This window comes from Apium graveolens, chromosome 7 (genome assembly GCF_009905375.1).
Source record: "Apium graveolens cultivar Ventura chromosome 7, ASM990537v1, whole genome shotgun sequence".
Lineage (NCBI taxonomy): Eukaryota > Viridiplantae > Streptophyta > Magnoliopsida > Apiales > Apiaceae > Apium > Apium graveolens.
Window position 1 is genome coordinate 232,381,334 of NC_133653.1, and position 72,089 is coordinate 232,453,422.

Sequence of the window (72,089 nt, forward strand, 5' to 3'; positions counted from 1 at the left end):
GCCATGGAAAAATCCCCTAATTAATTCTAAAACTTCATACATCCTAAACTATGGTAAGATAAATTATTAAGCTCATTATATCAAGGTTTGATGGGTTAAATAAATTCAAGAAAGATGATAGCGAATAGTGTGAATAGTAACTCTTCTTTGGTTTCTTGATTTTAATGGTTGTTTTTGGTTCCAAAAACCCTACCAAGCACTCCCAAGACTTCACCATCATCAAGAACACATCTCAAGATCTCAAGAAAGGTATAAATATTTGACCCATCCATACTTAAGATTTAAGTTCAAAAATCGTTTAGAACATAGTTGTAAACCTAGTTTTGGTGAATGTATTCTCATAATCTTGATGTTTAGTTAAGTAGATTTAAGGTTGATGGTTGTTGCCTCGAGAACATGATGTTCTTGAGATTAGTTAGTGTGGTGATGATGATATGATGATTGTTGGTGGTAGTATAAAGATTTAAGACATAAACGAAACTCGTTTCATAACCGTAATCTTGTTAAAACAAAAGAAACGTAACATTAAGTTTCTGCAGAAAGTCCCGAAAATATAAACTGTAGTTTATTGAAAATAACACTCGATTATGATAGATAATAATATAAGGATCGTTTAGGCACTTGAATCACTTGATTCCGATTTACGGATCAAAAGTTATGGCCGTTTTACTCAAAGTGATTTACTCAAACTGTAAATTCTGATGGCTTAAATCCTGATCCTGTAAGTTCTGACGGGTTAAGTTCTGATGTCATTGAAACTGTGGTAACTACTCCATGGGAAAATGCACCTGTCCAGGGGGAGCAAGTTGAAGATCCTACCACAACTCAAGACTCTCAAGAAGCATCAGAACCTGTCACTGGCTCTTCAAGTTCTGATTCATCAAGTTCTGATAAGCCAAATTCTGATAATTCTGGAAACTCTGATACTTCAAATCCTGAAGGATCCAACTCAAATTCTGAAGTTTCAGAGAGCATAACTACAGGGGGCGCATCAGAAAATGCTGATGGAGACAACATGGATCATGAGGGAGGATCCAGTTCTAGAGAACAACTTCCATCTGCAAGGAAGTGGACCAAATCACATACACCTGACTTAATAATTGGAGATCCTGAAGCAGGTGTCAGAACTAGAACTGCAACATCAAATAAATGTCTCTATCATTCCTTTCTGTCTCAGACTGAACCAAAGAAAGTGGATGAAGCTCTTCAAGATGCTGATTGGGTGCAAGCAATGCAGGAAGAGTTAAATGAATTTGAAAGAAATAAAGTATGGACCCTAGTGCCAAGACCAAAGAACAGATCAATTGTTGGCACAAAATGGGTGTTTAGAAACAAAACTGACAGTGATGGCATAATTACAAGAAACAAAGCAAGACTGGTTGCTAAAGGCTACTCTCAACATGAGGGTATTGATTATGATGAAACATTTGCACCAGTTGCTAGATTGGAAGCCATAATAATATTTTTGGCTTATGCTGCTCACAAGAAGTTTAAAGTCTTTCAAATGGATGTGAAAAGTGCTTTTCTCAATGGAGAATTGGAAGAAGATGTATATGTTGAACAACCTCCAGGATTTATAGATCCAAAATTTCCAAATTATGTCTACAGACTTGATAAAGCACTTTATGGCCTTAAGCAAGCTCCAAGAGCATGGTATGAGACTTTAACTCAATTCCTTCTGGAAAGTGGATTTTATAGAGGTACAATTGATTAAACACTGTTCTACATCAACCATGGAAAGGACTTACTTTTGGTATAGATATATGTTGATGATATCATATTTGGTTCTATAAATGCCAAACTTTGTGAAAGATTTGTAAAGCTAATGCAATCAAGATATCAAATGAGTATGATGGGAGAACTTAGTTATTTTCTGGGACTTCAAGTAAAGCAAAATGAAGAAGGTACTTTATCTGTCAATCTAAGTACACCAGAAATTTACTCAAGAAATTTGGAATGCAAGATTGTTCAACTACATCCACTCCCATGGCCACTGCAACCAAGTTAGATCAAGATACTGGAGCATCAGTAGATATTACTAACTACAAAGGTATGATTGGCTCATTACTCTATTTAACTGCATGTAGACCTGATATCATGTATGCTACCTGTCTTTGTGCAAGATTTCAGGTTGATCCAAGAGAACCTCATCTAATAGCAGTGAAAAGAATTTTCAAGTACCTCAAGGGTACAGCTGATCTAGGATTATGGTATCCTAGAGAATCATATTTTAAGCTAATAGGTTACTCAGATGCAGATTTTGCAGGATGCAAAATAGACAGGAAAAGCACTAGTGGAAGCTGCTAATTTCTTGGAGGCAGATTGGTTTCTTGGTTTAGCAAGAAACATAAATCAATTTCCACATCAACTGCAGAAGCAGAATATATTGCTGCAGGAAGCTGTTGTGCACAGATTCTTTGGATGAAGAATCAGTTACTAGACTATGGGTTAGAATTTTCTAAAATACCTATTTACAGTGATAATCAAAGTGCAATTGCTATGACTGGTAATCCAGTTCAACACTCAATGACAAAGCACATCAGCATTAGGTACCATTTCATAAGGGAACATGTGATGGAAGGTACAGTGGAATTGCATTTTGTTCCAACAGATCAACAACTAGCAGATATCTTCACAAAACCACTATGTGAAGCTACTTTTACAAGACTGGTAAATGAACTTGGAATGGTTTCAGGTTCTTTCTCAAAATCTGCTTAGTTTTTATTCTCATGCATCAGACTTTATGATCAGTGTTTACAGATTGTCTTATCTACATGTAATCTGTGCTTAAATAGTAATACATTAAATACTGATTGTTATCTGATGTGGATCTATATATTCTGATAGTGTTTTGAATGTTCTGTGACTATTCAATCCAATGAGGATAACTGTGCTAGATGCTGACCTAGAAGTCTTTAACATACTATAAATTCCATGTTTGAATTAGTTGTTTATGTGGAAATTCATTAACACAAGCAAATTCTGATGTTGAGCTTAGTCAAATTTACTTTGTGTATCTTATTACTAAGTCACAAACTAGATTCTTGATTCTTATCTGTCAAATTCTGATGTCAGTAAATCTTAAGGATGAACCACATGCTTGATAAGCCTCACTAATCTAAAGAAAAGAAAATTAAAGTCAGGTACTCCTTTGAGATCTAGAGTAAATATGTGGAAGGAAAGACCCAAGTGCATTGCTGGTATTAAGTAATATGCATTAGAAAAGCAAATAAATTTTTCTTGGTGACTTTTCACATTCTCTGATTACTGGAGAAATATTCTGATAATAGCATAAATTCTGATAGCAGTTGTGACTCACTTACACTGAGAAGCCACTGTAAAAAGGAATTTCAAAAGATGCATAAAATGAGCACAAACAGTTGAGGTGGATTCTTGCATAAATTTATTCTATAGTAGACTTCATTATTAAAGACAGATCTTAAGCACTTTTCTTAGTTATGCCTTATTTCTAAGATGTACTGAAGTTTATCAGACTTTAATCTTTATCTGATATTTTGCTAATGCACACACTATCACTCCATATGAATGATGAAAATTATTGTGGGGATTAAGTTGTTTTAGACAAACAGTTAAGTGTCATATGCATAAATTCTGAGGACAAGTTCTGATGGAAGTTCTGATGCTTAAACTCTGAAGAAACAAGTCAGTATTTGTATGAAGAATCAAAGATACAAATATTCCCTTTTTAAGTACAGAAGCCATGTTCTGATGACCGTTAAAATCTGATAATAGTCAAGTTCTGATATTAAATCCTGATGCAAACTCTGATGCTTACGTATTTACTTGACTTATTTGTGGTAAATACTGTAACGATCATATTTTATCAGAATATAATTAGGTGAAATAAAAATAGTCTTAATCATTTAGTAAGTGGGAAGCGTGTTTTCCTTGAAACACTGCATGTGCACATTTATTACTGCTTATTACCCGTGCCCACTAATAATGTTTTGACTAATGATATGCTGCCAAGTGTCTAAAGTCTGTTCTGCTTCAATCATAACAGTTGTCAAAAAGAGAGTATATATTTGGGAGTTAAAAGATTTTATAATCTTTTACCTACTTTTCTTTCTCTAATCTTTCTTATTCTCTCTCTCACTAGTATTATCTGAAGCTATTTTCTTACAGGCCTTTTATCAAACACCTTGTGTACACTCTATTTTCTCACTTATTTTTCATAGAAATGGCACCAAAAGACATCGTTTTCAATGGAGCTAAGTTTGTTCCTAACAATTACTCAGCTATTCTTAGCAAGGATGAAGCTCCATCAGATCTTCACTTCATCCAAGACTTTTTGTCTCGAAGTGAAATAAGCTATGTTTTGACCCAACCAGACACACTCTCAGGAACTCAAGTGCTGGAGTTTTGGAGGAGTGGTGTGTATGATGATGGTGGAGCAAATGAGTCCCCTGGTATTATCTTCACAACAGGGGATGATGAACATGTGGTGACTGTGTCTACAGTTCGCCAAGCTCTACATCTACCAGAAAACTACACTTTTTCAACAGTTGAGGAGCCAGCTCTTCAACAGCTAATGGCCAATCTGGGCTATGAAAAGACTTTGGCAAAGCTTGGACAACTAAAGAGACCCCACATCAGGAGGGAGTGGAGTTTCTTCTTTGACTGCATCACAAGAACCTTTGCAAACAAGTGTTCAAACTTTGATGCAATTCCTATTCTCAGTCAGCAAATTGGGTATGCTCTGATTACTCAATCTCATTTTGATTATGCTACTGTTGTACTAGGATTCATATGGAATAGGATGACAGAAGATAGAAATACTATATATTTTGCTAGATTCTGTCAACTCATTTACAGCTTTTATAACTCTGATGCACCCCAACTAGCAAGTGAGTTAATTTCACCATTTAAACTAGCTAAGAGAGCATTCACTGACTTATTATCTACTGATAATAAGAAAACTGTTCAAAGACCCCTCTAAATTCCACAATCAGTCAAACAGTTTTTAGTAAACTCTGACCTAGCCATATACACTTCTTAATATCCTGATATCCAACCATCCCAACCTCCATCAGCACCTACACAACCAACCACCTCTCAACCTCAACAAACTCAACCTACCATAAGAACATACTTCCAACCAGCTCAATCCCAACAACAACAACCATCAGCACCTACCATCAGACCTTCTTCCTCCAGGCCAAAGAGAGCTAAATCTATTTCTAAATTTCCATCAAGGAGAAGAAGGATGATTCTAAGGGATGAATTAGATGATGAAGAAGCACAGGTTCATGCATCAGAACCTGTGACTGTTGAAGCTGAAAATGTCAATTTTCAGAAAGAAATAGCAGCTGAAAAGGAAACTTCTCAGATAAATACTGAAGCTGAAGGTTCTGATACTTTGAAGAGAAAGAGAACTGTAAGTTATGATGCTGCTAAGACAACTCCTACACCATCTAGGAGATCTAAGAAACAGAGAGCAGGAAGGCACATGGCTCAACCTCAATCTGAGGATACTACTGAAGCTGGGGAAGGGGATCAAGAATCTCTGATCTCAAAGCCAATTGTGATTGAATCTTTGCCACCTCCTACTCAGGCTGAAGACAGTGTTCAGGATACAGGGATCACACCTCTTGTCTCTCCAATTTATGAAAATGTGATAGTTGAAGATTTAGGATTAAGTCCTGAAATTGACATCCACAAGCTGATCATTCCAACTGTGCTCTATCTTGAAGCTCCTACAACAGCTCAGCCATCTACAGTCAATTCTCATATTCTACAGGTTGAGATACCAACAACTCCTATTATAGAGATAAATTCTGATGATCAGAATTTAGATGAAGTTGTTCCAGAATCTCCAGTTGCCTCACATACTCTTGTACTGTCAGAGGATAATGAGTCTTCTTCAAGTTCTAAAGACAGTATTTCTGTTGATACTCCAGCTCCCATTCTAGGAAAGGAGGCACTTATTGAGAAGTTTGTTGAACAAGCTGCTCCTATTCCTTGGGAAGATACTCACAGAGGTGTGGAGTGGACCAAGAAGTGGAATGAAACTGATTTCATTCCAAGCTCTAAAGTTTTGACAGAGCACATTGCTAAGGCTGATGAGCTCAGACACTTGATGAAGAGATTGCTAGAAGATTATTTCTGAAGCATAATCCTGGAATGGATTTAGAAAATCTCAAGGAGGAAGAAGCTAGATTTAAATCTGAAAAGACAAATCTAAAGCCAAAAGCTTCTGTTGCAAAGAAACCTCCAAGGCCTAAGGAAAAAGGCATTGGGATGAAGGAGAAATCAAATACTGAGACATCAAATCCCAAAACAAGATCACAAATTGAGATTGATCCCAAAGATAAAGGAAAGGGAAAAGTTGATGAAATAATAAAGCCACAGGAGATGAAAATTCCTCGAATCCTGATAAAACCTGTGTGCAAACTGGTTCAAGTTACTGATGATACTCTTGTTGAAGATGAAACTGTCCAAACTCTGAAAAGAAGGAAGATTTCTGAAGAATCAAAGACAACCTCTGACAGTGCTCAAGTTGTTCAGAGTGAAGAACTGCAAGCTACAACAGAAACAGCAAGTTCTGATAAAGTCATCAAGACATCAACCTCTGAAAGTGCTCAAGTTGATTTAGACAATATGAAAGTAGCTAACAAAAAGAAACTTTTATGGAAAAATGTCAAACCATCAGATCCAAAGAAAAGCCAATTGCTGTCTGATTTCATGACTATTGGGTTAAATGCTAGAGAACCAAGAGACAGAGCAGGGCTAGGTTCTGATGAAGCTAAGATCAAGATACGAGTTGAAGTTGCTACTAGAGATCCATTTATATTGACTGACAGACCTCTTGAAGATGTTACACAGAAACACCTTGATAAGGTTATCTCTGTTCAAGTGGTACTGGATGCTCATGACAAGCATAATGTCAAAGAAAATCTGATTCTATTTCTTGAAGATGGGAGGACATATCAAATGTCAGAATCAGATGTGCTAAACAAATCACTGAAAGAACTTCAATTCTTTGATTACCTTTTAGAGGTAAAGTCTGATATTACCAAGAGATGGTCAAATTTCATATTGAAGACCATAAGAGATAAAGCAAGAATTTCTGGTTCAAGGGTTACAGAATTCATTCCAAATATAGTTAAAGATGATGGAAGTGAAATTCCAATGAAGAAGGACTCTGCTAAACTTGAAGTGATTTTGAAAGAGAAATGTCTGTGCTACAATGAAGATTCTTCTCATCCAAGGGTAATAAGACTGGGTTATGGTTTAGAAAGAAACCATATCTCTGCTCTAAGGACTACAATCTACCAGATTGGAAGTCAAGATGAAGAGATGAAGCAAGTCAAGACTACATTAGCTCAAGTCCTGAGGAATAAAGAAGAAAAGCTGATATCAAAATTTGTCAAGAATCACTTTGGATTCAGATTGACTCAGTGAGATTGGTAAAAGCTACAAGGACTATAAGTCGTAGTTAATTGTCTATTTAAACTCTTATTACATTTGTACTTAAAATGTTTTTGACATCATCAAATCTATTAACTTGTATATTTCGCATAATTTACAAGTTCGGGGAGATTGTTAGATATATTTGAGATGTCATGTCTAATATGATTTGTGTTTAGTTTTCAGAACTTAATAACAGGACATATCAGGACTGACTGAAATCAGGACTTACTGAAATCAGGACTTACTGAAGTCAGAGCTTAATATCAGAACTTAAGATACATATCAGTACTTAAGTGTGGGAAGACTTTCAGTTAAGGAATGAAGCTGATTTACAGGAGAAGATCGAGACTAAAACAATAGAAGATATGCATGGAAAGAGTTAGAAGACTAGAAGACTTGTAGAAGATATCTGATTGATATATTTTAGGAGAGAGAATTATATTCCATATCAATTAGAATATATCTTGTAACTGTGTACTATATAAACACAGACTTAGGGTTTACACTATATGTGTTATCATTATCGAGAAGATTATACATTGTAACCTAGCAGCTCTTAGTGATATTTGTTCATCACTGAGAGAGAACAACAGTTCATATTGTAACAGAGTTTATTTGAATATACTTGATCTTTGTTACATACTTGTGTTGAAATCGATATGATTGTATAACACTGTATTCAACCCCCTTCTACAGTGTTGTGTGACCTATCACGAGAGTCGGTCAATTTTGTTTTTATAAAATATAAACCCGGGAATCATCCCGGAGATGTTTTGGACGATTAAAAGTCTGTAATTATTTTATTCCAAGGGACTCGACATCCACTTGCAAAACATTAAATACCTCGAACTTTCATTAAAACGATTTCCAAAAATCGTATTCCCTCAACTATATTTAATTACTCGAATAATGAATATTATTTCATTTATTCATTTAATATAGGAGAATTATTCTCCAATGATTAATTATTTCAAACTCGATTAATTAATAAAGATTACTTTAATTATCTAAACATAAATTAGTTGAGGAATACTACTTCAAATATATTCTTTTAAGATATAATTATTCGAGGTTTAGCTATTTAATAATAATTATTATTAATTATTTATTAAATGATTTATATGACTTAAAAATCATAAAACATGATTTAAAATACTTTCTATATTTCAGAAAATTATTCGAATAATTTCAGATCGTCAAAGAATATTCTCTCGACTTATTTTAAATATTTTGGATATAGTTTCAAAAGAAACTCCCCCTTATTTACTTATCTGTTGACAACGGTCAACTCACATCCTTAGTACTTCCTCCGAAAACTTTCGGAAGTACTTATATATATATATGAGGTAAAGCTGTGCCTATCAACAAGCAAAACGCTTGGGGAACTTCGATATAGTTCGATGATTCCATGTATATGATAACATTCTTAAAAGGATAAGGAGGGGTAGAGATCCAGTACTTTGTGGACTGGGAAGACTGCCATATTTATTTTCCGTATGAAAAGGTACCATGTGTACTGAAGGACATACGAAGTATGCAAAATATATCCGAGTGGAATGAGGAAGCATATAAAGCCCGGATGCGGCTTGGGTGACAACCGGGATGTTAGAAATTCATCCCTCTACATGTAGAAAAGGTTACTGTTACCGTTATATGACTGATCATCGTATCTCGAGGGCTCCAGTGAATGTCCTAAATTCTTCCAATTTGAATTATGATTCAATACCGTAACCCAAGCCTAGGTGTTGGGTTTACCATTAAGGTATTCGTAGGATAATAAATCCATTAAAGAATTGTTTCAAAAGAAGGTGTGTATCACCCAGGAAAACTATTTTTGAATAAAACGTAATTATCATATATGACATTTTTACTTGAGTTTATCATACAGTCATTTCATACTGTACATTATTATGCTGGGCATTATAGCTCACACTTATTTTCATAAATTGACACAACACAACAGTGAACCAAGATGCCTATCATAAAACTCACAGCCAGGAAACGAGTAGGAAATGGCTAGCTGTTCTGTAGGATGTTTGGTGTTATACCACAGGTAGACCGAATAAGCTGGATTGGTTTTCAGTTGTTTTTAGTCCGACTTATTTACAAGTATGACTTATATAAGATAATGAATAAGAAACAAATATTTGGCCGACGGACTAGCCTTACTTAGAGGTTATTTTCCCGTTAAGACTTAATTACATTTGGGTTGTAATAATTATCACTTTGTGAATTGATTTACTCTAGTAATGAATGGTTTGTTTCCAAGACAATAACCTATAAGTGTGTGTGTGTGTATGATAAGTGTGGAGTTGTAAAAGTGTGAGTATTTATATATTGTGATATGAGATAAGTGTTATATAGTATTCAAGATGGTGTGGCCTCCCAGATCCTTGACCCCGGATTTTGGGGCACCACACGAGAAGAGGCGAATGCATAATTTCCAGTCAACTATGTTAGTAGGAGCCTACTTGATGCAGAAACAAGGTATTCCTCCCTCGAGAAACTCGTCCTAGCACTAGCCATGACATCAATAAAACTACACCATTACTTTGAATCTCACAGGATCTGTGTTAAGACAAATTATCCCATGAAGACCGTATTAAGCAAACCAGAGTTGACAGGACGACTTGCAAAATGGTCCATTCGTTTGAGCATGTATGACATTACATATGAGCCGAGAACAGCCATAAAGTCGCAATCCCTAGCCGATTTTGTGGCAGATTTCAGTCCAAATCTATTGAGCAAGGCGGATGAAGAACTCCGACATTTGATATCGAAGACAGGTATAAAACCGTGGTTATTATACACTGGTAAGGCCTTAAACCAGAATGGGACAGGGCTAGGACTTGTCCTGAAGTCGTCACAGGGAGACATCATGGTGTACTCAATATGTTGTGAGTTTAAGGCCACAAATAATGAATCCGAATACGAGGCGCTAATAATAGGCTTGACTACTGCAATTGATCTTAAAATCACCAACATTAGTGTCAACTATGATTCACTCCTGATCGTTAATCATGTCAAAGGATCTTACGAGGCAAAAGACGAGAAAATGGCCTCATACTTGGATATTGTTAAAGAATTACAAGGAAAATTTAACGTATTCACTATCCAATAAATCCCAAGTGTCACACCCCCAACTTACCAAATAAAATAAATATAACTATTACAATATTTAGAAGAAAGTAAACATAACTGAATCCAAGATCTTACAGTTTAGGGTTTGGAACAGCCCAACACTACCATCTATTATAACTGATATTAATATCGAGTCCGCACACAAAACTATCTCTTATTCTACCTGAGCTTGAACATACGCATCAGCGTCACAGGTCTTACGTGTTGTCTGCTTGAATCTAACCATAGCTGCTAGCTGTAATATCAGGGTAAAGCAAGGAGTGAGCCAAATGCTCAACAAGTGCTAAATAATACGATACAAAACATAAATCGAGATAATATTAAAGAATGACAATGTGAAGATATAATTGATAATAATCAGAGATGAAATTTTTGGGTGATGGCATCATTTGCATGTATCAAAACATTTTATAAATCATATCTTAATCAAAATCAATTTATTACGCTACAGATTACAGCCGGTGATCAGCCGCGAAGTAATCTCGAACCTCGCTGGGTTCTAAAACATTAATGGGATCCCTAGGCAACTTTTAAGCCTACAATATAAGTGTGAAAAGGACTCGCATCTCAGTCCAGATCCACTATTCAAAGAAAACATTTATCCCCCTTTGGGACTGAAAATCCACATTTTAATCATTTCAAAATTGATGCCGATTTATAATAAAATCTCTTAAGTAGTAAACATTTTTTATCAAGGGATTATAGATCAACTTGAAGCACTGAAAATATGTCACAAAATCTCAAGGCCATGATCCACTAGACTTTACTCTATTAGGGTAACTGAAAGGTTTCCATATATAAGAACTTGGACAAGGAAATTTAGCAAGGCTATTGGGTATTATGAAAGAGTAATGCCAAACTAAGCTTAAAACAATGGTTTTTCGATAAGGTACAAGTGTTAGAACATCAAGAAGATAAGCTTCATGAATACTAAGGGTGTTAAGGTATGAAGAAATGATCTTTAGCTCAAGGTATATCAGGATTATTAAACTTTAGGGTAAGAAAGAGGGGTATCAATCAATTATGGACAACTTTGATGAATATCTGGCTTTTAGGTATCAAGGTAAAGTTTCTATAGGGGTTCAAGCATCAGGGTGAGATATCAATACTTTAGGAATCATTAGCATGTTAATCAAGAGGATCAATCAAGTATTATAACAACTCTTTATTTTATCATGACATTCCAATTACTTTAATACGTACTTGAGGGTTCATGGCATTTCTATATAATTCAAAGATAGACGTAAGAATCGCTTGTTTCAAGTATATCAAAATGACTCAGGATAATCGCATCAATATATATATAAACTAATTGTTACACATTTGCAGTGAATACGATGACAGGTTGAATCACTTGCCTTGAGAAAGGATGATCTGGTCTGGCTGGTAGGAGCAACTGGAAGCTTCACTCGACCTTTATGGCAAGTTTACCCTCGTCTCGAGATCCTACCCAATTAATAATAACCTCATTATATTATACTCTCACCAACTCAACCTATTTACAACACAAATGGCACTTAGGCCTATATGCACACAATTTATATTCACCTTATAAATATAATTGTACGCATAGCCACATATACTCACATATCATATTTTAATACCAAATAATATCACATACACCATAATGCAACACTAGGCTAGGATGATCTTGATCCCCAACTTAAGTCACTTGGTCCCTAAACTAGACAAAGTTCCCAAATTTTGGCTTTCTTACTAAAAGTGCCTTTACTTAACTATCCAAAACCTATTGACCCTCACTTGGGCCTTTTACTCTACTGGCTTTATACTATCTTGCAACCATAGTGGTCAACCTAGGTCTCACTCCTAAGTGTTCTAAAACTATGTGATAAGTGAAAGTGCTCACTGGAGTAAATTTCAGAATGACATCTATGGTTTCTTGAGTACATTAGACACTCTTAAACTACAAGTTTACCTTCAAAAATTTTACACTAGACTCTTCTAACCATAAGGCATCTCCCAAACTTGATGTGGCTCAAGGGTCTAGCTTGGGCCTCCTTGGGCCTAAGCTCAAAGTCCATGGTTCTAACTCAAATTCTATGAACTATGGTTGTAAAAACTCCTCTGACACTCCCTCTAACTAAGGCCCAACAGGGCCTAATGATGGCCTACCCATGACATGGTCAAAAATTCTTATTTCTAAGTTGCAACAAAACTGTCCCCAGCTGGACAGATTTTGTGATTTCATTGGTGCACCTAACAAAACGACTTATAAACCTTCAAAAACACCTAAAACCTTTTATATACTCCTAATGCTAGCTTCTGGTGGTTTGGGCCTCAAAGTGCACAACAAATGCTCATTCAAAACTTCCCCATAAACTAGTGCATCAAATCTGGAAAAAATGCAAACACTAACTAATCCCTTTCCACCTTAACTCCCACTTAATAACCAAGCATCCAACTCTTTCCAAAGCAAACCTAGTGTCTTAATGTCCTAAAATAGTGGCTCAACAGAAGGGGAGATCATCCATGCCCAAAAATTAACAACATGCAACTAAAAAATATGACAGGCAACTCATGGAAAACACATAACAAGATTTCGGCTAGGCATAAAGTTTTAAATGCTTGCAAAATTGACTTGTACCTATTACTCATCCTTAATAATCATGAAATATAACTTCTTTTAACTATTAATAAGAAATTTATCATGGAAACAATCTATTTTAAGCACACATATTTTGAATTTATAGATTTTTAGACATAACAACATGATTTCAAAAAGAGTAGCATGAAAAGCATGGTTGATCATCATTTTAATGTCTTAAAACTAGCATGCATGGCTAAACATAAATATATAATGAAATTTCAGTAGCATGCAAAGGATTTTAAAGCATGATATCTCCATAAAACACTTAGTTAGCACATATATACAATATATCTCATTGAGAGCTCTTGAATTCACAAGAATCAAGAGTTTCTCTTTGGAGATCACATAAGAACTACACATGCATCCATGGAACTTCAACTTCCAAGTCACAAAACTCTTGTAAAGTATATAAGATGAATGTAGGTAGAAGATTTACACTTGGGAAGATGAAGAATGAATTGAAAAATGGAAGGGGGTGGGGAAATAGGCCTTCGGCCGAGAGCAATGGTGGGAGGGGGAGGAGAGAAAATTTGTGGTGTGTTGGAGTGTGGAATGACTTCTCCCACTTTGATTTTTGTTTTATGCTTTTTGGTTGACAAATAATGAGTGAAAGTGAGAACTTACAAAAATGTCCTTTAGCTAAAGTTAGGCCATTTTGCATGCAAGGCTAATGTAGTAATTTGGTAATTAACAAAGGAGTTAGTGGGGTTGGAAAAGTCTTATTTGCCCTTTGAGAGAATAGAAGGGTGATTTGCATGCAAGGTCTCTTATGTAATTTGATAATTATAATAAATAAAATTTGTAAAGATTCATTTTTATAAAATAAAATACACGTTCAAAAATTATAAAATTTATACCATAAAATAACTTGGATTTTTAGAAATTTTATAAAATCACTTTTGAAATTTGTGAACAAAATAACTTTTAAAAGAAAATTTCTCCAAGGTTTAGAATATTCCTTATAAATCAAAAATAAGGGAAATAAATAAACTCTTGTTTTGAAAAATCATATACTACATAAAGCAAATTTAAAATGCAGAAATTTTTCATTTACACAAGGTACAACCATTAAATATATTCACTTACGGCTTTAATATCACACAAAATCCACAGATAATATTACATAAAATGCCGGTCGTAACATCATCTCCCCCTTAAGGGATTCTGTCCCCAGAATCTAAGAGAACAGATGAGGATACCGGGAACGCATATCAGACTCTAACTCCCAAGTTGATTCTTCGACCTTGGGGTTCCTCCAAAGTACTTTCACTAACTTTACCGACTTATTCCTAAGACTCTTTACTTGTCAGTCGAGTAATTTGACAGGTTGCTCCACAAATGACAGGTCTGCCTGAATTTCTACAGGTTCATATTCTATCACATGGTTGGCGTCAGGATTGTACTTCTTAAGCAACGCCACATGGAACACATTATATACATGCTGATATTGAGGTGGTAAGGCTAACTCGTAGGCCACCTTCCCCACTTGACTCAAAATTTCAAAAGGACCTATATATCTAGGTGCTAACTTCCCTTTCTTGCCAAATCTAGACAACCCTTTTCTTGGTGACACCTTCAACAAAACGGCTTCGCCAACTTGGAATCGAACATCCTTACACGCTGGATCCGCATACTTCCTCAGTCTATCTTGAGCAGCAAGCAACCTTTTCTGAATTAACTTGACTGTTTCATGCAACTGTTGTACCAATTCCGAGCCTAGAATCCTTCCTTCTCCTACTTCATCCCAACTTGTCGGTGATCTACATTTTCGTCCGTACAAAGCTTCTTATGGTGGCATGCCAATACTGGAGTGATAGCTATTATTGTAAGAGAATTCAATCAATGGCAAGTGGTCATCCCAACTTCCTGCAAAATCGATTGCACAACTGCGTAACATGTCTTCGATTATTTGAATTATCCTTTCGCTCTGACCATCGGTTTGCGGGTGGTACGCCGTACTCATGTTCAACTTCATGCCAAGGCTTTCTTGAAATTGCTTCCAGAATCTCGAGTTAAATCGGGGATCTCTGTCTGAAACTATCGATACGGGTACTCCATGCCTTAGTACGATTTCACGCACGTACAGATGAACCAATTTATCCAATGACGACTTCTCATTAATTGGAAGGAAATGCGCCGACTTCGTAAGGCGATCAACTACAACCCATATAGCATCATGTCCGGATTTCATTTGCGGTAGTCCCACTATAAAGTCCATAGCAATATTTTCCCATTTCCATTCTGGAATCTTTAGAGGCTGAATTAATCCGCTTGGTCTTTGATGTTCTGCCTTCACTTTCTGACAAGTATAACACTTTGCAACCCATTCCGCCACGTCTCGCTTCATATTTGGCCACCAAAATTTTTGCTTTAAGTCCCGATACATCTTGGTACTCCCCGGGTGGATTGAAAATCTTGAATTGTGGGCTTCTTGTAGGATCTCATTCTTCAATTCAGGTACATGAGGAATCCAAATTCTTGAGCAAAACCTTAGTATACCTTGCTCATCCCTTTGAGTGCCAATCTCTTCTCCAGTTAGCTGACTCTTTTCTTTCTCCATTACTTCTTCCTGACATTTCTTTATCTTTTCCACTAGTGTTGGCTGAAAAGTCATTGCACGACAGACTTCGTCAACTTTTCCACAATCACAAAGTTCTAATCCAAATTTATTAATCTCTTCAGACAATTCTTTTGGTGTTGCCATCACATTCAGTCTCTCCTTCCTACTTAAAGCATCGGCTACAACATTCGCCTTTCCAGGATGGTAATTTATCGAGCAATCGTAGTCCTTGATCAATTCCAACCATCTCCTTTGCATCATATTAAGCTCCTTCTGAGTGAAAATGTACTTTAAACTCTTGTGATCTGTGTAGATTTTACACTTCTCTCCGTAGAGGTAATATCTCCAAATCTTAAGTGCCGGTTTCAACTGTCTTGATGCATACGTGATCACCTTACTGTGTTGCATTAACACACAGCCCAATCCTTTATGTGAAGCGTCGCTGAATATCACAAAGTTTCCTTGGTCATCTGGTAGTACTAACACCGGAGCTGTTACCAATCTCTTTCAACTCTTGAAAGCTATCCTCACATTCTGCACTCCATTCGAACTTCTGATTCTTCCTGGTTAACTTGGTCAATGGTGTGGCGATTTTCGAAAAATCCTTGACAAACCTTCTATAGTACCCTGCCAATCCTAGAAAACTTCGCACTTCCGTAGGTGTCTTTGGCCTCTCCCAACTCATAATCGCCTCAATCTTTGTCGGATCTACTTTAACTCCTTCATCTCCAATGACGTGTCCCAAGAATTGAACTTCCTTTAACCAAAACTCACATTTGGAAAACTTGGCATACAACTTCTCTTGCCGAAGTATCTCCAATGCTATCCAGAGGGGCTGCTTATGTTCTTCTTCCGTCTTAGAATAAATAAGGATGTCATCAATGAATACTACTATGAACTTGTCCAAATACTTTTTAAATACCCGATTAATCAGATCCATAAATGCGGCCGGGGCATTAGTCAATCCAAACGGCATTACTAAGAATTCATAATGTCCGTATCTGGTCCTGAATGCTGTCTTGGGAATATCTTCTTCCTTGATCTTTAATTGATGGTATCCTGATCTCAAGTCAATCTTTGAAAAGCATTTTTCTCCCTTCAGCTGATCAAATAGGTCATCTATTCTTGGTAGCGGGTAGCGGTTCTTGATCGTTACCTTATTCAACTCCCGATAATCTATACATAACAGCATACTTCCATCTTTCTTCTTTACAAACAGAACAGGTGCTCCCCATGGCGACGTACTTGGCCGTATCACTCCCTTATCCAACAATTCTTGTAGCTGGCTCGCCAACTCTTTCATTTCTGCTGGTGCCATCCTATATGGGGCCTTTGAAACCGGTTCTGTGCCCGGAGCAAGGTTGATCTCGAACTCGATTTGTCGATCTGGTGGTAATCCTGGTAGTTCGTCTGGAAACATATCTGGGAACTCGTTAACTACGGGGATATCTTCTATGTTGGGGTTGCCCTTTTCTGAAACCACTACATAAGCTAGGAACGACTCACAACCTTTTCTAAGTAGCTTCTTAGCCTGAACGATTGTAAGAAATAGTTGTTCTTGCCTCTGTCCCTTAAATACTACCTTCTCTCCACTCTTCGTCTTTAAATACACTTTATTGGTCTTACAATTAATCTGGGCGTTATTCTTCCCTAACCAATCCATACCTAAAATTATATCAAACTCTTCCAACTTGAAGAGTATCAAGTCGGCTGAAAACTTATACCCCGAAATATCAATGTCACACTTCGGACATAATTGATTCATAGGAATCTTCTATTGGTTCGCAATTACCACATTTACTACCTCGCTCATAATCATTTTATCAAATTGAAGTTTATCAACAAAAGTTTCTGATATGAAAGATCTTGTCGCTCCCGAATCAATCAATACTTTAGCTTTGACATTATTGAGTAAAAGTGTACATGTTATCACATCAGAGTTCTGAACAGCGTCCTTCATTTTCAGATCGAATGTCCTTGCTGTTGCTTGCGGGGTTGTTGTAGGTGGTGGAGGTAATGCCAATACCTCGGCTAGCACGCTTGCTGTAATAACCCCAATTTTTGGGAATTTTTGAAACCCTTATGAATAGTGTTTTTGCTGAACGAGAAAACTTTTCATGCCACGCTATGTAGGGGTTCTGTTATTGATCTTATGGGATATTATTAGTACTCTATGTGGTATATAAGTGTATGTAAAGATCGTCAGAATCCAATTCCGAACACTTTGGTTTTTCCCGGAAATCCATAAGATACGGAGAGAATTGAGTATAAGGTAACAGAATAAAAAGGATTTAAATTAAAGGATTATAATAGAGGATCATAAAAAGGAATATAATGTATTGAGAAAGGTTAAGGGAACCTAAGTAATAAGATCCCGGGTATGATCCTTCAAACGATAAACGAGAACGAAAGTTAAGCGAACCGTACAACAGATCAGCGGTCATTAGGCAAACGATTAGGAAGTTAATCAAAGGGTTTAATGGGAGTGATGTCATCCAACCAATAGAAAGGAGACAAGGAAGGGAGGATGACATCATAAGGGTGACATAAGCATGACATGGAAGAAGGGAGGTGTGGTTGATTAAGGACCACACAAATTCAAGGGCAAGGTGGTAATTTGCTAAATCAAAAGCAAAACCAAGTCAACCAACTAGCAAATCATTTCATCAAAGATCAAAAAAAAAATCAGCCAAGGCATTGTTCTTCACATTAGCTCTCGGCTTTTTGCCTTTTTCAAAGAAAAAAATTTCCAAAATCAAGATCCAAGCATCCTTAATTGGTAAGAAAATTCCCTAACCATCTTTATGCTTAGTTATGGCTATATCATGAGTTTAAGCCATTAATTCTTTCTCTAGCTTCTCCATTTAATCAATGAAGAAGACAATGAATAGTGTTTTCAAGTTTTTAACTTGAACTTTTTCTTGTTTTTCTTGAAGATCCAAGCTTTCCTAAGGCTTCTCCAAGCTTCTTAAGGCTTCCTAGCTCAACCCACCACTTCAAGGAAGGTATACCATTTTCAAACCCTAGGTTCATATATATTATAAGGTGATTTTGATGAGTAGGATGTTATTGTAGTTGTTGTTATGATTAGAGTTTGAGATTTGGAATGGTAGTGAAATGAAATGGTAATCTTGTGGTTTTGATTTAAAGAAACTTAAGAATGATTAAAGTAAAGTTTAAGCATAAGTATGAATGGCTAAATTGAATTGGTTGAGGTTGTTATGATGTGATAAGGATGGGTGTTTGTTGTGTGTTGGATTTGAGGATGGTTTGTGTTGATTGTGGGTAGTTTAAAAAAATGGGAAAACACGTAAACATAGCCGTCGTAACGTCCGATTTTCTTTGGACTATTTTTGTGCATAGCATTAGGACCCGAGAACCCCCTGCTAAATTGTGACCACTGCCATGTTTAGATAGCTCATGTTACGAGCTTCGTTTTGATATGTAGTTCGTTCGGTTCCGATTTACGGTTTAGGAGAAACGACCGTTTCAAGTAACGGCGTTTCGCGAACGAAACTTTTTCCCTCGCCTTACTTTGAAACATAGGTTAAAGACCAAAAAGGGTTAATTAATGTGTGAAACATTTATGGTAAGTGCGTTAGGCAGTTGGTAAGTCATTCGCGAAGGAATCGCTTTAAAACTCGTAAAGGTTAAGTTATTAAAAATGGTGGAGCCGAGGGTACCCGAGTGACTTAAGCGAATCGGTGAGCGCAAAACAAGCGTTAGAGTCTAAGTTAGTTAAAGCATAGATTTACAAGTGATTTTGGTTTAATTCCAACTTACTTGTTGTTTATAGGTTATCAGACTCGTCCCGAGCCTTTCTCACCCCCAAGTCGCTCAGGCAAGTATTCTATCCGTTATACTGTTGTTGTGATGAATACACGTGTATATGCATTATCTTGCGATAGATGCATGATTGTTATTAGCAAATTCTTGCGATATATTGTAGCATGTGATATGGTATATATGCATGCCTGTTTCGTATTCTTGCTATATATATCTGTTGGTTCAAGTTGATAATACCTATGCTAGAGGATAGCGGTATCTTGCATATACCCTTAGTATAGGGACCCAAAGGTGAAAATATTTTCTAAAACCGGGAGTCGAGGATCCCGAGTAGATTTTGTATATATGGATATGGATATATATATATATTTTTATATATATATGGTTAAAGTTTTCCAAACTATTAATCGAATAAGGTTTATTCGATAACTTTAAACTTCATTTTATTATTGAACATTATTTCGAATATTATTCGAGGGCTTATGACTCTTTTATATATTATTATTGAATATTATTTGAATATTCATTCGAAGGCTTATGACTCTTTTATATTATTTATGAATATTATTGGAATATTCATTTGAGGATCTATGACTCCGATTATGTGCTGTAATATATTCTTTATTTTATTAAAGAATAAGGTGTTAATAATCAAACTTATTTTCGATTATTCAAATAAAGATAATACTTTCATATAAGTATATCTTTGGTTATTTAATACTCGTTTCAAGTATAAATTTTAATACTTCTACTTCAATTATTTTTATAAAGATTATTCTTTATGGGAATATTATTTAATTAATAATATTCAGATATTTCCTAATATTCTGGGGACTGATTTACTTCATTAAATCAGCCTTACTCCAAACACTCTTTAAAGTGTTTTCGAGTCTTCAAAATGATTTTTAAAAGTCAGAGCGGATCCCAAAACTCATTTTTATATTTAAGATCTTCCTTTTTAAAGGGGATTTAAATACTCGCTCAAAAACCTGGGGAATCCGGCTCTGTGGTGTATTTTATATTCGCAACAAGGTTGCAGATTTGGTAAATGAATTGATTACTTGCCCAACGTTCGGGAAGTAAGCCCCTCTCATTGAGTCGGCATAAGCGACAGGCCGAGGTACGGTCTATTATTGTGTAAGTGGCTCAGTGGGAGTCCATCAAATGCATAGGTGGCTGAGTGGCAGTCCAGCATAGGTCTTAATTATGACCAGGGTGATGACCAGTGGGGAATTCGTCCATCTACTAGTAGAAAAGGTTACTTATTGGTATCTGTGCCTGATCAGCAAGATATCGGGTTTATGCCAAAACTCTTTTCCTTTCCAAAATTCATTGGATGTTTCGAACTCTGTTCATACTTCACATAACAGAAGTTCCAGGAAATGTTTTCGGGATATATATATATGTGGATATATATATATATATCAGGACTAAATAAAGTATCTCATAACTTTTTCATTCAATAATATTTCAAAGTTTGAATCTATTCAAGTCTTATCTTGTGGTCTCATCAGTGGGATGAACTTTTGAAACTGATTATAACTTGAATGGTGGTAGTTCAAGTAGTATTGGGAAAGATATAAGTATATTGGGGTATTTGGTAACCTCATCTTTTAAACTTATATCTAATTAATAATTGTCTTATGAATGACAAAGATTTTCAGAAAAACGTTGAGACAAGGTTAGATATATGAGATCACCTTGCAACGATATTTTTATACAGTTATACACTGGGATTTTGTGTATATTATGCATGGAAGAGGACTTCCAATATTTTGAAAAGTATATATGTATATATACTGAATATTTTGCGACTTCATCGCATTAAGATATCAAACTTGGTTCATTTCTTTTGACCAAGACTTTCATGAGTACTATGAGAAGGCTCATATACTAGTAAGTATATACTAGTAATTATCTTACACACGATAAAAGATTCTAGTAAGTATCCATTAGATACTTATATTATTGTTATCACTATATATTATCTTGCGAGCTGTAAGGCTCACTCTTGCTTTATTTCTTCATCACACAACAACAGTTAGGAAAGATGGCCAGACTCCAGCAGACCCAGCGCAAGCGCGTGGGAAGCGTCCCGCGTCTTCCCGTTGATGTCGTAGCTGCTATAGCTGCAGAGGTAGATCTATTGTAGATTAGACCATCTGCTTTTGAGAATCAATTATGTATAATTATAACTTGTGGCAGATAATGGCAATTAACTGTAAATTTATCAAGTAATCGTTTTGGGTTGTAATAACTTTTAAATTGTGGATTCAAAGACTTGTACTTATTTGAATTTCATCTCTGAGACTATAACGGGTTGTGGTGTATGTTAGTGTGGGGTCACAGGATAAGGTTGGTTATTATTAATTAAGTGAAGTGATATTGTGGAAAGAAAGACCGTGACGACCCGGATCCCCGACCCCGGATCCGGGGGTGTTACAGAAATGGTATCAGAGCTAAGCGTTATAAACCTCAGAGATGATGGGGCGTTAAGATAATAAGTTCACTAAGATAATAAGAACTCTTGCCAAGTTCATAGTCGGGCTACCTAACGTAGCACTGACAGATAAAACCCTTACGGGAACCCTTATAAGTATCGTGATAGTAACATAGTTCGTTCTCGTATAGGGCAGCGGGGCACCGAACCTTGAGGTTCAGGAGCATCAGCATGAGGATGTTTTATTACAAGTTGGAGATCAAATTGTGAATCCGATGGAGTACCCTAATGAGGGACCGGATGAGGTTCAGATAGAGAATATTGCGGTTGAGGATGTTATTCCGGAAAGGATTGTGGCTGAAGAGGATCTTATGGAGGATCCTGATGAGAATGAAGGGAGGACCGCTGAGGAACAGTTGACAGTAGTCAGGGCGACTACCAGAGCAAGAATGGCCGCGAGGGTGGCACTAGAGGATGAAGAGTTACCAAGGGCACAAAGGTTAATGAGGGCAGAAGGAGTGGGGCCTTCCACGACCCCAATTATACCAGTATCAGACCCTCTTCCAGAGGCTCCTGTAGACATCCATGAGGTTCCACCAATTCCTGTTTCCTCCCCTGTACAGAGTCCAGTACATACTGAGGAAATGCCACCTTTATCCCCTGCACCATTGTCACCTGATACCGTGCTTGGTTATCCATTTGGATCTCCTGGGTCTGCACCACCTGCACCCCATGGACTGCTAGATGCTACCACTCAGGCTTCTCTTATCGCTGATTATCATATGACTTTGGGTGGCCTGTCAGAGGCCCGGAATGTTAGGAGTGATCTGTTGGATCGACTTACTGCACCAAGGATTGAGGGTGGGATACTTCCGGCAGGATTAGCGTATAGCATGGAAAGGATTGAGGCTACCACCCGTGTTACAGCTAGAGGCCATCTTGAGGGTCAGGTTGATCCAGCTCTACTTGCGACTATCTTAGACCTCATCACCTCTGTGATGGAGCAGGTTAGGGATGTCGTGCGTGCTCGCATCTCTTAATCCATGGTAGTGTGCAGAGCCAGAGCAATCAAACAAGGGTTTCATGTAGCACCGCTTTCGGAGGATTAGCCTAAGTAATGAATGATTAGTTTTAATGACGAGATGACTATCTATGGTAGTACTTTTGGGATAGGAGCGATAAGTTCATATGATGTAATCCTCTTTAATATGTTCAGTTGTTGTACCCTCGAACAAATGGTTATGTATATATTCGTTAATTTCAGTTCTGATCAGTTTGTTTGTGATAAATCACATTGTTAATTGCTCTATTAACACTTAAGAGAGTGTCATGAAGTTTATCGAACTTAAGAATTCATAATTTGCAATCGTGCAAGGACTAAACGAGGGGAAGACTTAAGCAAAGTAAGTAAGACAAATATCCGGAGATTCTCAAAATTTTCCAAGTAATATGCCCCCACAAGGAATAAGATGAAGGGCAAACCTTGAACGTGATAATCAGGGAGGTCGCAATTAAGATATAAAGAACCCGGAATATAATAAAGTGGAAAATGAAGATTTTAAATTATAAGATGACTCCAATTATGGGGAGTAGGAGGAAATATTTAGACTGAGGAAACAAAAGTCGAGTAAGGAAAGGAGACCCGAGATGGTACCCCTATACGGCAATTCATGGACCTGTCTAAAGAGAACTTAGACTATTATCCCCAACCACCACCCTGAGGGGACAATGCGGCAGGAAATTCTTTCATGACCTTTAAATCGTTAAGCTCTCAGAGTTCCAAGGAACAGGCTGACCCAGCCGAGGCAAGAGCCTGGCTAAAGGAAATATAGGAATCATTTAAGATTCAAAATGATTGATGAACCACAAAAGACTATTTTTGTCACTTACCCTCCCAAGAGAGAGACCACCCGCTGGTGAAAGGCCAAGAAAGGCACGGAGCAAGAGATTATAATAAACTGATTAAAGTTCAGCCAATTATTTTCGGGAAAGTAATTCCCAAGGTTATGGAATAGTGTAAAAGCTTTAGAGCCAGAACAAAGGCAGACGAGTATGATGAATTATGAATCTAAGTTGTAAAAGTTATCAAGATTCGTTCTGAAGACACGAATCCAGAATGACGGGATGTTTGAAATCAATGCTTATGTTGTGTTGGTTCATGAAATAACGATAAGAGAAAGGAATATAAAGGCAAGAGAGTTTGAGGTATGATAAGGGAGTTGGGTATGAGGAAACCCTAAAGACTCGTAGCAATAGAAATAGAAAAGTATGTAATCGTCAGGATGAGGGTGATTCACCATGAGTTAAAATAGATGGTTGAAGGTGTAAGAGATACATATATTTTATCCCCTGTAAGTTGGGAGGATTCGAGGAAACCTTGAGATAATTCGAAGGATAAATAATGAAACGCGGATAGACTGAGGAGAGAAGGAAGTAAGAAATTAAGAAAATTGGATGAAGGAAGTGACCTTCAAGAATGTGAAGTGTAAGACCGGTGGCATGATACCCAGAAAGGGAGACGCCAGATATGAAAGATATCCCAACATTGAGGTGACTGTTGAGATAAACAACAAAAGTAAATAAGGAATTATTAAGAAGAAGTTCACGTTGAACACGACCAATATCTTCCAGAACATCCTTGTTATCGTTACCAAATTAGGCAAGACAAGCGAATAACCGTTGTTATCTTTTGGAGGCCAGATTGATTAACCCCATTTTGAAAACAGATGTTATTGTGAAATTAGGCATACACTATCAAGGTGGAAATGATTGAATAAGACACCCTTATCGGGGATATATGACTTGATTTATCCAAGGAAGGATGCAGGTACCTTTTAAAGGTGGAATTAAGGATAGAACATCGGTAACTTAAAATGAATCCTAGGGGAATGCATAAAGGTTGGCATTTCACCCTTAATAGGGACAGTATGAGTTTTGACAGTATGATTGGGAAAGGGTTAAGGTAACAACAACCTTTAAGAATCAATGGAGAAATTTTTCAGAAGTATATAGACAATGGTTCTAGCATTAGTAAATGGTATTTTGATATGCCCTGTATCTAGGGAATACAGGAGGAACGATTGAAGGATAACCTTAGAGGTTTTATAAGGAAAAAGGTAATATTCAAAATTCTCAAGAATAGAAATGTTGATAAAGGAAATATGACATAATTATAATGATGCCAAGTGGGGCACGTGTTAAACCACGAGAAAGTATGGATCGAACCAGTAAAGGTCGAAATTGTTCCAGGCAATTAAGACTTAAGATAAAAGATGTTCTAAGTATAATTGAGAGTCAGTCGTGACAGTGATTAACCTCTAAAGACTGAGGCAATAACTTATGGAAAAATGGTGATTTTTTTTACTCAGCAGATTTTAAGGAAAGCAATTTCACATAAGTTGTGATTGAAATAAGGTAGAAATTTATTTGGAGGTGGTTAATGTGACATTGACTGTAAGGAAATTTTACTATCAGGAAAGGCCAAAGAGGTGGCCGACACTTTAAAGGTAAGAGGATAATTATAGGCGCTCATGCGAGAGGAATACAGTGATGATGGTTAAAGCTGTGAAGGTTGTATTATGGTTTGGAAGATTGACATTCCTTCTGATGACTGTGCGATACCCAACCGTAATAGTAGTTGGTAAAGGTTTAATTCATGTAATCGCCATGAACGGGCTATCTATCTTAGAAGGTCCTATCTTGGGATAAGCCAGGACCATGTTTCCAAAAGGACTAGACGAACCTTTGAGTTAAGTCTCCTATTAAAGGCATATGATTAAGAATGGTATTAACCTGCTATCGTTGCTTTGAGCGAAACTCTTCCGCAATTTTATCTGCTTCATGTCATGTATGTATGTTAGGATCAGGAGTGTTCTTCATGAATCAGGAATGGTGATTATGTTACCTCCTTAGAATGATTTGATACGACATGTATGGACTCCGTATGGTTAGATATTAAGACTTCATGGAAAATGAATGACTACAGTAGGTCAGTGGTGGACCATAGTAAGGCAGCAATGATTCTGCGAGTGGTGAGCTGATTACAACCGTGAGAGTTGTATTTGAATGGTGGTTGAGACTGAGTACCACTAATCGGGTCGTGGTAATGTATAAGTTATCATTGATAGACTAATTAAGTAGAGTGTCTACCTAGTGAATTATTATTCTTTCTTATCAATAGGGAGTCGTATTATTATACGAGGAAGGTTGCGGTGCAAGCATAGAATTCTAGTAACGATGATGTCTAGAATGAGATCCCAGATTCGATTTTCGATGTCGAGGGAGTTTCAAAGGTAATTGTGTATGAGCTCGAGGAAGAGTATGGGTCCATAGAATGATGGACGGGATAGCGAAAATATTTAGGCACGTGAAATGCGATGCTATAATACTTGATGTTGATATAAATACGTATATGTTTTGTTCTTCTATGACAAACCTCTATAGTTCAGAGGTAGATTCCAAGCCAGATATTTTATGGCAATAAAATTTTTATGAATATATAATTCTCTTCAGTTCGTTCTTTTCTCTTCTTTTCATTTCATGTAATCTGAGAAGAACAACCCTTCCAGAAAGGGGAGGTATTGCCGAATGACTATCTATCTGTGTGATAGAAGCCTAGTAGGATACCATCTATTGTTTAATTGCTTGTCAAGTACTAAAGGCTGGCCACCTTCTGTACTAACTATGCGATATAACAAGTGTTCATGATCATAGTGATCTCTCAACAAATTCCTTTACTTCTATTTGATTGATCAAATTTTGGAAAATAGAAACAACTGAAAAAGGAGTAATAAAGTGGTGGTAGTATGCGGAATGGGAACACATTCGTAATACTAAGGTTGACGTGGTTATTAAAAGGTTATAGAACGCTAACGAGCAAAAGTATAACCAGTATAATATTAGGAACGGAAGATAGTAGCGACTACGAACTGGGAAAAAGGATGGGTAGTGAGAAGCAAAAGCTTTAATGTTAAAAGCTATGATGAGAGTCTGTGCAATAGACTTGAAAGAATTTGGAATGATCACTTAATTCGGATTGAGTTATCTTACGACAATAGATCATATGTCATTATCGAGATGTCGCCTTATGAGATCCTTGAGGGAAGACAATGTCGATCTCCCTTATGTTAGGATGAAGTTGTAGAGCGCAAGATGCTCGGACCCGCAGTAGTCCAAAAGACCAAGGATATGATAGATCTAATCAGAGGACGGCTGGTAGTAGCCCAAGATGGACATGATAAGTATGTTGATTTGACACGGAAGGATAAAGAGTATGAAATAGGGGACCTAGTAATGTTATAGGTATCCCTTGGAAAGGATTGATGAGGTTCGGAAAGAAAGGAAAGCTAAGTCTACAATTTGTTGGACCCTAGGATATATTAAGACGTTTGGGGAAGTTAGCATATGAGCTAGCCTTAACCCAGAACCTGTAGCAAGTTCGTAACGTGTTTCACGTATCAATGTTAAGGAAGTGTAATTTAGATGCCAGATGAATAGAGGCATATGAGCGCATAGATATGCAACCCGACGTAACCTATATGGAGCAACCAGGAAGGGTTATAGAGTGAAGAGGGACAAGTGCTTAGGAGAAGGATTATCAAACTAGGCAGAGTTTGGTGGTAGAACCACAATGTGGGAAAATTGACTCGAGAGTTAGAAAGTGTGATGCTAAGAGAGTGTCCCCATTTGTTTTCTATCTGATTCCGGGACGGAATCCTTTTAAGGAGGGGAGACTGTAATAACCCCAATTTTTGGGAATTTTTGAAACCCTTATGAATAGTGTTTTTGCTGAACGAGAAAACTTTTCATGCCACGCTATGTAGGGGTTCTGTTATTGATCTTATGGGATATTATTAGTACTCTATGTGGTATATAAGTGTATGTAAAGATCGTCAGAATCCAATTCCGAACACTTTGGTTTTTCCCGGAAATCCATAAGATACGGAGAGAATTGAGTATAAGGTAACAGAATAAAAAGGATTTAAATTAAAGGATTATAATAGAGGATCATAAAAAGGAATATAATGTATTGAGAAAGGTTAAGGGAACCTAAGTAATAAGATCCCGGGTATGATCCTTCAAACGATAAACGAGAACGAAAGTTAAGCGAACCGTACAACAGATCAGCGGTCATTAGGCAAACGATTAGGAAGTTAATCAAAGGGTTTAATGGGAGTGATGTCATCCAACCAATAGAAAGGAGACAAGGAAGGGAGGATGACATCATAAGGGTGATATAAGCATGACATGGAAGAAGGGAGGTGTGGTTGATTAAGGACCACACAAATTCAAGGGCAAGGTGGTAATTTGCTAAATCAAAAGCAAAACCAAGTCAACCAACTAGCAAATCATTTCATCAAAGATCAAAAAAAAATCAGCCAAGGCATTGTTCTTCACATTAGCTCTCGGCTTTTTGCCTTTTTCAAAGAAAAAAATTTCCAAAATCAAGATCCAAGCATCCTTAATTGGTAAGAAAATTCCCTAACCATCTTTATGCTTAGTTATGGCTATATCATGAGTTTAAGCCATTAATTCTTTCTCTAGCTTCTCCATTTAATCAATGAAGAAGACAATGAATAGTGTTTTCAAGTTTTTAACTTGAACTTTTTCTTGTTTTTCTTGAAGATCCAAGCTTTCCTAAGGCTTCTCCAAGCTTCTTAAGGCTTCCTAGCTCAACCCACCACTTCAAGGAAGGTATACCATTTTCAAACCCTAGGTTCATATATATTATAAGGTGATTTTGATGAGTAGGATGTTATTGTAGTTGTTGTTATGATTAGAGTTTGAGATTTGGAATGGTAGTGAAATGAAATGGTAATCTTGTGGTTTTGATTTAAAGAAACTTAAGAATGATTAAAGTAAAGTTTAAGCATAAGTATGAATGGCTAAATTGAATTGGTTGAGGTTGTTATGATGTGATAAGGATGGGTGTTTGTTGTGTGTTGGATTTGAGGATGGTTTGTGTTGATTGTGGGTAGTTTAAAAAAATGGGAAAACACGTAAACATAGCCGTCGTAACGTCCGATTTTCTTTGGACTATTTTTGTGCATAGCATTAGGACCCGAGAACCCCCTGCTAAATTGTGACCACTGCCATGTTTAGATAGCTCATGTTACGAGCTTCGTTTTGATATGTAGTTCGTTCGGTTCCGATTTACGGTTTAGGAGAAACGACCGTTTCAAGTAACGGCGTTTCGCGAACGAAACTTTTTCCCTCGCCTTACTTTGAAACATAGGTTAAAGACCAAAAAGGGTTAATTAATGTGTGAAACATTTATGGTAAGTGCGTTAGGCAGTTGGTAAGTCATTCGCGAAGGAATCGCTTTAAAACTCGTAAAGGTTAAGTTATTAAAAATGGTGGAGCCGAGGGTACCCGAGTGACTTAAGCGAATCGGTGAGCGCAAAACAAGCGTTAGAGTCTAAGTTAGTTAAAGCATAGATTTACAAGTGATTTTGGTTTAATTCCAACTTACTTGTTGTTTATAGGTTATCAGACTCGTCCCGAGCCTTTCTCACCCCCAAGTCGCTCAGGCAAGTATTCTATCCGTTATACTGTTGTTGTGATGAATACACGTGTATATGCATTATCTTGCGATAGATGCATGATTGTTATTAGCAAATTCTTGCGATATATTGTAGCATGTGATATGGTATATATGCATGCCTGTTTCGTATTCTTGCTATATATATCTGTTGGTTCAAGTTGATAATACCTATGCTAGAGGATAGCGGTATCTTGCATATACCCTTAGTATAGGGACCCAAAGGTGAAAATATTTTCTAAAACCGGGAGTCGAGGATCCCGAGTAGATTTTGTATATTTGGATATGGATATATATATATATATATATATTTTTATATATATATGGTTAAAGTTTTCCAAACTATTAATCGAATAAGGTTTATTCGATAACTTTAAACTTCATTTTATTATTGAACATTATTTCGAATATTATTCGAGGGCTTATGACTCTTTTATATATTATTATTGAATATTATTTGAATATTCATTCGAAGGCTTATGACTCTTTTATATTATTTATGAATATTATTGGAATATTCATTTGAGGATCTATGACTCCGATTATGTGCTGTAATATATTCTTTATTTTATTAAAGAATAAGGTGTTAATAATCAAACTTATTTTCGATTATTCAAATAAAGATAATACTTTCATATAAGTATATCTTTGGTTATTTAATACTCGTTTCAAGTATAAATTTTAATACTTCTACTTCAATTATTTTTATAAAGATTATTCTTTATGGGAATATTATTTAATTAATAATATTCAGATATTTCCTAATATTCTGGGGACTGATTTACTTCATTAAATCAGCCTTACTCCAAACACTCTTTAAAGTGTTTTCGAGTCTTCAAAATGATTTTTAAAAGTCAGAGCGGATCCCAAAACTCATTTTTATATTTAAGATCTTCCTTTTTAAAGGGGATTTAAATACTCGCTCAAAAACCTGGGGAATCCGGCTCTGTGGTGTATTTTATATTCGCAACAAGGTTGCAGATTTGGTAAATGAATTGATTACTTGCCCAACGTTCGGGAAGTAAGCCCCTCTCATTGAGTCGGCATAAGCGACAGGCCGAGGTACGGTCTATTATTGTGTAAGTGGCTCAGTGGGAGTCCATCAAATGCATAGGTGGCTGAGTGGCAGTCCAGCATAGGTCTTAATTATGACCAGGGTGATGACCAGTGGGGAATTCGTCCATCTACTAGTAGAAAAGGTTACTTATTGGTATCTGTGCCTGATCAGCAAGATATCGGGTTTATGCCAAAACTCTTTTCCTTTCCAAAATTCATTGGATGTTTCGAACTCTGTTCATACTTCACATAACAGAAGTTCCAGGAAATGTTTTCGGGATATATATATGTGGATATATATATATATATCAGGACTAAATAAAGTATCTCATAACTTTTTCATTCAATAATATTTCAAAGTTTGAATCTATTCAAGTCTTATCTTGTGGTCTCATCAGTGGGATGAACTTTTGAAACTGATTATAACTTGAATGGTGGTAGTTCAAGTAGTATTGGGAAAGATATAAGTATATTGGGGTATTTGGTAACCTCATCTTTTAAACTTATATCTAATTAATAATTGTCTTATGAATGACAAAGATTTTCAGAAAAACGTTGAGACAAGGTTAGATATATGAGATCACCTTGCAACGATATTTTTATACAGTTATACACTGGGATTTTGTGTATATTATGCATGGAAGAGGACTTCCAATATTTTGAAAAGTATATATGTATATATACTGAATATTTTGCGACTTCATCGCATTAAGATATCAAACTTGGTTCATTTCTTTTGACCAAGACTTTCATGAGTACTATGAGAAGGCTCATATACTAGTAAGTATATACTAGTAATTATCTTACACACGATAAAAGATTCTAGTAAGTATCCATTAGATACTTATATTATTGTTATCATTATATATTATCTTGCGAGCTGTAAGGCTCACTCTTGCTTTATTTCTTCATCACACAACAACAGTTAGGAAAGATGGCCAGACTCCAGCAGACCCAGCGCAAGCGCGTGGGAAGCGTCCCGCGTCTTCCCGTTGATGTCGTAGCTGCTATAGCTGCAGAGGTAGATCTATTGTAGATTAGACCATCTGCTTTTGAGAATCAATTATGTATAATTATAACTTGTGGCAGATAATGGCAATTAACTGTAAATTTATCAAGTAATCGTTTTGGGTTGTAATAACTTTTAAATTGTGGATTCAAAGACTTGTACTTATTTGAATTTCATCTCTGAGACTATAACGGGTTGTGGTGTATGTTAGTGTGGGGTCACAGGATAAGGTTGGTTATTATTAATTAAGTGAAGTGATATTGTGGAAAGAAAGACCGTGACGACCCGGATCCCCGACCCCGGATCCGGGGGTGTTACACTTGCACTGGTACTTGCCACATTCATTAGAGCTTTGACTGGTCCAGTTACCTTGCACTCCCTAGCTATGTGTCCAGTCTTTCCACACTTGTAACATGTAACTCCGGGCTTCGGCATCTTGCACTCATTTGCCAAATGTCCCTTCTGGTTGCACCTATAACATGTCATGCTCAGCTTATTACATACTCCGGAGTGCCTTCTTCCACAGTGCTTGCATTCCGGTCTCTGGAACCTGTTTTCTCCAACTTGCCCTTGGCTTGTCTGGTCGTTCCCCTTCGATTCTTGTCTCCTGCCCAAATTCCCTTTCTTTTGAAAATTTCCACCCTTATAAAATCCAATCCTCTTAACATTCCGATCTTGTGAATTTCCTGCTTCAGACTTTTCTCCATAAAATGGAACCTTTCTCTTCTTGTTATCCCTTTCCTTCCTTGACTGCATCCCATTATTCTCAATCAGAGCAGCTTTCTGTACTACTCCCGCATAGGTTTTAAGCTCAAACATAGCCACTCTATCTCTGATCCAAGGCTTCAATCCTTGCTGAAATTTCTTCGCTTTTTCCTCCTCAGTGCTGGTATACTTTGTCACAAACCTTGACAACTCAGTGAACTTCTTCTCATACTCCAGTACAGTCATGTTCCCTTGCTTCAACTCAAGAAATTTAAGCTTCATCTGATTCTGCATGTACTTAGGGTAATACTTTTCCAGAAATAACTTTTTAAATCTCTCCCAAGAAACTTGCTGAGTTGCTTCCATAGCTTTTACTGATTCCCACCAATAGATGACTTCGCCCTTCAAGAAGTAAGTAGCATATGGCGTCTTCTGATCATCTTCTAATTGTACCAACTCAAAGGCTCTTTCCATTTCCTTAATCCATGTGTTAGCTATTATTGGATCAGTGGTATCATGAAATGCAGGTGGATTCACATTCTGAAAAGCCTTGAAAGTGACAACTTGTTGAGGTAGTACTGGTGGTTCGGGTGGTTGGTGTGGTTCACGGTTATCTTGGTTTTCAATTCATTTCTGAAGAGTTAGTTGTTGTTGAGCTATAGCATCGGTTTGTTGTTGCAAAGTTTCCAGTAATCGAAGAATATTTGGGTCTGTGGTAGATGTGGTTGTTGGGTTCTTCTTTTTGGGAGGCATGATCCTGAAATAAGAGTTATATCAAAACAGGTACGAATGATGAAATAATTTGAGGGTATTGCATGGCATTCTTATTTATATATGAGGTCAAGTTTCAAATTAATCAGATATGGTAATGCATACAAAAGCGTAAAATAACAGTTGAGAGCAATTGGAACGATAATGCATAATATTTGAAATTTAAAGGTCACAATACATAGGATTAGAACAAAGTCTGATTCTAGGAATAACATGCTTATTTAAAGGAAACAACTGGGAATTTCTATGAAGTCTAATAATACAACAACATGGAAGGTAGATAATGGAAAGAACTAAGGCTCCACTCCATCAGAACGGAGCTTGGTAGTCTTCTTCTCTCGAAGCGTCTTCACAATGCTCTGGAGCTCATCTGCCACCATCTGGATGATATACTGGCTAGTGCGGTCTCGGTGTGATGGCATCTCCTCAAGCTTAGTGTTGACGTACTGAACCAAGGTCTCAAGTCTCGCAGTCATCTGCTCCTTAGGCTTCCCTTCATAGTTTCGGCTTTCCGGGTACATGTTCTTCAGTCGGTCTATCAGTCGGTCGTACTTGCCCTGAAGCATGTCAAACTCGCGCCTCAACTCAGCATACACGGAGAAAGCAATAGTGTCGTCCGACCCAGAGGGTGCCGAGGAATGCGCCCTTTGCTGACAAACCAATAAGAGAAGTATTAATAATAAATTTACTTAACCTACTCTCTCGCATATTATCTATAACCTATACATATATCCTATAACCTATTTGGGCTGTCCAGGGACTCTAAACCGTAGCTCTGATACCAAAACCTGTCACACCCCCAACTTAACAAACAAAATAAATAAAACTATTACAATATTTAGAAGAAAGTAAATATAACCGAATCCAAGATCTTACAGTTTAGGGTTTGGAACAGCCCAACACTACCATCTATTACAACTGATATTAATATCGAGTCCTCACACAAAACTATCTCTTATTCTACCTGAGCTCGGACATACGCATCAGCGTCACAGGTCTTACGTGCTGTCTGCTTGAATCTAACCATAGCTGCTAGTTGTAATATTAGGGTAAAGCAAGGAGTGAGCCAAATGCTCAATAAGTGCTAAACAATACGATACAAAACATAAATCGAGATATATATTAAAGAATGACAATGTGAAGATATAATTGATAATAATCAGAGATGAAATTTTTGGGTGATGGCATCATTTGCATGTATCAAAACATTTTCAAAATCATATCTTAATCAAAATCAATTTATGATGCTACGGATTACAGCCGGTGATCAGCCGCGAAGTAATCCCGAACCTCGCTGGGTTCAAAAACATTAATGGGATCCCTAGGCAACTTTTAAGCCTATAATATAAGTGTGGAAAAGACTCGCGTCTCAGTCCAGATCCACTATTCAAATAAAACATTTATCCCCCTTTGGGACTGAAAATCCATATTTTAATCATTTCAAAACTGATGCCGATTTATAACAAAATCTCTTAAGTAGTAAATATTTTTATCAAGGGATTATAGATCAACTTGAAACACTGGAAATATGTCACAAAATCTCAAGGCCATGATCCACTAGACTTTACTCTATTAGGGTAACTGAAAGGTTTCCATATACAAGAACTTGGACAAGGAAATTTAGCAAGGCTATTGAGTATTATGAAAGAGTAATGCCAAACTAGGCTTAAAACAATGGTTTTTCGACAAGGTACAAGTGCTAGAACATCAAGAAGATAAGCTTCATGAATACTAAGGGTGTTAAGGTATGAAGAAATGATCTGTAGCTCAAGGTATATCAGGATTGTCAAACTTTAGGATAAGAAAGAGGGGTATCAATCAATTATGGACAACTTTGATGAATATCTGGCTTTTAGGTATCAAGGTAAAGTTTCTATAGGGGTTCAAGCATCAGGGTGAGATATCAATACTTTAGGAATCATTAGCATGTTAATCAAGAGGATCAATCAAGTATTATAACAACTCTTTATTTTATCATGACATTCCAATTACTTTAATATACTAACATGATAAGACCTTTGATCTACTTGCAATACGTACTTGAGGGTTCATGGCATTTGTATATAATTCAAAGATAGACTTAAGAATCGCTTGTTTCAAGTATATCAAAATGACTCAGGATAATCGCATCAATATATATGAACTAATTGTTACACATTTGCAGTGAATATGAAGACAGGTTGAATCACTTGCCTTGAGAAAGGATGGTCTGGTCTGGCTGGTAGGAGCAACTGGAAGCTTAACTCAACCTTTATGGCAAGTTTACCCTCGTCTCGAGAACCTACACAATTAATAATAACCTCATTATATTATACTCTCACCAACTCAACCTATTTACAACACAAATGGCACTTAGGCCTATATGCACGCAATTTATATTCACCTTACAAATATATTTGTACACATAGCCACATATACTCACATATCATATTTTAATACCAAATAATATCACATACACCATAATGCAACACTAGGCTTGGATGATCTCGATCCCTAACTTAAGTCACTTGGTCGCTAAACTAGACAAAGTTCCCAAATTTTGGCTTTCTTACTCAAAGTGCCTTTAATTAACTATCCAAAAACTATTGACCCTCACTTGGGTCTTTTACTATACTGGCTTTATACTATCTTGCAACCATAGTGGTCAACCTAGGTCTCACTCCTAAGTGTTCTAAAACTATGTGATAAGTGAAAGTGCTCACTGGAATAAATTTCAGAATGACATATATGGTTTCTTGAGTGCATTAGACACTCTTAAACTACAAGTTTACCTCCAAAACTTTTACACTAGACTCTTCTGACCATAAGGCATCTCCCAAGAGCTCAAGGGTCTAGCTTGGGCCTCCTTGGGCCTAAGCTCAAAGTCAATGGTTTCCCTATTTTTCTGGGCAGAAAATGCCCTGACTTGAATTAACTTGTGACACATGGTTCTAACTCAAATTCTATGAACTATGGTTGTAAAAACTCCTCTGACACTCCCTCTAACTAAGGCCCAACAGGGCCTAATGAGGGCCTACCCATGACATGATCAAAAATTCCTATTTCTAAGTTGCAACAAAACTGTCCCCTGCTGGACAGATTTTGTGATTTCACTTGTGCACCTAATTAAATGACTTATAAACCTTCAACAAACACCTAAAACCTTTTATATACTCCTAATGCTAGCTTCTGGTGGTTTGGGCCTCAAAGTGCACAACAAATGCTCATTCAAAACTTCCCCATAAACTAGTGCATCAAATCTGGAAAAAATACAAACACTAACTAATCCCTTTCCACCTTAACTCCCACTTAATAACCAAGCATCCAACTCTTTCCAAAGCAAACCTAGTGTCTTAATGTCCTAAAATAGTGCCTCAACAGAAGGGGAGATCATCCATGCCCAAAAATTAACAACATGCAACTAAAAAATATGACATGCAACTCATGGAAAACACATAACAAGATTTCGGCTAGGCATAAAGTTTTAAATGCTTGCAAAATCGACTTGTACCTATTACTCATCCTTAATAATCATGAAATATAACTTCTTTTAACTATTAATAAGAAATTTATCATGGAAACAATCTATTTTAAGCACACATATTTCGAATTTATAGATTTTTAGACATAACAACATGATTTCAAAAAGAGTAGCATGAAAAGCATGGTTGATCATCATTTTAATGTCTTAAAACTAGCATGCATGGCTAAACATAAATATATGATGAAATTTCAGTAGCATGCAAAGGATTTTAAAGCATGATATCTCCATAAAACACTTAGTTAGCACATATATAAAATATATCTCATTGAGAGCTCTTGAATTCACAAGAATCAAGAGTTTCTATTTGGAGATCACATAAGAACTACACATGCATCCATGGAACTTCAACTTCCAAGTCACAAAACTCTTGGAAAGTATATAAGATGAATGTAGGTAGAAGATTTACACTTGGGAAGATGAAGAATGAATTGAAAAATGGAAGGGGGGTGGGGAAATAGGCCTTCGGCCGAGAGCAATGGTGGGAGGGGGATGAGAGAAAATTTGTGGTGTGTTGGAGTGTGGAATGAGTGGAATGACTTCTCCCACTTTAATTTTTGTTTTATGCTTTTTGGTTGACAAATAATGAGTGAAAGTGAGAACTTACAAAAATGTCCTTTAGCTAAAGTTAGGCCATTTTGCATGCAAGGCTAATGTAGTAATTTGGTAATTAACAAAGGAGTTAGTGGGGTTAGAAAAGTCTTATTTGCCCTTTGAGAGAATAGAAGGGTGATTTGCATGCAAGGTCTCTTATGTAATTTGATAATTATAACAAATAAAATTTGTAAAGATTCATTTTTATAAAATAAAATACACGTTCAAAAATTATAAAATTTATACCATAAAATATCTTGGATTTTTAGAAATTTTATAAAATCACTTTTGAAATTTGTGAACAAAATAACTTTTAAAAGAAAATTTCTCCAAGGTTTAGAATATTCCTTATAAATCAAAAATAAGGGAAATAAATAAACTCTTGCTTTAAAAAATTATATATTACATAAAGCAAATTTAAAATGTAGAAATTTTTCATTCACACAAGGTATAACCATTAAGTATATTCACTTACGGCTTTAATATCACACAAAATCCACATATAATATTACATAAAATGCCGGTCGTAACACTAAGGGAATTGAATACACAGGTTGATGCTTTGGCTGGTTTAAGAGCAGTCTCTCGCCATGAAAGTCTATCCAAAATACCAATCGTTCATATATTGAACTCGGCCAGAGAAAGGTGGAAGTCGGGACAAGAAGTCAATGAACTAAGGGACGATGAGACAAATAGAGATTGGATAAAAGCATATATGGACTATTTAACATTGGAATTCAACCAACCAACAACAATGAAGCACGCTCATTCAGGATGAAGGCGTCCAAATTTGTTATCATTGATCAAGTGTTGTTCAAAAAATCTGTTACAGGCCTATTGCAAAGATGTTTGAACAAGGGAGAAGCTGAGCATGTCCTCCGTGATGTGCATGAAGGAGATTGTGGAAACCATACTGGAGGAAGAAACCTATCTTGCAAAATTTTATGAATGGGATATTATTGGCCAACACTAAAACTAGATGCAGTAGATCATGTCAAGAGATGCGACGCATGCCAACGACACGCTACACTTATACATGTACCTTCAGAGAAATTGCATCCAACACTCCCATCTTGGCCATTCATGAGATGGGGTATGGACATAGTGGGTAAAATACCCCCAGCTCCTGGACAAAAGGTCTACATGTTAGCTGTTACGGACTACTTCTCCAAATGGATAGAAACAGAAGCCTTTCGACATGTCAAGTCAAAAGAGGTTATCTCTTTTATCAAAAGGAACATAATCTGCAAGTTTGGTGTCCCTGCAGAAATAGTTTGTGACAATGGATCACAATTCATAACTGACGAAACAGAAGCCTTTTGTCGACAGTGGAACATTAACCCGATTAAGTCAACACCTCGTTATCCCTTTCGAAAGAAACAGGTGATTGAGTCGAGCAACAAAATAATCATTAACAATTTGAAGAAAATATTATCATCACGTAAAGGAAAATGGGTTGAACAACTTCATGGGTTTTATGGTCAGATAGAACCACCCCCAAGACATCCACAGGACATACACCTTTCAGTTTGGTTTACGGGACAGAAGCCGTCTTGCCCACAGAAGTCATAACTCCAACGGCAAGATATGGATTGCTAACAAAAGAGCTAAATTACAACAAATTAACACACGACTTGGATACAATAGATGAATTGTGTGACATGGAAAAGTTACGACTTGCATCGTATCAACAAAAGGTGGCAAACAACTACAACAAGAATGTGCGCATTAGGACATTCACGGTGGGAGACATGGTGTTGAGGAAGGTTTATCAGAATACAATGGACAGAAGTGCAGGAAAATTTGTTGATTCCTGGGAAGGACCGTACTTAGTAGATGATGTTGTGGGACGAGGAGCTTATCGATTGTCTACATTGGATGGGATCCAAGTTCCAAGGAGCTGGAACGCATATCATCTCAAGAAATATCACATGTAACTTTCTCCAAAAAAACTTCCATTATTTCAATTCTAATAAGTTAGAATAATTTAATTAGGTCACTAGGACGCATGGTAGTCTATTTGTCTTTTGAAGTTCCTGAATGTTCTGCTTAGTTTCACATCTCCATTTTTATCTGAATAAATACATACGATATTGTTTCCATATGACTCATGCTTTGACTAACAACATATTTTGCTGAGAAGTCTATTATGTACTCACAACACAACAAAACATGACATAAATTACTACAAACCAAAAACTATACAACTCTAAGGTCTGATCACCTTATCATACGATAAAAACATGACTTTTTATTATTAACAGACATGATAAGCAGGGGAAAATAACCCTAAGTCTTGTCAATATTACAATAGTATAACACAAGAATGTTTCAAGAAGAATAATTCTTCTTAACAACTTGTCACAATGCATGCATCGACGGAATAAACACATGATTGACCTACGAATTCCATTTCATTTGGAATTTCAATGACGACAATCACATAATTAGTCATTTAAATGTAAACACACAAGACATGAAAGAAATACGAGTTGTGCAAATTAACTTAAATAAAAAAGATCCATACTATGAAATGAAGTGCGAAACAGAAACCCAACATAATCAAAAGTCATCAAATGGGAGTTCAAAACAAACATCAAAAGTACTTCAATGTCCGAAATTTAAACGAAAATGACAAATTTAAATGTCTTCTGGGATAGCTTTATCTAAAGATTTAAGCATGCCTTCTGAAGGTACTAGATCCTTTGGAGACTTGGGACCACCTTCTTCTGGGGCTTCTATCTGAAAAGCATCATCAGGGTAAGAGTCGTTGTAGATCTTCAAAATGTCAGCTACGTCCCAAGACTTCCACTCCCCGTGACTATATTCCAACATCATTTCAACGCGTGTACGCATGCTCTGTTGAGTACTTCGTCACGCATTTCAGATTCCAAAAATTGCACCTTAGTAGCAAAATCATCGAATTCTTTCTGAATTTCCTTAGCCATTTTGAGATTCTCAGCGGCTCTCTCAAGTGCAGTAAGAAGTTTCTCAGAGCAGTCCTTGTGTTCCATCTCTATCTGATTAAATTTCTTTAATTCATTTTCATAATTCTCCCGAACAGCCATAGTAGTTTGAAGAACCTACAAGGCAACAAAAGTAGTTAAGTATAAGACGTATTTCACAGAAGTAAATCATGAGTTAAAGACAGATTCTTACATGGAAAGCATGATTAGATGCCTCATCTAGAACATGACTAACACTTTTGATGGACTGGACCTCCAAGGTCTGAGGAAGTAGCATGTCGCCAATGAGATGACCAAAGAATGAAGGCTTGGTATCAACATCATATTTGTAGAAAATAAGAGGCATGAAAGAGTCAGTCATGCTAAGAGTAGCAGAACTAGAAGGATCAGTCTTGACTTTCTTAGAGAAGGGGCTAAAGTTTGGGCTTAGGGGCTTTGGATGACTCAGTCTCAGAAGGCTTATCTTCACGAGCTCTTTTGAATAATTCTCTACTAGTAATCAGCGGTGGTTTAATCACAGGAGGTTTAAACTCTACGACAAAAAGAAAGGCTCATTATATGATAAGAGAATTGCAGAAAAGCATATGGAGAGAAACAAAAGTGTCAACAAACGAAGAAATGAACGAATACCTTCGGCGTAGATACGCCCAGAACTCATCTCAATATTCTTTTCCTTGTCTTTGGGACTTTCACGGGATTCAGAAGACAAACTCAGACTGTGTTTTGCTTCCATGGCCTCCAAGCAAGCAAGAGTCCTCCATGCATATGGCATTAGTTGACCTGGAGAGACCTCAAGAGCGACAAGAGGACCAGGCAATCTGCGAGTTCATTAGGACCAGGCAAAATAACAACAACATCATGATGAAAGAGGAGTTTAGCGGCGTTTCGAGAAGAAGAGATTTTAACATTCTTTTTGGCCATGGTTAGGAATTGAGGAACTGAGGAGAAAGGAATTTGAGAAGAAGAATGGAGAACAAAGAGTCACAAGAGTAGAAGTATATAGAGAACAACGTGGAAAGAAGATTGGGATGAGAGAAATATTGATAAAGGAAAAGATTTATTGGATGCACATGAAAAAAGAGGACAGTGCGGAGATCGAGGGGACTATACGTCTACCTTTACATATGTTCAAATAAATGAATAAAGTGTGAAGTGATTTTATAAATTGATTTAAATATATAAAATCAGGGGCTATTGTTGTGATTTAAAATAGACGGATCCAGCTCAAATGGGCTTCATGGATTGGGGAAGCAAAAGCCCAAAGGAGCTAAGTCAAGGGAATGGTTGTAACAAATATTCAAAAAAGATGATAAACAGGAAAGAGAGGATAAGGGAGAAAAAGGTGGAGATGGGAGATGGGACAGTGGATAGCTATTTCAAATGGCAGCATTTAATTATAAAAAGGAGGGGAAGTAGAAGAACAGAGGGGGACAATTTTTTTATATGCATCTTACTCAAACTCTGTAACAACATTTTTATTAGTGAAAAGCTTGATCGAGAGCTTGATATCATACCGCGGTTTTTATCCTATAACGGGATTTTCCGCGTCAACAAATTCTCTTTTCTCGCGATTTATTTTACTTTTAGTATTACTTAGTTAAACTTTCAATTATAGAGATTAGATCAAATTTAGCATTTAACCCCACAAAAAACACAAAAACACTTTAACTTTTGGGTCTTTTCCGGAAGTTAATGATTATGTGGTGGTGCATGTTGTCATACCTAGTGTGACCTGTGCACCTGATCCGTATGATAAAGACTATGAACAATACATGCACACAGTAGTGATTGTTAGAAAATAGAACCAACTTGAGTTATAGCAGAGATTCATGGGCATGGATATAAATTCATGGCCATGAATTTTTTTCTGGGATACAGTAGAGATTCATGGGCATGAATATAAATTCATGGCCATGAATTCTTGCTGGTTTTTTTAACAATGACTTATAGTTGGAAGTTTGTTCCTTTCTAAGAGGACTCAAACTTTCATGTTTGGATCTAAGATATTTTCTTAGTGGAATCCATAATTAAATGGAGTTGTAATGGCTAACTTGAAATGGGTTTGTGATTGATTAAGTTGTAAAAACTTAAGTGCCACATTGATATGGTAAAAGAGAGTTGGTGGCTTTAAATTGTATAACATGCAAGTGTAGTGCACAACTACTAAGGCATGTGGGTATGCATGGGTGTTGTGTGGGCCTCGCGCACACACACGCGCCGCTGCCGCCTCGCCTCGCCTCGCCATGACATGACTCGTGTGGAGTCGGGTCGAAGAGCGATTTGGGCGAATGTCTCGGTGTCTCACATACGCGAGGCGACCTGGGCGAGGGATTTTACTATTGTTTTAATTAAATAAATAGTGACTTAATATAATATTTTAATATGAATATTATGTGTTTCCAATTGAGTGACTGGATATCTGTTTACCCTTGCGGGTGGAGCAGTGTCTTGGAAGTCTTCTAGACAGACTTTGATTACTCAGTCTACTTTTGAGGCTGAGTTGTGTGCTGTAACGTCTGGAATACTATATCATATTTATAATAAATTATGTGTGTTAATGTGTCATTTATGTGGAATTATCTGTCAAACCCTAATTGTTATGTGTTATGTGCATTCTGTGTCGTCCTGGTATTTTTAAGATATTTTTCAGGCATTTTATTTTTCATTTATAGCTTTCATTTCAAACGTTTTACGATCCGAATCGTGATTTTAAAGCAGGTATTTCAAATAAAATAATGGGCCTTATTTTTCATCAAAAGGCTTTTACCATCGCATTATTCTGAACATCTAGGTATTTTATAAATTTTCTCGTTTTGCGAAAAATGACTTTTCCGGGCCCCATTGGGTGTTAAAAACCCCACAAAAATCATATTTTTATTTTTATAAAATTATAGGACTTTTATTTATACCATTTCATTGTATTTTTACATTATTCACAATTTTTTGGAAATTTTGGCATATATATTGTATATATAAAATATTTATAAACTAAATTTTAATACTCAAAACTTATAAAATTAGGGGCCTATTAATTTTAAAAGATGTAGAATTAGGGCCTTAATTTTATTTAGGAGTATTAATTTTACTACTATAAATAGCCTAATTTTTATTTAATTAATTATAATTAATCATTAAAAATCAGAAATTAATTAAAATGCTCTGCAAACCGGGTCGAGAATTCAAGCCATCATTTTGAGCAGATTACAACACCAAAACAAGTGATTCAAGTACCCAAATCGAAGGTTTCGATCTGTTCTTTCTATTTCCAGCATCAATTTTATGTTTTGATTCGTAGTTTTTGATTTTCGATTTCTAGGGTTTATACTCGAATTATGACTTTTTGATTCTAGGGTTATTATGATGTTTTGATGATTGATATAGCTTCCTGATGTTATTTGCAATCGATTCATGGTGTTTAATTGAACAAACGATTCCTGGATAGTGATTCACGATTATTAGGGTTTATGCTTAATTTTCAAAACATAGCTTCGTGATTTTGGTGAATATTTGGTTCCTGATATGTTAGGGCTTTGATTATACGTGTTCTTAGCTTCGATTTGCACTATAAATCATCGAGTTTCATATAAAAATGAATGATTTCGTATTCATGGTCGGAGTTGATGTCGGTTTGATCGGAATTGGAGATTACGGGATGTTTTTGGTATGTTTTTGTCGGAGATGAGTTGCTGCAGTAATGTGGAATTGAAACCCAATAAAAACCACATCAAACGGTGTTGTTTTTGGCCTGAAATTGGCTCGCCGGAATCTGCTCCGGTGGCCGGTTTTTGGAAAAATCCGGTCATGTTCTTCATGACCCGGATTGTAACCCGGTTGACCCATTTGGTTAACCCGGTTTTGATTTGAAATTGTCAGGGATTGGTTTTTGACAATTGTTTCTGGAAATTAATTATTTTTTTTATTAATTTTAAAAAACAGTTTTATTTATTTTATAAATTGATTAATTAATTAATTAATTAATTTATATTATAAATAATTCTGAAATATTTTCTAAAAATCAGATTTAATTATATTATTAATTATCTATTATTTATTAATTATTTAAAAATGATTAATTATTTTGATAATTAATCAAATAATTTTTAATAAATCATAATAAATTCATTTTAATTCCAAAAATTATAGAAAAATCATTTTTAATTCTGATTTTTTCTTAAAAAATTATTTAAAAATTCTTTTAGAGTTTAAAAATAAGTAATAATTATTTATATTGAATATTAAATTGAATTATCCATGTTTAATTGATATTAAATAAACCGTTAGTCCGATTCGAGCGAAACGAAAGCCCTTTGACTCAGAAAAATGAATTCTTTTTATTAAAAATAATGTTAAGGCCTAATTTCTTCTAAAACTTAGTTGACTTTGTTATACCTTTGATTATCAGTCGAGTTAAGTGCCGAGACGAGTCTGAAAAATTCCGAAAAATAGGAAACGAGTCAGATAATGATCAGTTGAGCAATCAACGAGTCAATTTAGATTCTAAAAATTATTTTAACTATAAAAATGATTATGTGCTTATGTGCTTATGTGTATTATGTGTTTAATCGAGTATTACTTGTTAATATATAATATACGAGTCAGTTATAAGTGCATGGGTAGACAATAGGAACGATGTGAATTCCGTTTAAGATGCAATTGAAGTACGAAATGACTAAACCGGTCTGTTTCTCTAACAGAAGCTAAGCTAACAAGGCAGGTTGAGTCGGTGATAGACAAAGGTGATATATTTGCAGTGAGTCACGCAAAAGGCAAGTTTTTCCCCTATTCTAATTTCAGAATAGTGATATTTCTTCAGATTCTTATCACGCTTGCACTCTTTTGATTCTTGTTCATATTTCATTTCGATTCTTGATTTCTCCTTTTCATTTGGAATTTATTATTCATATCCCAATTGTTATTAACAAATATTCATATATTCTGGTGATTAGAATATATCAAAGCATACCGATTATTTCGGTTGCTACTCTATGGACTGGATTGTGATACTTTTGGGGATTAAGTTTACTTAATCCTAAGGACCGGGACATAACCGGATCCTTGAGATGGGCAGTAGTGTTGGGGTGCCCGACGGGATCTATATAGTGGGATATAGATCTGCACTGTATCATGGATGATCAGCAGGGTATAGATGCGAACTTATGTCCAGTTTTGTTCGTTTGTACTCTCCAGTAATGGCCTTCTTTCTACTCTCGCGGGGTGATATCCGATTCACTTAAACTACTTAAACACTATTTATATTTTGCAGACTTATTGAGCAATTTTGGCTCACCCTTTTTGTTGTTATTCACCTTATTGTTTTCAGTTAAGAAGGAATATGAAACCCACCAGGACTCGAGTGGTAAAAAAGCGGGTCAAGCCTCGGGATCCTCTCATACCCAAGGTGTTGATCCCAATCCAGGAAGAAAGCTTTGAGGTGCCCGAACAGGTGGAGTGTAGATAGTTAGTGTGTGTGTTTGAATAAAATATGAACTTATTTTAAAAGTGGTTAGACAATGGTTTGTAATAAAGATAGTTTGTAAAATTTTGAATTTGGTTTGTAATAAAGTAGTTAGTGGTTCTTGTTTTTATACTTCAACCTAAAAAGATTCTGGTTAGTGTTAAAAGGGTTTAGATTTATTTCTTTATTATTTGTTAATCAGATTGTACAGGTTAGGTGATTAGCTAGTAACCCCCAGACTTATACCCCGGGTCTGGAGGGCATTACAGGTTTGGCATCAGAGCTGTAGGTTTGGTCCCTGAAAATAAGAACATTAGGGTTAAGATAAGATAGGGAGATCACATCGGATAAGAGTAGTCAAATAGGAAGAGTAGTGTTAGGATTTAGATAATATTAGGATAGGAAGGTATTAGTTATAGGAATGATTTAGTGACCTTTCTTCTTTCTTTGATATATTATCAGATGGCGTTATCAGGTTATTCGGCTTCTTCTGAGAGGAGTCACCGGGCCAGTCGCACCAGTTGTGCCACCAGTATCTGAGTTCATGTTTCCTCCTCTTCCACCTCCACCACCATTGCCACAGGAGCCAGTACCTCCAGTACAGGGGATAGTCCATGACCCTATAGAGATGTTTGATCCATTGGATTTTTTTGAGCCGATGATCCCACTACCGGTAGAGCATCAGTTTATACCAGGGATTGAGCCGGAGCTTCCACCACCACCAGTGTTACCTCCTATACCAGTACATGCCCTAGAGCCAGACATATTCCAGATGATCCCAGTTGAGGGGATGGGTGAGCATGATGTGGATTTACAGTTGGGGTTACCACAGCAGGGTGCAGGGATACCGAGGGTTCCGTCACAGGAGTCAGTGGCACAGGTTGCACAGCCACATATGGTACAATACCATGAGTACAGGGTTATGAGAGATTATGTGGAGTATTGGAGAGCTCAGTGCAGGGAGATTATGCATTTATTTGATCAGAGAGACCGAGGACCATTAGCCGCCTTACAGCCAGATTACATGATGAGGCAGAGGTTACAGTCTGCTTTGATGAGTGCTACATAGGAGCTGGATGATTTGACCCATGAGGGACCGCCTTCTTTTACGGAGTTTTACAGGATATTCCGTTTGGCGCAGACTTTCGGTCAGATACTTAGGGATGAGCTGAGGCGTATGCCGCCGAGGTTCTGAGATATTGACTTCAGAGGACAGATGTATATAGATGCAGCCTAGTATGACATAGTGAGTAGTGTGTATGTGTGTAGTAGTAGTTTGACTTGTAGTAGTAGTTTGACCGGTAGTAGTTAGTTTGACTTGTAGCAACAGTTATGACCAGCTGAGCGAGACTTTTTGTACCAAGCACTTACACCTGAGATTGGTGTCATATATATAAAATGAACTTTTTCAAATTTCTTTTATTTAAAATTTCAGTCTTTATAGTTTTACAGCATTTACCTTTACTTTATTATTTTACAGCTTTCCGTACTTTAATTTCTGTCAAGAGAGAGAGAGAGAGAGAGAGAGAGAGAGAGAGAGAGAGAGAGAGAGAGAGAGAGAGAGAGAGAGAGAGAGAGAGAGAGAGAGAGAGAGAGAGAGAGAGAAGAACAAACATTTCATTAACTGTTTACATTTCCTGTTTTTATATTAAGCAGACTGCTTTCTTTCTTCGAACCATTATCTAAATTTTGTTAATACAGGATAAATTGTTTTCTTATCTACTGTCAATTATTTATTAAACTATTAAAGAGACATCACTTGTTTTATTATCATAAAATGGCACCAAAGAGAAAGACTAGGACTGAGACTTCTAACAGCAATTTTGAAGAACAAACCAATGATACCATGAACCAAATGTTACATCTGATACAACAACAAATGGTAATGATGCAACAACAGATGCAGCAACAGCAGCAGCAGATTCAACAGCAAATGTTACAACAGCCACCTCGTTCTAAGCCTCAGATACCACCAGCTATACCTATTGTTACTTTCAAACAGTTTCAGTCGGTTAAACCTTCAGAATATGATGGGTCAGCCGATCCTATTAAGGCTACCACTTGGTTGAAAGAAATAGAGAAAGCATTTGCGTTAGTGAAGGTAGGCGAAGACCAGTAAACTAGCTTTGCTAGTTATTTGTTGAAAGGAGAAGCGAATTATTGGTGGAAATCTAAAAAGGCTTTAGAAGGTGAAGATGTTTGTTAGATATATTTGATAATGTCATGTGTAATATGATTTGTGTTTAGTTTTCAGATCTTACAGAATAGGACAAATCAGTACTTAACTGGAAATCAGCACTTATACTGAAGACATAACTTAAGATATCAGAACTTAAGTTAAGGCTGGAGGCTAATTGAAAGGAAAGAAGATCGAGACTAAGACAGAAAGAATTGTGCATGAAGAAGGAATTCAATGAAGAATAGAATACTTGGAAGAAAAGATAACTAGTTGATATACTTTAGGAAGCAGAATTATATTTCATATCAATTAGAAGATTATCTTGTAAATGTGTAGTATATAAACACAGGCATAGAGTTTACACTATAAGTGTTACGATTATAGAAGTTATTATTCTTTGTAACTCTAGCAGCTCTCGTGATAATTTGTTCATCACTGAGAGAGGACAGTTCCATATTGTAACAGAGTTTATTGTGTTGAATAAAATCTGTTTTCTGTTACTTAAGTTCTTATATTCGATTTGATTGTGCTAAACACTGTATTCAACCCCCTTCTACAGTGTGTGTGACCTAAAAAGTGGTATCAGAGCCTTCTATTAACACACAAACAGTTTAAGATCCAAAATTAATCATGTCTGAAGAAGAAACTCCAACTAAGCCCACCAAAACTGAAAAACCTCCAAAAACTGTAACTCATAGTCAATATGAGACTATAAGAGTTCCCATGTTGAAACCTTCTGAGTATTCCATATGGAAAGTGAAGATGGCTATGTTTCCGGAAGCTACAGATCCAGAATATCTCGACAGGATTTATGAAGGACCACATATGCCAACCAAACTCTCTGTGGAAGTTGCAGGACAGCCAACAAAGTCTGTACCAAAGGAGAAAAGTGATTACACTGCTGAAGATATCTCATCGATTGCAAAGGATGCAAAGGTAAGACACTTGTTGCATAGTGCCATTGATAATGTCATGTCAAACAGGGTAATTAACTGCAAAACTGCAAAAGAGATATGGGATGCTTTGGAAATAAGGTGTCGGGGAACTGATTCAATCAAGAAGAACAGGAAGACAATACTCACTCAAGAGTATGAGCACTTTGATTCAAAGCCTGATGAGTCATTAACTGATTTATATGACATATTTGTCAAACTCTTGAATGATTTGTCACTAGTTGACAAAGAGTATGATATTGAAGATTCAAATCTTAAGTTCCTGTTAGCTCTTCCTGAAAGATGGGATTTGAAGGCCACAATAATAAGAGACAAGTATAATCTTGATGAAACAACTCTTGATGAAATTTATGGGATGCTCAAGACTCATGAACTTGAGATGGAACAAAGAAGCAAGAGGGATGGAAGAAAGTCAAGAACAGTTGCCTTTGTGGCTGAGGAGGAAAGTCCCAAAGTAGCTGCCTCAAGAAAAGGCAAGGAAAAAGCTCTCATCATAAAGTCTGATACTGAGTCATCAAGTTCTGATAGTGATGATGACTCAGAAACTGAAAGTATACCTGAGATGGACCATGGTGAGGAGATGATGAAGCTATGTGCTCTTATGGTGAAAGGAATCACAAAGATTGCATACAGGAAATTCAGAAGAGGAAAGAAGTTTTCCAAGAAAGGAGCAAGTTCTGAAAAGAAAGGTTTCAGAAAATCTGAAGGCAAAGGAGGAAAGTCTGACAGAGGAGATTACTCAAATGTTAAATGCTACAACTGTGGTGAGAAAGGCCATATATCTCCAGATTACAAAAAAGGGAAAAGTGACAAAGGCAAGGCTCTTGTCACAAAGAAGAAAAGCTAGTCAGATACTTCAGATTCTGAGAATGAGGAAAACTATGCCTTGATGGCAAATGCTTATAGCAGTTCTGATACTGCTGACTTAAAGGTACCTCAAACTACTTATGCCTTTCATACTGATGATATTACTAGTTAAGAAGATATCTTAAAACCATGTTCATTAGTTATAAAGATCAAACTTTAACATGTGAAAGATTAACTTCTGAAAATCTTGCTTATAAAAAAAAGAATGATTATTTAGAAAAAGAGTTAGTCATGTTCCATCAAACTCAGAAAGATAGAGATGATGCCTTTTATGTTAGGGATGAAGTGTTAAAAATGAATGAATCTCTAAAAACTGAGTTAGAAAAGGAAAGAGAGATTATCAGGACTTGGACTAACTCTGGTAAAGCAACTCAGAATATTCTTAGTAGTGGAAACTGGAAAGAGGGCTTAGGTTATGGAGATGATAAGAACAATAAGGGAACGGTAGAAACTGAGCATATAGTTGTCAAACAAAAACCAAAGATAAATCATGTTAAGTTTGTAACTGCAAAGTCTGATATTGAGAAATCAGAAGTTAAGGAGAAAGTAACTTCTGACAAACCTAAACAGGATAAGCCAACTGAAGTTAACATAGGCTTTGTTAGGTCACACACACACTGTAGAGGGGGTGAATACAGTGTATAATACAATCAAATCGAACTTTAATATATTAAGTAACAGAAAACAAACTTTATTGAAACAATAAACTCTGTTACAGTATGGAACTGTTACCTCTCAGTGATGAACAATTATCACGAGAGCTGCTAGGGTTATTATGAATAATCTTCTCGAATATGATAACACTTATAGTGTAAACCCTATGTCTGTGTTTATATACTACATAGTTACAAGATAATCGCTAATTGATATGGAATATCAATCAGATATCTTTTCTTCCAAGTATTCCATTCTTCACGGAATTCCTTTTTCATGCATATCTCTTCTTATGTTTATCTCGATCTTCTTTCCTTTAATCAGCTACTGTCCTTCTCTAATCATCCTTCAGCACTTAAGTTCTGATATCTAACTTCTGATGATTATCTCCTGATAATATAAGTACTGATATCCTTAAGTCCTGACTTTCAGTATAAGTACTGATCAACAGTTAAGTACTGATTTGTCCTGTTAAGTAAAATCTGAAATCTAAACATAAATTACATTAGCCATGACATTATCAAATATATCTAACAATCTCCCCCAACTTGTAAATTAGCATAATATACAAGTTTAACAGATATTTGATGATGTCAAAAACATTAAGTACAAATGCATGAGAATTATACTAGATAACTACAACTTACAGTCCTCAAAGCTTTACCAATATTCAACTTCTGATAACAACTTCAGTCTGTACAAATATCAGAATTTAAGCAGTTGTAGATCTTTGACTTGGCTTCATCTTCTGATCTCTCTGATGTCAGGAGTTGTTCTGAGATAGTTCTTCAACAAACATCTCTCAGCATATCTAGGTTCATCAATCATTCTCCTTTTGGCATCTTTAAGCTCTGCAGTATCTTCACCAGTTTGAAAAATTGCAGCTCTGAGATCATTGATCTTTGCTTTTCTCAACTCCTGATCTAGTCTTATGACATAAGCTTTGTCAGACTCCAGATTGAATTCAAGTCCCTTAATACCAAGATATGTTCTGATCTGTGCAGTATTGTAAGTCATATGTCAGAGACCTATTTGTACATTCGAGGATTCAACTCAACTCAAATAAGAATGTAATAAGTAAATAGTGGATCGACCGTCAGAGAGATCTCGCAAAGTAATATCTGTCAAAGGATTCAGAAACAAGGTTCATCTACAGACTTGAGGAGTTAATTCACTGGAAGAAGTTCAAGAAGTTGATCATGCCTCAGTGATATAAATCAAGATCGTGGATTTAATCAAGTGACAGAGATCTCGTCAGAGTATCATTAATTACAAGGATTTAATCTGGAGAAAATCAAAGTGTCAAAGTCAAGACATGAAGAAACGTCACGGAAGTTAGTCACTCATGAACCAGACAGTACATCGAGTGTCAACATTGAAGTGGTGGAATTGATTCATAATTCTCAGTGATTTTCAGAAGATATTCAGAAGAATGGATGCTGCTCAGGGTTAGTATTAATTCTCTATTAATTAATTAAATCATATAATTTAATTAAGAAAATAAATTATATCTGCAAAGATTAATTTATTGATTAATTAAATTAATTGATTAATTAATTCAGAATTAATTTTAGGAATTTTCAGAATTTAAATTGGATTAAAATCTGCATTAAATCATCAAGACAATTGAAAATGAACTAGCATGACAATCAGGATTGTCATACCGATTGTCATGCTAGGCCATTTTCAATAGTCTCACCGAAAGTTACACTAGGAGAAGGATTGTCTTGCTAGTTCATTCTGATTGTCATGCTAGTTCATTCAGATTGTCTTGCTAGTTCAATCCATTGTCCTACCGAAAGTCTTGCCAGCTATAGGATTGTCATGCCAATTCAATTCTATTCGGTTGTTGATTAAAAAGAAGCAGAGAGTCATTCAACTCAATTATCCATCCAGAGAAAAGAAGTCAAGAACATACAGAGAGAAAAAGCAGCCAAATATTTCATCTTATATGCTAATTCAAAGATCAAATTTCTAGCTTGTAAAGTTAAATCCAATCAACTAGAAATCATTCTCTTGTTCTTGTTTAACAATCTAGCGGATCAAAATCCCTAGAACTTAATCTCAAATCACGTTTAGCATTTGATTCTAATTATTGCAAAAATAGAAAAAGTTCATGTCAAATTTATTCTAGATTTGTGATAATTGATTTGAGATTAATTCCTTGTAATCGATACAGTTGTTGTAACACCTTTCAAGTTTAATAATATTCTTATTTAACTTGAATTTTGTTTCACATTTTTTATTCCGCATTTAATTCGATTATTCGGTACTGTTTGTATTCAACCCCCCTTCTACAAACAAATTGGGACCTAACAATTGGTATCAGAGCCTTCTGATTAACGAACAAATCAAGATCCTAGACTTTTGTGATTTTTCAACTCCTTGAATTTTTATTTATTCAAAAATTCATAATGACTTCACATAAAGTTGGAACCGTTAAAATTCCACAATTTGATAAAGAGAATTATATCATGTGGAAGAAGAAGATGCTATTATTCTTACAAGTTGCAAATCCCAAATATTCAAACTTGTTAAAGAAGGGTATAAAAACTCCGATGGTTATTGAACCGGAGGTAATAATAGATGGTGTGGTGACTACTGAAGCTAGAACCTATCCAAAAGAGCCTGAAGATTTTACTCCTGCTGAGAAGGAAGAAGCCTCCTTGGATGCCAGCCTTCAATTAATATTAATTGATTCCCTTGATCCCTTGATGAACAGACATGTGATGAACTGTAAAAATTCCAAACACATGTGGGAAACTATTGAGGTGATTAATGAAGGCACAGAGGAAGTTAGGGAGAACAAGTTGGAAATCCTAACCTCTGAATATGAACATTTCAAATCAAATCCAGGAGAAGGAATTACTGAAGTGTTTGAGAGGTACAATGCGTTGATCAACAACCTGAACATCAATGGAAAGTATTATTCAATCAGGGAGGTCAACAAAAAGTTCCTTTTAACACTGCCAGCTCATCTTGAACATAGAATCACTGCCATTAGAGAAGCTAGAGATCTGAGTGAGATTTCTTTGGACAGGCTCTATGGAGTGTTAAAAACCTATGAGTTGGAGCAGATTCAACAGAAGGAAGTCTACGGGAAGGATAGAATGGTCAGCACATCTACTGCACTTGTAGCTGAAGGTCAACAACAACAACAATCTCAACAGTTAGAAAGAATGGTACAGTTTTCCAAGGGTGAGGAAAATGAGTTAGTAGCAGAATATGATCCTCCTACTACAAATCAATCAAGTGATGATTTTTATTCCTTGGAAGAGCTGGAGCAATTGGAAGATGAATCAATGGCCCAAATTGTCAAGAGATTCTCCCATGTCAGATTCAGGAGGAATCCCAAGCTTAAGTACAAGTCCAACTACAACAAATTCCAGAAAGGTGGATCTTCATCCTCTAACACCAGCAGTGGTGGGTACAAAACAGGGATGGTTGATCGAAGCACCATTAGATGCTATAACTGCAATGAGTTGGGACACTTTGCCACAGAATGTAGGAAGCCAAAGCAAGTAATAAAGAACTCTGAAAGGGCTTATCTGGCAAAGGGAAGAAGCTGGGATGATACTGACAGTGAAGATGAAGATGAAGGAAATCTTGCTCTTATGGCTGTTGATGGAAAAGCTTCATCGTCAAGAATAGAGGTAAAACTTTCTGATGCTGAAATGGTTTATCATCTAAGAGGTAACTTAGATTGTGCACGTCATGATAATGAACTGTTAAGTTTACAGATCACAGACCTTGAGAAAGAGGTCAATGAATTAAGACTTGTGCACATTAATCAAGACAAATTAAAAGAACAGGTATCTTTTCTAGAGAATAGAGTTGACTGTTATAGAAAACTCGAAACTATTCTCAAAGACAAGATCACCGGTCTTGAGACTAAGGTTAGAGCCTACTTCAATTCTTGTTCGAAGGCTAAAGAGTTCTACAGTAAGCAAGCTGTTAATCAAACATCTGGAATAGGTTATGATTACAATGCTGCTATTGGAGAATTAGGCATAAACTCCCCTCCTCATGTCTGTGCTAAAGGGAGGGAAGTACCACATGTGCTTAAGGGTGTTGATGAACCCCTCTATAAAGCATCAATTGCTGAACCATTTGATGCGACCTCTTCTGTTATTCAAGAAGAAATACGTGCTGAGGATCATGCTAATGAGAAGATTGTTTCCAAGTCAAGTGAGTCGAAAGTTCCAGTCAAAGTTGTGAAAGCAACTGAGACTAACTCAGACACACATGAGTTGGATAACAATAATGCCATGTCTACCATGCATAAATTGCCTGCTGTTAATCACTCTCATAAAGCATGTGGTGTTGCTAATTGTATGTCTTGTGCTTTTATTATGATGTATGCTTATTTTAATGGTAAGCATGTGTCTAATGATAAGACTACTCCTCGTCAGCATGTGAATAACAAGAAGCATGATAGGTCTAAGACTGCTAGTCCTTCTAAGGCTAGAAAGGAGACATTTGTGCCTAAGCTTAAAAAGAAATTTGTTAACGTTGTTTACAAGGTCAAATGTTCAGTCATTGAGAAAGTTGAGACCATTAAAATTAAAAATGTTGTTTTGCCTGATAAAGGACAGTTCTACAAGTATGCCAGGCCCAACCAAGTTTGGGTTCCGAAGAAGGTCTAATCCATTTGAAGTGCAGGGCAGTATACAGGTGTAACCGGTAGTGTGGATTCTTGACAGTGGATCATCAAGACATATGACCGGAGATAGAGCCCTGCTATCAAATGAGGATTGAGAAAGCTGGCCCCCTGATTACCTTTGGAGATAACAGCAAAGGTTTATCTGAGGGATATGGCTGTTTGCAAGCTGGGAATGTTATCATTGTAATTTTGTATATTGTGCTAGGTTATTATCAGGATGCAGTATCTAACATATAGCACCAGTGACGAGACTTGAGAATATTACGACATATCAGACACCTATTGCACATTACACTTGGAATTGTACTCTAGTAAGATGTGTACAAGTGTACTCCTGGTTGGTAAGTCAAAAGAGGAAGTCAATGCACCACAGTTCATGGACTTTGCAGCTGCAGATCTATTGGACTATGCAATTTCTTCTTTACAATCTCACTTCAGGTTGGTATGAACTAGTATACTGCTCAAGCAATCGTCAAGGACATGGTATGGCACTCTAACAGAAGTTATAATTTTATATGAATAAGTAGAGTCGTCATATTAATAACTATCTTATCACTAAGCACAATCATATTGTTTTATATGTACAGTGGTATATTGATTATGCAACATAACAATTAGTATCTAAAGTACTTGACAAGTATCGGTCAATGATATCTTGTTAACATTATGTTGCAGATATTTGTAAGTTTTTGACATGAATGAGAATTACTTAGACTTTACCCTAAGTGATCAATGTTTTATCAAAAACTCATTCATATTGAAAAACAAAATCAAACTTCTTTCTACATTAGTGATTTCTTATTTCATGTAAAATCTTTTGAAATCACTATTGTAAATCATTTTCTCTCTATTACCATATGTTCTGTGTTACAGGTTCAGTCTCCAATGACTTTCTTTCATTGACAGTCATGAGGTTGAAAACCCACAACGTCTATCCCAGACTGTAAAGACAAACACAAAAACAGAACCAACCAACACTCTTTTATCACTAAAAGTAGTATGAATGAGCGTGAGGGAGATAGTGCATTAGTGCACCACATAAGGAAGGTTCTGTAGTCAACCCAGTAGCTCTGTCTCCTACATAGATGAGTAGTATTTAAACCGAGACAACTGCTAGCCCCCATACATCTTCTCAAAAAGATGTAATGGCTGAAAAGGCACAAAAACAGTTACTAGATTCATTCTCTCAACAGGGTGCGTCTATTGAATTTTGCCTGTCGGCCAAGGTATCCGATGTAGTGTCACCACCTCAAATATAAACAATTCTTAATGCACAAGGAAAGGTTACACACACAAAGGATGAGTTGACGGAAACAAGAGTTTCGACCATTTTAAGGTCAGATTCGATTGTTCAAGGTTCGTTAATGGACCAATTGCCTTTACAGGTGTTAGGAGAGGATACTGATCCAAAAGCCATATGTCAGTGGTCAGTGTCTACCTCCCCAGGCTTAAATCCCCTGGATGCATCTGCGGATAGTGGATCTGACATAGGTGCAGATCGGCAACTTGTTGACAATGATTCAGATATTACCTGATGAGTCACAAGGAAATGTCTTCACAGGCATTAGAAGGGAACTGTGATCTTTATGCTAAATTCTTTGGATCATTGTTTACCTTCCCAGAATTCAAATCTGGAACCCTAAAAAGGAAACTAGCAACTTGTAAATTATGACTCAGATTCATCTGACGAGTTTAACAAGGATGGGGATTTGTGAACTCCCATTGCACCACCTGTGACCTCCTTAAGGATGGCTAAGGTGATTTTCCTTGCAGGTACAGCTGGATTATGGAGCTATGAGAGAAGAGTGATACACTTGTGAGAATGAGTGTAAACACGAGTGGAGAGAAGAGTGAAACACATGCGAGGTACACTAAACAGGATCACACACTCACAGTGAGGAAGAAAGTGAAACTACTTGTTATTTCTTTTCCAACCAAGTGAAATATGAGAACTCCTTCTGACGACGGCATACATTCCTTCTTTAAGGGGGAGATAAAAGCTTAAGTAATAGTTTGGAGGAAAGGGGGAGAAATAGCAGGGAGTAAGAAAAAGATCCTACATGTACACTACACCACACCATTGTTGTTTCTAACTACGGATCCTATTGTACGGGAGAGGTGGTAAACACAAGGTGATTTCCTAGTAAGGGAAGAAGCAGTTAGGGGAGTACCATTGGTTTTTATCTGCGGATCCTATTGTACGGGAGAGGTGGTAAAACGAAGGTGATCTTCTTTAATCAGTTGATTCTCATAGGGGGAGAAGCAAGAGATATGGGCTTCTCAACAGGAAATGTGGTTGTACAAATGAAGATGGAACTACTTGAAGATATGTTCAGTCTAGAGGAACATCTACTTGGAATCTGGAAAATGTTAAATCTCATCCAGAACTTTTCTGCTATTTACTTTGCATGTATGTTTATATATTTTTCTTATTTGTTAGTTGAGTTATCCTCTAGGTATTTGTGTGTTATTGTCTAACAAACAAATAGGGGAAGATTGTAAGTCATATGTCAGAGACCTATTTGTACATTCGAGGATTCAACTCAACTCAAATAAGAATGTAATAAGTAAATAGTGGATCGACCGTCAGAGAGATCTCGCAAAGTAATATCTGTCAAAGGATTCAAAAACAAGGTTCATCTACAGACTTGAGGAGTTAATTCACTGGAAGAAGTTCAAGAAGTTGATCATGCCTCAGTGATATAAATCAAGATCGTGGATTTAATCAAGTGACAGAGATCTCGTCAGAGTATCATTAATTACAAGGATTTAATCTGGAGAAAATCAAAGTCAAGACATGAAGAAACGTCACGGAAGTTAGTCACTCATGAACCAGACAGTACATCGAGTGTCAACATTGAAGTGGTGGAATTGATTCATAATTCTCAGTGATTTTCAGAAGATATTCAGAAGAATGGATGCTGCTCAGGGTTAGTATTAATTCTCTATTAATTAATTAAATCATATAATTTAATTAAGAAAATAAATTATATCTGCAAAGATTAATTTATTGATTAATTAAATTAATTGATTAATTAATTCAGAATTAATTTTAGGAATTTTCAGAATTTAAATTGGATTAAAATCTGCATTAAATCATCAAGACAATTGAAAATGAACTAGCATGACAATCAGGATTGTCATACCGATTGTCATGCTAGGCCATTTTCAATAGTCTCACCGAAAGTTACACTAGGAGAAGGATTGTCTTGCTAGTTCATTCTGATTGTCATGCTAGTTCATTCAGATTGTCTTGCTAGTTCAATCCATTGTCCTACCGAAAGTCTTGCCAGCTATAGGATTGTCATGCCAATTCAATTCTATTCGGTTGTTGATTAAAAAGAAGCAGAGAGTCATTCAACTCAATTATCCATCCAGAGAAAAGAAGTCAAGAACATACAGAGAGAAAAAGCAGCCAAATATTTCATCTTATATGCTAATTCAAAGATCAAATTTCTAGCTTGTAAAGTTAAATCCAATCAACTAGAAATCATTCTCTTGTTCTTGTTTAACAATCTAGCGGATCAAAATCCCTAGAACTTAATCTCAAATCGCGTTTAGCATTTGATTCTAATTATTGCAAAAATAGAAAAAGTTCATGTCGAATTTATTCTAGATTTGTGATAATTGATTTGAGATTAATTCCTTATAATCGATACAGTTGTTGTAACACCTTTCAAGTTTAATAATATTCTTATTTAACTTGAATTTTGTTTCACATTTTTTATTCCGCATTTAATTCGATTATTCGGTACTGTTTGTATTCAACCCCCTTTCTACAAACAAATTGGGACCTAACAATTGGTATCAGAGCCTTCTGATTAACGAACAAATCAAGATCCTAGACATGCAATCATATTGAGAGAAACACATGCACGTGAGATGAGTGAACCAAACACGAGTGAACTTCAGGTGAGAGCACACACAAACACTGATACTGTTAACCTGTTAGCTCAGATTGCTGCCCTGAAAGAAGAACTTGCTAAAAGTCAAGCTGAAGCTCAAGCATTCAAAGCACAAGTGGTTGAACGGTCTTCTTCTTCCACCTCTGTCGACAATCAGCTTGCAATCATAAGGAATGACATCTCAGATTTAAAGACTACTGTAATACCAAAGCTCAATTCTATTCAGAACACTCCAAATTTATCAGCTGATGACATATCCAACTTCTGCTCCCTACATACAAGAATGACTTCTCTTGAAGACCTCGTTGAGATGAATCATTCACTGGACAACTCAAGATTTCTAAAGATAGAGACGGGCATGGAACATCTAAATGAAGGCATGAAGCACTTATATTACATGATCAAGAATTCTCATTGCCCTAATGAAGAACAAAGAGCTTATTTTGAAGGACCGTCTGGTGGAGGATCAGGCTCTGGAAGTGGTGGAGGTTTCAAAGGAAAGTCAGTAGAGGATCCCTCAACTAAGGGGGAGAAGAAAGGGAGTAGTTCCAAAGGGAAAGAAAAAGATACTTCTGCTGGAGATAAAGGAAAGGCTGATGATGCCTACTACAGTGGAGAACAGGATGACTTCGATATTTTTGACATTCCCACTGAACCAGTTCAGGAAGATAAAGATGGGTTATTTGAAGCTGAAGAAGAAAGTGATTTTGAAGATTGGGAAGAAGAAGATACAGTGGATCCTAGGTTTGAGAAAGAATTTCAGAAAGAACAGTCAGAGATGCAAAGAAAAGAAGCTGAACTCAAGAAGGTCTCACAGATCATTGATAGGAGAAAAGACATACAAAGAACAGAAACTCTTCAAAAGCAACGTCTTCATGACATTAAAGCTCAAGAAAGGAGAAGAGATGTCAGACTAAAGATTGGTGGAAAGTGGGATGAAGCTAGGAGAGTACTCGATATGCCTCAGCTATGCACTAACAATGATAGGCAGTTCTTATATCTTCTTGACAAGCTGGAAATCTCAAATCCTAACAATGACATGTACATGAATGCTATCAAGACTGAAGTCTCAAGGATCACAGCTGCTTTTGATAGATCCCTAAATGAGATGAGCATTTTTGTATATTGTCAGAGTGAAGGATCATTCAAGGTGTCACTTCATCTATTTGAGAATCGTTCGTTGTCAGAGATTTGGGTTCTTTTAAACAAAGTGAAAAGAAGCTCAGAGTTGAATGAAGTTCTTCGGGAAAGGCTTAAAGAGTTTGCCAGCAGGGCTAGTCCTCAAGTGGTCAACAATCCTCATCAAGTGAGATTCTTTAAGTCTGATTGTCTTCAAATCTGTCAGCTGGATGTACAATCTCTTAAAGACTACTCAGCTAAGCATCTGGTCTGGATGGAACATCATTTGAGAACTGCTGGATATTCATCCATGTTGAAGACTCAAGCTGCTGACTTGATTCAAGCTTATTGTGAGAAGAATGTTAAAAGGTACAATCAACTCAAGAATAAGTTGAAGACAGTTGGAGTTCAACCAGTCAAACCTGCAAGCTTCACTTCAGAAAAAGATCGTATCTTTGACAAGGAATTGCTTCAAGATTTAGAAGAAGGTGAAGTCAGAAGAGAAGACAACTAAAGTCAATTAGCTCAAAACTCAATGTAATATGATTAGAGCGTTATGAATCAAGATAGTCTAATGTAGTTATATGTTCAGGCTAGAGGAACATCTATCTTGTATTCACTTGTAAATTTCATTTGGAATCTGGAAAATGTTAAATCTCATCCAGAACTTTTCTGCTATTTACTTTGCATGTATGTTTATATCTTTTTCTTATTTGTTAGTTGAGTTATCCTCTAGGTATTTGTGTGTTATTGTCTAACAAACAAATAGGGGGAGATTGTAAGTCATATGTCAGAGACCTATTTGTACATTCGAGGATTCAACTCAACTCAAATAAGAATGTAATAAGTAAATAGTGGATCGACCGTCAGAGAGATCTCGCAAAGTAATATCTGTCAAAGGATTCAGAAACAAGGTTCATCTACAGACTTGAGGAGTTAATTCACTGGAAGAAGTTCAAGAAGTTGATCATGCCTCAGTGATATAAATCAAGATCGTGGATTTAATCAAGTGACAGAGATCTCGTCAGAGTATCATTAATTACAAGGATTTAATCTGGAGAAAATCAAAGTGTCAAAGTCAAGACATGAAGAAACGTCACGGAAGTTAGTCACTCATGAACCAGACAGTACATCGAGTGTCAACATTGAAGTGGTGGAATTGATTCATAATTCTCAGTGATTTTCAGAAGATATTCAGAAGAATGGATGCTGCTCAGGGTTAGTATTAATTCTCTATTAATTAATTAAATCATATAATTTAATTAAGAAAATAAATTATATCTGCAAAGATTAATTTATTGATTAATTAAATTAATTGATTAATTAATTCAGAATTAATTTTAGAAATTTTCAGAATTTAAATTGGATTAAAATCTGCATTAAATCATCAAGACAATTGAAAATGAACTAGCATGACAATCAGGATTGTCATACCGATTGTCATGCTAGGCCATTTTCAATAGTCTCACCGAAAGTTACACTAGGAGAAGGATTGTCTTGCTAGTTCATTCTGATTGTCATGCTAGTTCATTCAGATTGTCTTGCTAGTTCAATCCATTGTCCTACCGAAAGTCTTGTCAGCTATAGGATTGTCATGCCAATTCAATTCTATTCGGTTGTTGATTAAAAAGAAGCAGAGAGTCATTCAACTCAATTATCCATCCAGAGAAAAGAAGTCAAGAACATACAGAGAGAAAAAGCAGCCAAATATTTCATCTTATATGCTAATTCAAAGATCAAATTTCTAGCTTGTAAAGTTAAATCCAATCAACTAGAAATCATTCTCTTGTTCTTGTTTAACAATCTAGCGGATCAAAATCCCTAGAACTTAATCTCAAATCGCGTTTAGCATTTGATTCTAATTATTGCAAAAATAGAAAAAGTTCATGTCGAATTTATTCTAGATTTGTGATAATTGATTTGAGATTAATTCCTTGTAATCGATACAGTTGTTGTAACACCTTTCAAGTTTAATAATATTCTTATTTAACTTGAATTTTGTTTCACATTTTTTATTCCGCATTTAATTCGATTATTCGGTACTGTTTGTATTCAACCCCCCTTCTGCAAACAAATTGGGACCTAACAATTGGTATCAGAGCCTTATGATTAACGAACAAATCAAGATCCTAGACTTTTGTGATTTTTCAACTCCTTGAATTTTTATTTATTCAAAAATTCATAATGACTTCACATAAAGTTGGAACCGTTAAAATTCCACAATTTGATAAAGAGAATTATATCATGTGGAAGAAGAAGATGCTATTATTCTTACAAGTTGCAAATCCCAAATATTCAAACTTGTTAAAGAAGGGTATAAAAACTCCGATGGTTATTGAACCGGAGGTAATAATAGATGGTGTGGTGACTACTGAAGCTAGAACCTATCCAAAAGAGCCTGAAGATTTTACTCCTGCTGAGAAGGAAGAAGCCTCCTTGGATGCCAGCCTTCAATTAATATTAATTGATTCCCTTGATCCCTTGATGAACAGACATGTGATGAACTGTAAAAATTCCAAACACATGTGGGAAACTATTGAGGTGATTAATGAAGGCACAGAGGAAGTTAGGGAGAACAAGTTGGAAATCCTAACCTCTGAATATGAACATTTCAAATCAAATCCAGGAGAAGGAATTACTGAAGTGTTTGAGAGGTACAATGCGTTGATCAACAACCTGAACATCAATGGAAAGTATTATTCAATCAGGGTGGTCAACAAAAAGTTCCTTTTAACACTGCCAGCTCATCTTGAACATAGAATCACTGCCATTAGAGAAGCTAGAGATCTGAGTGAGATTTCTTTGGTAAACCATCTGTACAGATTCCAGTTGATTCAATCTCTCAGGAGTTGCTCCAATACCTGGTTCACTCAAGGAAGTTGGATCATTGGTAGTGTTGTGTACTCTTCTTTCATCAGCACTTCCCAATCCAGTTTTATCTCTTGCTTCCTTTCCAGTAACTACTCTAGCTTCAAAACCACTTGCAGTAGTCTTCAAAGATTGAGTCTGTTTTGCTTTAGTGAATCCTGGTAGGTGTGTCTTTGATCTATCTTCTGATATCAAGTTAACTTGAGCTATGTCAAAGGTTACTTGCTTCTTCAAAATATCAGAACTTACAGTTTCTTGACTCTGAACAACTTGAGCCATGTCAGAGGTTGTTTTAAAAACTTTCCTTGAAGTCAGAGCAAGATCATCCTTTTCATCAGTAATTTCTTCATCCTCAGGAGGTATATAAACCTTGATAGGTTCACCAACTTTTTCTTTACCCTTGGATCTTGGATCTATCTGCGGTTGTGATCTAGCCAATGTTACTTCAGAATGTGTCCTTTCTTTGATCACAATGCCCTTGAGTTTTGGAAGTGACTTTTTACCAGAAGCTTCAGATTTAGATGTGACTTTCTCTGATTTAAGTCTGGCTTCTTCTTCCTTTAAACTTTCCAAATCCATTCCTGGATTTTCCTGAAGAAATAACTGTCTTGACATTTATTCATCAAGATCTAAAAGTTCATCAGAACTTATCCTTTTACCAGTAGCAGAACTTATTCTTTTCCCAGTATCAGAACTTGTCTTGTGACTAGCTTGTCTTGATGTGAATCCTCTACCTTGACTATGACCTCTACCCATTCCAGAGCTTCCTTGATCATCTTTTTCATTATCCTTTCCTGTCAGTGTCTTATCAGTCTTGCATTTGGACTTAATCACTTTCTCCCCCTTTTTGGCATCAGCAGGTAGTAGAAGAGAGATAAGCAATTCCACTGAGGATTGAATTTCAGTTAGTTGTGATTGCTGAGAAGCTTGATTTTTCAGAATGTCATCAAGCTGAGCTTGTTGATGATCTTGAGTCTTCTCAATATAAGCAATCCTGTCAATGGTAGGTTGGAAGAACTTTTTCTTATCAATTTTCCAAACTTGTTCCTGTTTGATAAAGTTCTCCTGAATCTTGTATAACTCTGCATGAGTAGTTGAATGAAGACCTTGTAGATATTTAGTACTCAATGCAGTGACTCTAAGCTGGGTTTTAAAATCATCAGAATTTAACATTTCATCAGCTTTAGTTAAGTGCTCAGCAAGATGCTTTGCAGGTGGAACACATGAAACTGAGTTCCATTCCTTAGTCCACTCCTGACCTGCAGGAGTTTCACTCCAAGGTACTGGTGCTTCCCCGGTAACAAACTGCTTAACCAGTGCAGACTTGGGAAGAGTCTGTTGAGAAGTATATCCTGAAGGACCTGCTTCATCAGCATCTACAGTTGGAGCAGCATCACCAGTATCTCCAGCATTTGCAGCATCAGAACTTAAAGAATCAGTATCTTCTGATAAGACAACAGTGTGAGTAGCAATGGAGGCTTCAGCATCCTCTAATTGCTGATCTTCTTCTAAGTTCTGATCAACAGCCATATCCTGATGGTCACCTAAATTCTGATCATCAGCATCTTGATGCAGAGAAGGTGTTGTTGATAACTCTGGAGTTTGAACAGCATCAGTAACAGGTGTTGTGGAAGGATTATTTGCTGTTGGAGCTTCTAAGAGAAGTACTGCAGGCACAATAAAGTTTTGAACATCAATATGAGCACTTGTGCCTGGATCAACAGAAGACACAGAAGGTGTGTTAGCCTTTTCAGAAACAGCTTCCTTAGATGGAGTTGATGGAGAAGAAGTGACGTGAGCAAATTTCTTGTCTTGTAAGATCAGAGATTCCTGATCCCCTTCCTTAGCTGCTTCCTCTTCATCATCTGAAACTGGCCTTTTTGCCCTCTGTTTCTTGTATCTCTGTGTTGATTTGGATTTCTTGGGAGTTTCAGGAACTGTCATTCTTCTAAGCCGTTTGAGAAGCCTAGATCCCCCAATTCCAGAATCTTTCTGAGAAGTCACTTTCTCAGCTTCACCTTCAACAGGGTCTGAAGAAGGAACCTGTTCCTCAGTATCAGATTCATCTCTCAGTACAGTCCTCCTTCTCTTTTGAGGTGTTTGATGAACAGTCTTTGTCCTCTTTGGCTTGGAGGATGAGGATTGAACAGTTTGTGAAGTAGAGAGATAGGATTTGAGATAAGTCCTGAGGGTAGGTTGAGTAGAATGAGTGGTAGGTGCTGAGGATGATGATTTTTGGGTGTTTGTGGTTGGTTGGACATCAGAGTAAACAGATCTATAAGTATCAGGATCAGCATTTACTAGGATCTGTTTTACAGACTGAGGAATCTGTAATGGTCTAACCATTGTTTTCTTAGTATCAGCATTTACCAGATCATTAAAGTATCATTTTGCAACTCTAAAAGGTGGGGTTGAGGAACTGACTAAGTGAGGTTCATCAGTACAAAAAGTATATATAAGTTGACAGAATCTAGCAAAATAGACAACATTTCTATCCTCTGTCATCCTATCCCCAATAAAACTAATTATTCCAGTTGCAAAATCAAAATGAGTTTGATGGATAATAGCATACCCTATGTGCTGACTCAGAATTGGGATAACATCAAAATTCGAACATTTGTTCCCAAAAGCTTTGGTGATGCAGTCAAAGAAGAAACTCCATTCTCTTCTGATATTAGCCCTTTTTAACTGCCCAAGCTTTGCCAAACTCTTTTCATATCCCAAATCAGCCATTAACTCCTGAAGTGTTGATTCCTCTGGAGTTGAAAAAGTACAATTTTCTGGAAGATGTAGAGCTTTGCGTATTGTTCCAGGAGTGACTGCATAAGAAGAATCACCCACTTCAAAAACAATACTGGGAGTGCCATGTTGACCACCATCATCATAGTGCCCAGTCCGCCAAAACGTCAGAACTTGTTGACTCGAAAAGACTTCAGGCTGAGTTAATGCATACCCAATCTCACTGTGTGCAAGAAGATCTTGCACAAAATACAATTCAGATGGAGCTGCAGCATGATCAAGAATTGCTGCATAGTTGTTTGGAACAAACTTAGCTCCATCAATGATTAAATCCTTAGGTGCCATGTGAAAAATTGAGATTCAAAAGTGCCTGTTAGGTGTTTGAGAAGATGTCTGTATGAAAAACCAACGTGAGAAGAAAGAGAGTAAAAGTAAGTAAAGAGAAAAAATACGAAGAAAATAAAAGATTAAAGAAATCCTCTCTCTGTTATACTTATACTCTGAACAAAAATGTTACCGTTGGACACCTGTCAGATATTCAGTAACAACGGATAGTTACTGGGCTCGAGAAAACAGTATCATTACTTACCCAGTTGCCTATTTTCAAGGAAAAACCGTTCCACTTACCCAGATATTCCATTAATCAAGGTGAAACAGTTTTAATTCAAAATTGAAACCGTTCCCACTGAGGTAATTATTTTGCACTGCATCATTAATATTCTGAAAGTAAATCACGTAAAAATGACCAAGATAAATTAGATGAGTAAGTGCTGATAAAAAGAAATCAGAACTTAAATTAAAACAGAATTTATATGGTCATCAGAATATCAATCAGGATTTATTAATGCATTACCAAATATCTTAGAGATAAAATCTTGAAGTAAAAACAAATTTCATTAATATATTAAGAGAATACATTTATGAAATGGAAATTACATCAATACTTATACAAGATTTCCCTAAGCTACTAAACCTAATGTCAACAGCCTTAGTCCTAGCTAAGAAGCCTGACAAAGCTGATGATGAAGAAAAACAGGAAGAAGACAAGATTAAATCATTTCTTCTTCTTCCTACTCTCGACAAACAGAATGGCGAGTCTGATGATTCGCTCTTGCTGGCGGAGAGCTGCCAGTCTTTCCTCCTCCAATCGCTCCAGATGGCGATGGTAATCCATATAGAAGAACAGGAGGTGAGTCAGTACCTCCTGGGGAACAGAGTCCCATATCTCCTCAGGAATGGCTGTGACATACCATTCATGCTGCCAATCGGCACAGCTTAGCTCCATATAGAAGTTTTGGTAGTTCAAAAACATGTTGTATCTGACCATTGTGTTTTTGAAAGAAAAAGTATGAAGATAAGTTTGTGAGAAAGAATTTGATGGGAAGGCTGATGTGAAGTGGGTGCTTATATAGGCAAGAGAATGTCAGGAGACATAAAAGTATTTAATGCTGACAGGTAGAATTAATTCTACCTCGTCTCCCTAGACTTGAAAAAAGAATAACATTCATTGGAAAGAGGAAACATGGTTTGAAGCGCACAAGAAACAAGTAACAGTGGACTGTTCAAGTACAAATACCATTAACCCTAACCATAGTGACTATTAATCTTCCACTTCAACATATTCAAGTATTAACTGAGACTGTTATCAAATTGTATTCACAGATAAGTCAAGTAAAACATTAGACTTTAATATCAGAACTTAGACTTATATCAGAACTTAACAGTCATCAGAACATAATTTCTTAACTCAAAAAAGGAATGCCTATCTTAGTAAGTCCTCATACAAGGTCTGAGTTATACTCTTCAGAATTTAATCATCAGAATATGCAACCAGAGCTTGTCCTCAGAATTAGTGCAAAGTGACACAATGACTGTTTATCTAAAATAACATAGACCTCCACAGTAATTTTCATCATTCAGATGGAGTGATTAGTGTGTGCATTAAGCTAAATAACAGACAAAGAGTAAAGTCTGATTCACTTCAGTACATCTTAGAAATAAGGCATAACTAAAATTTTGCTAAAGAGCTGTCATTATTCTGAAACCTACTGATGAATGAGTTCATGCTTGAGTCCACCTCAACTGTTTTGTGCTAATTTTATGCATCTTTTGAAATTCTATTTTACAGTGGCTTCTCAGTGTAAGTGAGTCACGACTGCTTATCAGAATTTATGCTATTATCAGAGTATTTCTCCAGTAACCATAGAGTATGAAAAGTCACCAAGAAAATATTTTGCTTTTCTAATGCATATTTACTTAATACCAGCAATGCACTTGGGTCGTCCCTTCCACATTTTTACTCTAGATCTCAAAGGAGTACCTGATTTTATTCTTTTATCTTTTTGCTTTTTCTTTTGATAAGTGAGGTTTATCAGCACTTAGTACATTCAGCAGTTTTACTAGTATCAGAACTTAACAGATGAATAGCATTATTCTAATTTGTGACTTAGTAATAAGATAAACAAAGTAAACTCAACTAAGCTCAATTATCAGAATTTGCTAGTGTCATAAGATTTCCACTGAAATAATTACTTCTTACATGGAATCAGTTGTTTATTGAAGACTATTAGGTCAGTATCTAGCACAGTTATCCTCATAGGATAGAATAGTTACTTGAACAGACATATCGCTTATCAGAGTTTAGAAGCATATATCAGACAACAATCAGTACTTAAACGCGTATTTCAATTAATCACAGAATAAATAAAGAGATTACATTCTGTAAATACTGATCATAAAGTCTGATGCATCAGAACAAAACTAGACAGATTTAGAAAAAGAACCTGAAACCATTCCAAGTTCATTTACCAATCTTGTAAAAGTGGCTTCACATAGTGGTTTTGTGAAGATATCTGCTAGTTGTTGATCTGTTGGAACAAAGTGCAATTCCACTGTACCTTCATCCACATGTTCCCTTATGAAGTGGTACCTGATGCTGATGTGCTTTGTCATAGAGTGTTGGACTGGATTACCTGTCATAACAATAGCACTTTGATTATCACAGTAAATAGGGATTTTGAAATATGTTAACCCATAATCCAGTAACTGATTCTTCATTCAAAGAATCTGTGCACAACAGCTTCCTGCAGCAATATACTCTGCTTCTGCAGTTGATGTGGAAATTGACTTTTGTTTCTTGCTGAACCAAGAAACCAATCTGCCTCCAAGGAATTGGCAGCTTCCACTTGTGCTTTTCCTGTCAATTTTGCAACCTGCAAAATCTGCATCTGAGTAACCTATTAGTTTAAAATCTGATTCTCTAGGATACCACAATCCCAGATCAGCTGTTCCTTTAAGATACTTAAAGATTCTTTTCACAGCTGTTAAGTGAGGTTCTCTTGGATCTGCTTGAAATCTTGCACAAAGACAGGTAGCATACATGATATCAGGTCTACTAGCAGTTAGATAGAGTAGAGAGCCAATAATACCCCTGTAGTCAGTAATATCTACTGATTTACCAGTATCCTTATCCAGTTTTGTTGCAGTGGCCATGGAAGTGGATGCACTTGAACAATCTTGCATTCCAAATTTCTTCAGCAAGTTTCTGGTGTACTTGGTTTGACAAATAAAAGTGCCTTCTTCATTCTGCTTGACTTGAAGGCCCAGAAAATAGCTAAGTTCCCCCATCATACTCATCTGATATCTTGACTGCATTAGTTTGGCAAACTTCTTGCAAAGTTTGTCATTTATAGACCCAAAAATGATATCATCAACATAAATCTGGACCAGAAGTAAGTCTGTTCCATGGTTGAGGTAGAACAGTGTTTTGTCTATTGTTCCTCTGTTGAATCCACTTTCCAGAAGAAACTGAGCTAAAGTCTCATACCATGCTCTAGGAGCTTGCTTAAGTCCATAAAGTGCTTTATCAAGCCTGTAGACATAATCTGGATGTTTGGAATCTACAAAGCCTGGAGGTTGTTCAACATATACCTCCTCCTCCAATTCTCCATTGAGAAAAACACTTTTTACATCCATTTGAAAGACCGTAAACTTTTTGTGAGCAGCATAAGCCAAAAATATCCTTATGGCTTCTAATCTAGCAACTAGTGCAAATGTTTCATCATAATCAATTCCCTCCTGTTGAGAATATCCTTTTGCAACCAGCCTTGCCTTATTCCTTGTAATTATGCCATCATTGCCAGTTTTGTTTCTGAATACCCACTTTGTACCAACAACAGATCTATTCTTTGGTCTTGGCACTAGGGTCCAGACTTTGTTTCTTTCAAATTCATTTAACTCTTCCTGTATTGCTTGCACCCAATCAGTATCTTGAAGAGCTTCTTCAACTTTCTTTGGCTCAGTCTGAGAGAGAAAAGAATTGTAGAGACATTCATTTGAAGTACCTGTTCTAGTTCTGACACCTGCATCAGGATTTCCAATTATCAAATCGGGTGTATGTGATTTTGTCCACTTCCTTGCAGATGGAAGGTTTTCTCTAGAACTGGATGCTCCCCCATGATCCATGCTGTCTTCATTTTCATTTTCTGATGCTCCCCCTGAAACTATGCTCTCTGAGTTGGATTCTTCAGTATTTAGATTTTCAGCACTATCAGAACTTGGCTTATCAGAACTTGACGAATCAGAACTTGAAGAGCCAGATGTATGTTCTGATATTTCTTGAGATGTGGTAGGATCTTGAGTATGCTCCCCCTGCATAGGCGCATCTTCCTTTGACGTAGTCACCACAGTTTCAATAACATCAGAGTTTAATCCATCAGAATTTACAGTATCAGGACTTAGACTGTCAGGATTTTCAGTATCAGAATTTGAGTCTTCATTTTCAAATCTCAGCTGATCATGGTCAATGAAATCTTCAAGACCAGTAATCTTCTTGTCATCAAAAGAGACATTGATAGATTCCATGACCACTTTTGTTCTCAAATTAAAGATTCTGAAGGCTTTTGTGGAAAGTGGATATCCAACAAAGATTCCTTCATCAGCTTTTAAATCAAACTTGGATAGCTGTTCAGGATGAGTCTTGAGAACAAAACACTTGCATCCAAATACATGAAAGTATTTCAGATTTGGCTTCTTTTTCTTCACCATCTCATATGGTGTTTTTCCATGCTTATTAATTAGTGTTGCATTTTGAGTAAAACAAGCAGTCTGCACAGCTTCAGCCCAGAAATAGGTTGGAAGCTTTGCTTCTTCAAGCATTGTACGTGCAACTTCAATGAGAGTTCTATTCTTCCTTTTAACAACTCCATTTTGCTGTGGAGTTCCAGGAGAAGAAAATTCCTGCTTTATTCCATGGTTTTTGCAGAACTCTTCCATTATCAAATTCTTGAACTCAGTGCCATTATCACTCCTTAAAATTTTCATAAAATCTTTGACCGATTTATCCAGATGTTTGACATGATCAATCAAGATAGATGCAGTTTTACTTTTTGTGTGCAAGAAATACACCCATGTGTATCTGGTGAACTCATCCACTATGACCAACGCATACTTCTTCTTTGCAATAGACATGACATTTACTGGACCAAATAGATCAACATGTAGTAGATGATAAGGCTCAAGAATTGATGATTCAGTCTTGCTCTTGAATGAAGATTTTCTTTGTTTGGCCTTCTGACAGGAATCACAAAGACCATCAGGAGCAAATACTGACTTTGGCAGTCCTCTCACAAGATTTTTCTTGACCAGTTCATTTATATTGTTAAAATTTATATGAGAGAGTTTCTTATGCCAATTCCAGCTTTCTTCAATTGATGCTCTACTTATCAGACAGATTGCAGAACCATCAGTACTTGTTGAAAGCTTAGCTTCATAAATGTTACCACGCCTGTATCCTTTCAGAACAATTTTGCCTCTAGATTTACTCATAATTTCACAGTGTTCTTCAAAGAAATCAACATGATAACCTCTGTCAGAAGTTGATTCCTCTCTAACTTCTGATTTATCATTATCAGACTTTTCAGTTACAAACTTAACAGGTTTTAACTTTGGCTTTTGCTTAACAACAGGCTTAATTTCTTCAATTCCTTTATCATTCTTATCTTCTCCATAACCTAAGCCCTCTTTCCAGTTTTCACTACTTAGCAAATTTTGAGTTGTTCTGCCAGAGTTAGTCCAAGTCCTGATTATCTCTCTTTCCTTTTCTAAATCAGTTTTTAGAGATTCATTCATTTTTAGCACTTCATCCCTAACATAAAGAGCATCATCTCTATCCTTCTGAGTTTGATGGAACATGACTAACTCTTTTTCTAAGAAATCATTTCTTTTCTTAAATGCAAGATTTTCAGAAGTTAATCTTTCACATGTTAAAGTTTGATCTCTATAACTAACAAACATGGTTTTAAGATACCTTCTCAACTCATTAATATCATCAGTATGAAAAGCATAAGTAGTCTGAGGTACCTTTGTTTCAGCAGTTTCAGAACTGCTCTCAGCACTTTCTTTATCAGCATTTGTCATCAATGCATAGTTTTCCTCACTTCCAGAGTCTGAGGTGTCTGTCCAACTTTTCTGCTTTATGACAAGAGCCTTGCCTTTGTCACCCTTTACCTTCTTGCAATCAGGAGATATGTGGCCTTTCTCACCACAGTTATAGCATT

The 72,089-nt window shown here is 36.4% G+C and overlaps 1 protein-coding gene and 1 long non-coding RNA gene across 2 annotated transcripts; one reads left to right on the forward strand and one right to left on the reverse strand.

Annotated features, from left to right (window-relative positions):
- Positions 1-9,958: 9,958 nt before the first annotated feature.
- On the forward strand, positions 9,959-10,555 carry LOC141674550 (uncharacterized). Its single transcript, XM_074481258.1, has one exon. It carries the CDS (start codon positions 9,959-9,961, stop codon positions 10,553-10,555), a length of 597 nt encoding a protein of 198 aa, XP_074337359.1.
- Positions 10,556-39,569: 29,014 nt separating this feature from the next.
- Positions 39,570-41,263, reverse strand: LOC141672346 (uncharacterized). The gene is made up of 3 exons (XR_012555469.1): positions 40,761-41,263; positions 40,324-40,662; positions 39,570-40,247 (listed from the first exon to the last, which is right to left on the reverse strand). It is a non-coding gene; the product is annotated as an uncharacterized LOC141672346 (long non-coding RNA).
- Positions 41,264-72,089: the final 30,826 nt, after the last annotated feature.

Coding starts and splice junctions, on each gene's coding strand:
- LOC141674550 (XM_074481258.1), top strand. CDS start 9,959: ATGACATCAATAAAACTACACCATTACTTTGAATCTCACAGGATCTGT.